This window comes from Silene latifolia, chromosome 10 (genome assembly GCF_048544455.1).
Source record: "Silene latifolia isolate original U9 population chromosome 10, ASM4854445v1, whole genome shotgun sequence".
In the NCBI taxonomy this organism is placed as follows: Eukaryota; Viridiplantae; Streptophyta; class Magnoliopsida; order Caryophyllales; family Caryophyllaceae; genus Silene; species Silene latifolia.
In genome coordinates, this window is record NC_133535.1 from 149338250 (window position 1) to 149410338 (window position 72089).

Here is a 72089-nt window from a genome sequence, read left to right on the forward strand (position 1 = left end):
GACTATGAACGGGAGGACTTACCGTAGTGTGCTTGGGTATCGTCTGGGTGCTCCGTTATTCACGATATCTACGCCCTGTCCTGCCTGCTCTCAGGTTTTTGCTGATGATGTTTTCGGGGACCACGTTGTTTCTTGTACTGGTACTGTGGGCGTTAAACATTGGCACAACCTCGTCTGTGACACTCTATTCGACATCTGCTATCTCTGCGGGAAAGGAGGTTGATATCGTTTGGTTGACGGGCATGGTGGCTCTCTTCGTCCTGCGGATTTGCTACTTTATTCTTGGGACAGAGGGCGTGATATGTGCGTTAACTTGACAGGGTCTTCTACTTTAACTCAGACTTAGATGGTGGGTTTTGTGCCCGGCCGGGTTGTCGCTGATGCTGCTCAGCGTAGGTGTGATAAGTACGGGGATTTGTGGGCGGCAGCTGGTTATGGTTTCCTTCCCTTCTCTTTCTCTTCACTTGGGGAGCTGGGTTCGGATGCTGTTGCCTTGCTCAAGCGGATCCAGAAATTCTCGATCTCGGGATGTCAGGCTCGGGTGGCCGCTTACATTTTTACTAGACTTAGCTTTGTTGTTGCTAAGGGTGTGGGAGCCCAGATTGTCTCTCGGCTCCCCACCAATTTCATGTAAACTTTTATTTTAATTTTAATAAAAGATGCACGCATCTTATAATAATAATAATAATAATAATAATAATAATAATAATAATAATAATAATAATATTAACAATAATAATAATAATAACAATAATAATAATAATAATAATAATAATAATAATAATAATAATAAGAAGAAGAAGAAGAAGAAGAAGAAGAAGAAGAAGAAGAACAAGAAGAAGAAGAACAACAACAACAACAAAAACAAAAATATTAATATATTATTAATATAAATTATAACATTAATAATAATAATATAATATATTAAATAATAATGACTAAAAAATAAATTTGATAAGTATAATATAAATATTATAAATATTATAAATAATAATAACAATTAATATAAATAATAATAATAATAATATAATAATAATAATAAATATTAATACTACTAATATTGCCATTAATAATAATAATATAATAATAAATAAATAAATATAATAATAATAATAATAATAATAATAATAATAAATATAATAGTAATATAATAAATATTAAAAAGAAATATTAATATAATGATAACAGTAGTAAATAAATTAATATAATAATAATAATAATAATAATAATGATAAAAATAACAATATAAAATAAGAATAATAATATTAATGGTGAAATAAACTAATATGAACTGAACTGAACTAAATGGAGCTGAACTGAACTTAATAGAGCTGAACTGAATTGAACTGAACTTATTAGAACTGAAATTAAGTCTAAAAGAAGAGGGCCTAAGTAGACTATACAAACAGTTGTATTGGTTGTATAGTAAAGAATCTGAGCTTTATAATGAATTATTTGAGCTTAGACCTATACACTACGAGCTTTATTAGAAAGAACTTGAGCTCCATTATAAAAATATTGATTTTAAAAAAATTATAATGAAATTCAAGAATAGTATATATAAGCTCAATTAGATTTAATTTTGTCATAAAAAAATTTAAATATAAATCTGTTCCGGGTTTAATTCCAGAGCAGGTGTTTGTTACCACTCGTAGCTAACAGAATGATGTCCTTGCTTGAATCCTCCTTGCGGTCTCCTGAAACGATGAACAAACTGAGGGCTCGGCTTTGGCCGAGCGTACTCACTCCAACGCTCAAGTCAGTAAACTTAGAGAGAAGTTGTTGTAACTTGGCTAAGAGTGTATTGTAGAGAGATAAGCAATATATTACCAGATGAATAGTGGTTATTAGGTCAATTTATGGATCCTTTCCTCAATAAAGGTTGAGGAGTATTTATAGGCTTTCGCCTTTTGTCACGTAGTGGCCAAGTGGCTATCAGGTGAAAAGACTGTTATACCCTCGGCCGATGGACCTGTGGGTGCTCGCCGAGGGTCTTGGATATGAGTCGCGGATTTGTGTCCCTTGCTAGTTGTCCGGCGAGACCCGGTGACAGTAGATGGGATTCATCGGCTAGACTGCCTAAGTCGTTGACTTTCTTTGTGGATACCCTTGACTTTGCTCAATATGTTGACTTGGTCGGTGCGCGTAATATGCCCCATCAATTTGCCCCAGCGTAGTCTATGCCGTGGTATGGGCTTCGATGTATGTGAACGATATTCGCCTAAGTATTTTTGCAAAATTTTTGCAAACGGCTTCTTCCGAAGCATCGGCGTGGTTCTTGTTAGGCCGTGCCATATATCCCCCCTCCACATGGATGCGTAAAGGGTATCCGATGTGGGAAATAATATGACGCTTGGCCGAGACCAGGGCCGAGTGCCTGGTCATTTTTGATTGCCCCCTACCGTGATTCATGGCTTGGTCGATCATGTAGCCGGCGGAGAGCAGCGCTTAGGATTTTGTTGAGGGAGATGAACATGCGAAGAGATGTGAATGGGCGTGTTGAATACGCTTGGTAATCGTAGCATTGATTGACATTCAATCGCTGCAACGATTGACATTCCGTGGTTGCATGTCCGACACGTGTTCGCTTGCGATTGGTTGACGCTTCATGGGCTGTGCCCTGATTGGTCCTTCTTCATGGGCTTTTCCCTATAAATAGGGTAGTTACTCCGTGATTTTGGCCATTAATTTCATTTCCTCAAATTTCAAAAAATTTCTCCCAAAATCTTCCTCTCTTAAACTTTCAAGGGCTTTATTTTCTTCCAATCTTCGGTCTTCGATCCGGCGAGTGTATTTCTTCAAGGTAATCAAACAAATTTTCTTTTATTTCGTTTGTAGTTTGTTGTGAACATGTCTTCTGCGATCTTTGGACCTAGTAAACCCGCGTCGGGGGGCCCTAGGTCTCCTTCTCCTGAAGTTGATCCTCAAATTCTTGAGGAATGGGAGGACTCTGATTCCTATGGAGATTTTGGTGATGATTTCGGTGATGAAGAGGAAAAGTCTCGTCCTAACGAAGGGAGGCGATGTTATGGATCACGGCGACGCCCGTAAGGTCCGTTCGACCGTGCTTGGACTCATAAGCTCGCCGATTGTTCAAAGCGAGGAATTTTTCGAGGGCCATTTTTTCTTCGGTAGGGGATACAAAATTGTTATCCCCGAGGAGGGTCAGCCGTCTGTTGCCCTCCACCGGGCCACACCCGCGTGTATATGCGGCATTTGGAGTATGGGCTCGGTTTAGTTGAATGAGCACGTTATGGCCATTATTAGAGCCATGAACGTTGCCGTTGCACAACTGCACCCGTTGGCTATGAGGACCATAATCGGCTTTGTCCGGCTCTGTCTCTTCAAGGGAGAGGCCCCAACGGTGAATTTATTCCGCGGCTTCACCATCTCAAACCATTTTCTCGGCGCGTCGGATGGTACGGCGTGGAGATGGAGCCGGGTTACGTCTCTCGCTCACAACAAACTTTCTTCTTGCAAGGATCGCAAGGCGGTGGGTGTACGTTAAGGTCTTGGGATGACTATCCGCCGCCTCGCTTTTTCCAAGACCGAGTTAACTTGCGGTGTGAGACTCGGGAGGAGCACGATAGATGGGTTTCCGGAAGAAGCTCAAAATGGATGCTAGCGTGTCTATCTCCAAGAGGATGAGAAACGCAATGAGGCTCTTTGAGGTGGACAAGAGTGGGTACCGAAAGATGGATTCCCCAACGCAGATCATCCTTCGGATGAGCCGCTCACCGCCATGTCGGCCTCATACCGACCCTAGCACGGGGTGAGTGGGGTCGGTGTGAGGCCCATCGCCGTTCTTAATGCTCTTGCTCCTCGAATTCCGGTTTATTTCCTCTACTTAACTCTTGCTTTGTTTCTTTCGCACCACTTTGGAAAGGGCTTGTCCGAGGATATTCTCCGAGAAATGGGATCGCACAAAGATGGAACCGTTGCCAACTTGCATCCCAAGGCTCAAACCCACGACCGTAGGAAGTCGCCGAGTGATCTTATGGAGCAGCGGGTGAAGGGCTTGAGCGTGGAGGAGGCTCGGCGAAGGTTGTTAGCGGCGTTGTGCGTCGGACGACGCGAAAACAATGTCTTCGGCGGCGAGGGCGTCGACGCTGGGGCAACTCCCACCCCCTCCTAAAAAGGAGACGGTGGAGGTTGTTGATATTCCTTCCGAGGGGGACTCCGATGCGGAGGAATCTCCCCTTATCCGAAAGAGGAAGGAGGTAGCTTCTACCGTTGGCAAGGAAGTGCCTCCGTCGGCCAAGAAGGCGAAGCACGGTACCTATTCATTCCGTGGCTTAAATTTAGCCGTCATTGGGTGCTCCCGATGACGAGCTTCCCGGCATGTCGATATACGTTGATACCGACGTCTTTATTAAATTTTTGTAGGCCAGCCGCAGCGGCTTCCGCTCTCGTTAGGCGGCGGGCGGAGGGGACCTCTGCGCAGTTGGTGATCAAGGCGTCACCGTCAACCCTTCATCCCGAAGGCTTCCTCCTCCCGGTAGCCCGCAGTTGGGGGTCGATTGTTACCACCGTCCCTTCATCCCGAAGGCTTCGTCTCCCGACTTATAGAGGAAGGCACGAAGGCCGATTAGGGGAGCTTGCAAGGTGGAACGTGGTTACTGTTTGCTCGTCTCACGGAGCAGGAGAAGGCCGTGGCTCGAGCTGTTCATGAGCGTAATGCCGCTAAGCAGGTGGCTGCGTCGGCAAAGCTAGGTCTCCTCAATGAGCGGAAGCTTAGGGGAGATGCTGAGAAGGCGCTCTTGGCTGAGAGAAAACTCGGGAGGACGCAGAAAAAGAGGTCCTTCTTGAGAAAGCCAAGGCCGAGGCTGCGGCAAGGAGGCCGCGAAGTCTTTGGAGAAGTGTAACCATGTTCAAGGGCGTGCCGACCTCTATCTCCAAAGCAGAGAACGAATCCGAGGGCCTGTTTAAGGCCCAGGCGGAGGTGGTTCGGGGCAAAGAGGCCATCATCAAGCAGAAGGAGGCGGACATTGAGATGCTCCAAACTGTCATGCTCCCCAATCTGTGCGCTGAATTCCGGGACTTGGCCGAAGGAGCTGCTAGGGAAGTGATCGAGGAGCTTTTCCCTCTTGATGGTTCCTTTCCGTGGGGTAGATATGACAAGCTGCTTGATGACAAGCTCGAGGCTAAAGAGAACGCCATGGTGGAGAAGGCCAAGGAGGCGGTGAAGGCAAAGATTGAGAAGGAGGCGGCCGCGGAGAAAGCAGCTCTTGCTGAGAGGGCTAAGGCGGCTAAGGAGGAAGCTGAGAGAATGAGGGCGGCTGATGACGCCGAGGCCAAAGCTGAGGCTGCTAGGAAAGCCGCTGGGTTGCCTATTGAAGAAGATGCGGCTACCGCTACTGATGGTAAGCAGCACCAGGCAGAGGTTGCTTGATGAGAACAAGTTTACAGATCAGACTTGATTGTTCGGGGCCGATCATTAAGCCCTTCCTCCCCGCCATTTTTTGGTGCTTCAAATGACATAATTGTAGCTTTTGCTTTTCTCGTATTTTGTATCCTTTGGTAGGTTGTTATCTCCATTCTTTTCGCCTGTAAACTGTTATTATAAATAAGAGTTCGTTTCTTTTGCCTTCGGCATGGCCGAGGTCTTTTCTCGTTTTTGTCTGAGTTGCCCTTTTATGTTATTAGTTGAGCGTCTCTTCTTGTTTGAACCTTGGCTTGGCCGAGGCGCTTTAGAGTGTGCATCTCAACTGTTAACGCTTTTAAGGCATTTTGATTTGTTTATCAATCATACGGCGCCGCGATCGTCGCGGTGTCGCTTCGATGGAGATCGCTAGCTCTTGTCGGTACGACATGAAGAGTCGGCGTCGGATAGCGTGTTACGCGGCGTCTACCACTTTAAGTGATCGCCAAGCGTCTACTATTTGGGGTGACGCCACAAAGACTACATTTCTTCATGGGGAACACCGCTCTTGTCTATGACAAAGGTGAGGTCAAGCGTCCGGATAGCGTGTTACGCGGCGTCTACCACTTTAAGTGATCGCCAAGCGCCTACTATTTGGGGTGATCGCCACGCGCTACATTTTTTCATAACGATCGCCGCTCTTGTCGAATCGACAGATGAGACGGCGTCGGCTTCAATAACGACGCCGCTCTTGTCGAATCGACAGATGAGACGGCGTCGCTTATTAACGATCGCCGCTCTTGTCGAATCGACAGTATGAGACGGCGTCGCTTCAATAACGACGCCGCTCTTGTCGAATCGACAGATATGAGACGGCGTCGGCTTAATAACGACGCCGCTCTTGTCGAATCGACAGATGAGACGGCGTCGGCTTGCATTAACGACGCCGCTCTTGTCGAATCGACAGATGAGACGGCGTCGGCTTCAATAACGATCGCCGCTCTTGTCGAATCGACAGTATGAGACGGCTTTGCCATTAACGACGCCGCTCTTGTCGAATCGACAAGATGAGACGGCGTCGCTTCTTTTAACGATCGCCGCTCTTGTCGAATCGACAAAGATGAGACGGGCGTCGGCTCAGAACGATCGCCGCTCTTGTCGAATCGACAAAGATGAGACGGCGTCGGCTTTTAACGATCGCCGCTCTTGTCGAATCGACAAGATGAGACGGCGTCGGCCTTTTAACGATCGCGCTTCTTGTCGAATCGACAGTATGAGACGGCGTTAGCTTCAGACGATCGCCGCTCTTGTCGAATCGACAGATGAGACGGTCGGCTTCTTTTTAACGATCGCTCTTGTCGAATCGACAGATGAGACGGCGTCGCTTTTTACTCGTACCAGTGATTTGTGGGGAAAATGGACATCTTCACGGGGACTTGGTCGATTTTACATTTGATATTAACATGCGTCGGGATGCCCACAAATGTTTTGGGCACCTCCGCGCTATACAAGGTCTGTCGGTTTCCTAATGCCTTATCTAGAGGCGCTGTTCCTGTCACCCGTCGGTTGCATCCATAAGGTCGCCCTTCGGTTGTGAGGATGAGCTTTTCCCCTTCTCTGACTGCTTCGCCACTTTGAGGGATTGCATGTTGCATCCTCTAGCAGATATCTGGATGTTGACCACCTCGTCCTTCTCGTCTTTGGAGACGAGCTTATGCGCTTCCCCCCGGTCCGAGACATACATTAGTGTCAGGGCTCGGATGGACATCACTGCGTCGGCATCGCTCAGAGTAACTCGGCCTATTAGGACGTTGTAGGCGGATGAGCCGTTGATGACGACGAACTCGGCTAGGACATTCTTGGCCGCATTCCCCTCGCCGAACATCACCGGTAGTTTGATTGAACCCGGGGGTACCAGCCAGCCGGAGAAGTCAGATAGTGGATGGGCGCGGGCTCAAGTCCTTGATTCTCGGTAGAGGTCTGCGAAGCACTCCTGAACATGATGTTCGTGTAGGCGCCCGTGTCTATCGGACATCTCTTCACTAGGTGGTTGGATATTTCCAAGTTGACTACGAGTGGGTCGTTTGTGAGGGGCGATGACTCCCTCGTAGTCCTTCCCTCCAATAGTCATATCGGGAACGCTGGAGGCGGCGGTCGCTGCGTTGGGCACAAAGTTGATAGCCTGATACATGACTCGTTCGGTGCCGTTTGTGCCCATGAGCGGACCCACCGTTCTCGTTACCTCCGATTACTACATTGATAACTCCTATCCGTTGAAAAACGGATGTCTTATCTAAGCGCCGGCGTCGCCTCTTGGCCTTTGGCCACATACTTGTCGAGCTCCCCTTCCTGGATTAGCTCTTCAATGGCATTCTTCGATGCTCTTGGCGATTTGTCGATGAGGTGGCCGGCGCAACCGTGGTACTCGCAGATCGGTTTGAGTCACCGTCTCCTTTTGGCTTGGGAGGCCGTTCCCACTTCCGGCCCTCGTTTGCGCTCGGGCGAAGACCTTGGCGCCGTCGACGTAGGGGGTTTATCATGGTAATGCCTTTGGTAAAACATTCCCGAACTCCCCGGCGCCCGTCGGGCCCTGTTTCTTGGCGGATCTATCAGACCGTGACCTATTATTGTCACGGCGTTTATCATCGGATCGTGACCTGTTATTGTCACGGCGCCTCTCATCCGGACTATCATCCCGTGGCTTTTCCTCTCGAGGGCTCGGCCTCGTTGGGCCTACCAGTCTTGTGGTAATCTTCCACCTTGATGGCCTGGTCGGCCATCTTCCTCGCGCGTCTAGGCCCCAGGCCCCGTGCTTGATGAGCTCGTCTTTTAAGTTTCCCTTTGGGAGGCCCTTCATCGGTCTGAGCCGCGGGATTGATTTCCCGAATCTGCTGGACCTTGCCGTCGAACCTCTTCATATAGCTCCGTAGAGATTCGTCCTCCTCCTGTTTGATAGTTAGGAGGTCCGCGTCTCCACGACCGTCCTCTTGTTGCAAGAGTCTTTGGGCTAAGAAGGCGTCCTTTAGGTCGGCGAAACAAAGATACCGAACCGTCGGAAGCCCTTGTACCGATTTTGAGCCATCCCATGCAGTCGTTGGGAAGACTCGGCACCACTCCTCATCAGTTGCTCCCATACCGACATGTAAGACTCGAAAGCCTCGGCGTGGTCGGTCGGGTCATTGTCTCCTTTATATGTGAACGCCGCAACTTCGACTTGGTTGGCACGGCGGTGTCTAAGACATAATCACCGAGGGGTTTGTTTGACCACGTGTCGGATGACACGTGGCGACCGACTCCTCGCGTTCCTAGTCCGGCTTCTCTCCTCGTAGCGGGAAGGACTTCTTCTCCGGCTCGGCTTCTTCTCCGCTCTCCGAGTCGGGCTTCGTTCCCCCGGGTGTGCCTCGTCGGTGTTGCGGCGGCGATGTCCTCTCCCGAGTACGAGAAGGACTTACGTTTACCACGACCACTTTGGGCTCCTCCGGCGTCTTGGTAGGGTCCGCTTCTCCCGGTGCTCCGTTCGGGTTTCTTGGAGTCACGCTCGGGCCCCGGTCTCTGGACGGCTTCCGCCACTCGTGTCGGCGTGCCCTATGTGAGTGGTGTACTCCCAATCGGGTCCAGGAGTGTCTTCGATTTTGCTATGTCAACCACCGTCCCATGATGGTGACCTGGTTGGCTGGCGGCGGCGTGTCCGATGTTATCGGCATTCCGAATTCCGGTTGGACTACTCCGCCGGTGGAGGGTTATATTACTCCAGAATGATGAAATGTATCATCTTGGTGTAGCTCGGTTTCGTCGGTCACGACTACTTGTTGTTTCGACATCTTAGCTTTTTGGGTGGGTTTTTTGTGTTTTTGTTTTTGTTGTTTGGGAATGAATGTGACTAGCTTCTAGTTTGCCTTCCCCACGCGATCGGCGCCAATTGTTCCGGTTTAATTCCAGAGCGGTGTTTGTTACCACTCGTAGCTAACGAGAATGATGTCCTTGCTTGAATCCTCCTTGCGGTCTCCGAAACGATGAACAAGGCGAGGGCTCGGCTTTGGCCGAGCGTACTCACTCCGACGCTCAAGTCAGTAAACTTAGAGAGAAGTTGTTGTAACTTGGCTAAGAGTGTATTGTAGAGAGATAAGCAAGATATTACCAGATGAATAGTGGTTATTAGGTCAATTTATGGATCCTTTCCTCAATAAAGGTTGAGGAGTATTTATAGGCTTTCGCCTTTTGTCACGTAGTGGCCAAGTGGCTATCAGGTGAAAAGACTGTTATACCCTCGGCCGATGGACCCGTGGCGAGCTCGCCGAGGGTCTTGGATATGAGTACGCGGATTTGTGTCCCGGCTGCTGGTTGTCCGGCCGAGACCAGGTGACAAATGGGGATTCATCGGCTAGACTGTCTAAGTCGTTGACTTTGCTGTGGATACCCTTGACTTTGCTCAATATGTTGACTTGGTCAGCGGTGCAGAATATGCCCCATCAAAATCAAAAGTTATAAAAGCTCGAAAAAAGTACACATAAGCTCGATTTGTTATAAAATATTATTATATGGATGTCCATATCTTTGAATACTCTAGAATATATTGTCTTATGAAAATTTCTCCCATTATATATATATATATATATATATATATATATATATATATATATATATATATATATATATATATATATATATATATATATATATATATATATATATATATACCCTTCATAATGGAATAATAATACAGTTCTGTCTATCTTTCCTTCTCTCTATAATTTATCTCTAGTCTTTATTTCACAACACGTTATCAGCACGACTCTTAGAAAATGAATTATTAGTCTTAATTTATCCATACTTTATAGTTCATATATTGTTAAGATCTGATAATCGGAAGGTTTATATCAGATCTTATTAGTTTACTCCTCTAAACAAGGTATGTTTCCGCTATACTCTGTAATTGTTTAGTCATATCTAATTAGTCGTGTTTTTCGTAATACTTCATACGTCGTAGAGTCACTTAATCACGTGTATGTGTATCCTCATGTTAACCTATTTGTTCTTGTGCTTAAGTATATATGTTTTGTGAATTTTGTTGCAAAAGTATTCTGCGTTCCCTTATTTGTCATTAATCACTAATGCATGATGAGAATATCATTGAGTTTGGTAAGTGGACTTCTACTCGTCAATTTCAATTGATTAACATTAAAACTTGATAAAAATTTTGGAGTACAAATCTATTAATTTCACGAATCGCATGTCGATTATAAATTGGACTTATTTGAAATTTTAAAATTTTGACAAGATGTGGTCTTGAATTGATATATGCAGGAGTAAAATTATTATAATTCATGCTGTGGACACGGGGGCGCTTGGGAACAAGCGTTTGCATTTATGGAGTCGCCACCAATTTTTATGGGAAATTGGAACCGTTCGAATACCTCGTGTCATGTCAAGACACAAAGTAGTGACATGAACACTAAGAACTCGTTACCCTTAGCATTCTATGCCTAGAATGACTCTCGTGGATGTCAATGAACACGGATGTTCACAGAGATCTGGAGTAAGGAGTGATGATACGTATTAGGAGGTCCTTTTATTGAACACCTAATCCCGCCCGTCTCGATAGAGGCCTCGATAGGGCTGCCGGCTTGCCGGCAGAGAACACTTCTTGCTCAGTTCCTTTACTTAGTTCTTCAATATGCTAGTGCGTGTGCCGGTGGACCGGCTGCCGGGTTGCCAACCGGCAACGAGTCCTTCTTCATTTTTTTCTTCAATTCTTTACTCCAAATTGTCTTAGGCATTGGAGAGTTCCCTGTCGGTGGGCCGCCTGCCGGCCTACCGACAGAAAACCCTTCTTCGACAATTCTACCTTCTCTTCTTCATTCTTACTCATCAAACCGTCTTACTTGCTCCGATTTCTCTTTAACCGCCCCAAATCCTGCAAGAGGGGCACAAAATCATAGACGCGTATATCGGACACAAAATGCAAGATAAGACATACAAGACCGACTCGATAGGAGTCGAAATACATGAAAGTAGAAAGGAAATTCGGTGCAAATAAGTCGTATATCAACTTCCAAAACACACAACAAAAATCTCTTCATCTCTTCTATCTTTCTCCCATATACATTTCTGGGTAAAGTTATTTTTCTCGTCCAATGCTCTCAGTCTTGAGGGGCGTGCCTGAGTGCAGTAGTGTAAATCATTGGGGAACTACCAGTCAATTGCTGATCGCCACCATGGTCATACCGAAAAATAGTTTTCAAGGTAGTGACTCTCTTACCGGAAAATAGTTTTCAAAGAGACTAATATGTGATTATTTCTCCAAATTTCCTTTAGTCTACCTAAACTTATCTTACAACAATTTTGAGGGGAATGCTCCAAAAAATGGAATATACGTGAACATAAGTGCAATATCAATAGTCCAGAAAATAACTATTGATTATATCTTCAAAATGAATATGAGGGCAAACAATCATCTCATAAATGAGAGTCCATCCTCTACAAATCATCGTTATTGACCTACCATCTGCCTCCTCTTCGAAAAAACCACCACCACTTAAGTCTTGGATTTAGGTTATTATTCCGGCAATCCCACCCTTTTGCCAAAACATTTCTACGTAAGTATCTTCTAACACCTCACCAGACATCCTACCACCAATCCCAATGTTCTAGTAATAGTGCTGCATCATTGGTAGTTCATTAGGATAGTTATCTGGTATTAGCAAGGTAAAATACATATAAAATATTCTCATAAATTTTATTTGGCTCCAACACCAATACTTAAACTAGACTACGTTTATCTTCCCACGTTACAACTCTAACGGATTTGGGCAGTTGTAATAATTGGTCAATTTCTTGTTGATAAATGGATTGAATTCACTCGACACACTTTCAAATCCTAAATTACTCGTCGATGAACTAAGCAATATATCAAACACAGCATGATCAGGATCTGCGTAAAAACAAATTTTAATTATACATATGATGCGTAAAATAAACATACTCAATGCAAGCTAAAAAAATAAAAACAGTTAGAATATATTGTACAGACAAAATCATCATTTATTTTTTAAGCGTTTATATTTCTCTCTATATTCTTTCAAAACAATGCTACTCATTCAATCTACATTGATTTATAATTCGTAAATAAAAATATAGAAATTCCTTTTTTGAAAAAACTTCTTTTATATTGAGTTAATTATGTAGTTAACTGTTTTTAATAAAAGAACAATAAAATATAAACAACTGACCGAGACGGATGAAGTATAATAAAAAAGATGAAGAAAAATCAAACACGACAACAACAATAACAATAATCGTGGCAAAACACTAATAAACGTATCAATATTCGTGGCAAAATAATATTATAATTTAACCAAAACTAAATTGTGCTAACAAGTTAATATTCAAAACGCATTCGAATAATAACAGATTAGCTCTTCTCTCCCATGTAACAAGTTTGATGGATCTCGGTAAATTAGTAAGTAAGTCATACTCGTGAGCTATAATCGACCCGTCAAAATTGGAATCCACATCTTCAAAACCAAAGTTTCCAGTCATCTCGTCCTTTAATACGGTAAAAACCTCCGGTTCTGCATAGTTTAAAATATCACGATTTATTGATAAAATACCCATACAAGAACGATGACAAGATTAATAGTCCGTAATATATACCCATCATCATAGCTCTCCTTGATTATTTTAACTTTTAGATAAGAAGCATATAATAACACATACGAATAGGAAATTAAATTCAAAGTCGCTCTTAAATTTAGATAACTTGTATTTGGTTATAAAATGGCAATATGGTAGTGCTGATGGCTTTATTAGCGGCAAAATTGACAAAATAAACGCTGAAATCTTTAACGGTAAAAAGTTGTAAATTTAAGTGGGAAAAAATACGCAAAGTACGAGTCTTTTTATCATAGGAAAAATTGATGAAAACAATCTCACTTTTAAGTTTATTTTCCAAAAATAATCCCATTTTTTAATAATCCATAAATAATCCTACTTTTTATTCCTATCTTCTTCTTCTTTAAAGAATCCAAAAAAACGACTTGTTATTATAGGTAATATACAAGTGACACTATAAAATTTTCTTTCAATTTATTTAATTAAAAAATAGGAGTACTTACCATCATGTTCAATCTGAAACTTCTTTTCAACAATTCCCGTCTTCTTCAATCCTTTCCTTTTTTCTACAACAGGATATAAATAAAATATTAATAGATGCAATTAAATAAATACATAAATAAGATTAAAGAATACGTAAATATGAAAGAATAAAATTTGAATACCTAGTTGCTTGTTAATCCATTCAGCTGAATCCAAACTCGGAGAAGATCCTGACGCTTCTACGGGTTAGAAAATTCCCCAACTAATCATGGGTTAGAAAATTCCCCAACTAATCATGGTAAGGAACAACGTTGCATTCCGTAATTCCGTCCGTTGGAGGCACTAAATTTCGTACAAGGGCATGCAACATTTTGTTTTTGTCCTTTTTCTTAATCACCAAGTAATGAAATTAATGAATCTCATTTAGAATAACTACGTCGTTAGGCATGGTGTTAACATGTTTATCAAATTGCTTCCGTTCCGGTTAATTTAAATTTTCTTTATTTTGTGAGAAAAAAATAAATAAAATGTAAATTATTGACTGAAACGAAGTGAGTACTAAATTTATTGCGATTGAGAAAAAGTGCAATTGTCGGATTTGAATCAAACTTTACCGTTAAAGCCCTCGCTCGCAGAATTGCAGAATTGTCAATTTGGTTATTGCAGAATTATCAAGCCCATCGGTCTAGTAAAATCACAAATTCCAATTCTATAGGTAATTGCAGAATTGTCAATTTGGTTAGCCGTGAGTCAAGTCCAATAGTCGAGTCCGATTTTCGATTATTCAAATCGAGTCAAAAACTTTCAACACTCGACTACTTGAAGGCGTGATAGAGTTGACTCAATATCTACTGATAGTTTTAGACTTTTAGTACAAGCTTGCCTTCCTTGTAGCTTGATTTCATGTTAACCTTTTCAGGTCACGTCAACATCCAATGATGCAACCAAGACATAAAATTAAACCGAAAAATAAAACATAAATTTATTTTGTTTCATACATTATTTGTAATATAGTACTCTCTCTGTCTCGGTTATTTGTTGTCCTTTTTCATATTGAGGTGTCTCAGTGAGTTGTTGTCCTTTCTATTTTAAGAATGAACTTAATGAGCAATTTGATCATTCATACTCAATTTGTTCCACTTGTCATTTAATAATTGGCTCATTTCTCTTTCTTTGGTCTTTGTGCCAAAATCAAAATACAACAAATGACCGGGAGGATGGAGTATGTCTTACTTAAGATGGAGTATCTGTCTTAAATCTTAAGACGGATCAAATACTACAACATGATGGTAATAATAACAAATTTTTCTAAACAACTTGTTATATGATTGGTATGTATTTGACTTGTTTTAAATTTAAAACGAATAATAATGTCCGTTTTAAATGAGAATTTGTTTCTATGTTAGGTTAATCTTGTTACTCGTATATGATATATAAGGTTTTCGTTTTTTTTTGTACTATATTTTAGTAGTACAATCTCTGTATTTTTGTTTTCTTTCCATGCCACCTTTCAAATTTCTTCTCATATAATTTGAGAAATGGAAAGAAAATTAAAAAAATGTAGAGAGTATTTATTACGAGTTCATTCGAAGCCTTTGTATTGATATTGTTAGAATATATTGTATATATTCGTTTATTATGTTCTATGTTTGTAATTATTTGTTACCTAGTTTACACTTCCAATTATGGAAATTAGTCATGTTTAGACTAGGAAATCGTCATTGTAAATGTGTATATATATTTCAAGGATTGTCTCAATAATAATTAAGCAACATATTCCTTTATGGTATCAGCTTCCTAAGTTTATCGATCCAAATCGCTTCCGCATTCTTAGATATTTTCTCCCTCCGACTAAACTCTCTTCCTCTCCGACCTCACGTCATCCTCAAAATGCCTCCCAAGAACACTTATCACCCTGCTCTCGCCGTTACGCAAATTCGCAATCACATCACTGTTACCCTTGGCATGGATAATGACCAATACCCGCTTTGGGTCGCTCTCTTCACGAACCACGCAAAAGCCACACGCGTGCTTCACCATATCTTCGATCCAGAATCCGATAAGCCACCGGTGCCTACCATAGCCGATGCGAAGGAGTTGTGGGATTCTATTGATGCTACGGTCCTTCAACGGATCTATGCGACGGTAAGCACGAAACTTCTTGAAACAATTGTTGAATCGGAGTCTACTGCCATGGAATGTTGGACTCGGGTTCAACGAATTTTTCAAGATAATCAATACAGCCGCGCCGTCGCTCTCGAGCAAGAGTTCTCCGGCACGTCTATGACGGATTTTGCATTCGTCTCAGCATACTGCTAACGTTTGAAGGCACTTGCTGATCAATTGAAGAACGTCGGTTCACCGGTCACCAATAATCGTCTTGTTCTTCAACTTGTCTCCGGTCTCACACCGGCATACCAAGGCGTGGGAACAGTCATTCGACAAGCCAACCCGCTACCTGAATAAGGGGCTCCCATGATTTAAGCATTGGACCTAACAGTCATCGAGTTCCAATGCCAGATGAATATTATCTCAATAAAAAATTTAAGATGAATATTATCTTAATAAAAAATTTAAGTTGACCTGGGTTACTTTACGATAATAAATATATTTTTCACATGGTAGAATAAACAATTTTCATAACCAATCTTTGGTTGGCGCAGTGGTGGCATGGGTCTGCGCTTGGTAGGGAGGTATGCGGATCGATCTCCCACAACTGCGATTGGGAGGGGTTTAAATACCGTAATCCTTGGACACGCCCCGAAATCCGGATTAGTCGGCCCAATGTGGTTCGGATTACCGGATGGTTTAGACCAAAAAAATAAACAATTTTCATAAGCTCACTTAAAAGAAAAAAACAATTAAGTAACCCGTGCAACACACGGGAACAAAATCTAGTAATTTATATTTTTAATAAATTCTTGTTTAAGTTACTTAAGATACATCTTATTTAAGACTATATAATATCAATTTCAATGGTAAAATGGATCCAAGTAGATTTTACTTAAGTAATATGGGTAAACAATAGTTTGTTTTATTATTTTCAAGTAATAGTAATTGAATCCGTTATACTATTAAAATCCAAACACAACCGTGTTAGGCAAGACCAGCTATATATTTTCCGTCAAAAAAAAAAGATTTTTAACTATTTCGTAGTCTTTAAGATCTCATAGATAAAAAGACAGTCTTATTGTAAATATATTTTATTTATTTATTTGGTTTTTTTGAGAACTACTAATCCGAGTGAACCACATTTTGAGAATTGCTATCAAGATAAAAAAAAAATTTAAAAACTGTTACCATATTCATTGGTTCGGTTAAAAGTCAGTACCAATTCACACCGAGCCCCAATTTTTGACGTGAAAGACTAAACTACCCATTCTTTAACCTTTACCCTTTTTTAAACCCCAACCCCCGCTGGCCCCCCTCCTCTTACCCAGACGCATTCCTCAACTTGATCACTCTACTATATCAAATTCACCTTTATTACTCTAATTTTCAACTTCATCACTCATACTCTATCAAATAACTCTACTCATTTGAAGAATTTAATCTAACAAAATTCACTTTCTTCACTTAAGTTTATTTAACCGGAAAGCCCTTTATTTGTCGACATTTTCTACTCATTCTCAGGTTTCCTTTCCTACTTTACCCTTTATTCTTAATCAACCTTTAATTTAGTAGTACAAATTCATAATGTTTATTGATTTCCTCGGTTATTTGTTTATTATATTGTATGGTTGAATTCTTGATTAGATTCCATAAAACCCTAGTTTTTCGATTTTTTAATTTCATTGAAATTTGCTCCATTGATTTCTTTAATTAAACTTTTGTCTTTGTTATCACTTCAAACCCGATTGAGTGCATAGATTTCACTAATTCAATTGGTTGTTTTCTAAAAAGTTGATAGCTTTCCTTTATCTAAAATTGTATAAACCCATTGTTTAATATGCTAATGTTACATTACCCTTGATTCGACAGGAGTTGATGGAGTAAAAGGGCTGAGAGTGAATTGAAAGGAAATGTTAACTGATAGTATAGATTGAAAGAGAAAAGGAAAGATTGGAAATGAAATATTATATTACCTGATGAAATAAGAAAAATAAAAGAGAGATTGACGATGGATTAATGGATTAGAAGTAGGGGTGTTCATTGGTCCGGGACCGGACCGGACCGGACCAAACTCTCTGGACCGAAGACCAAATAAGGGTTAAGAGGCGGACCAAGGACCGGACCATATTAATATTGGTCCGGTCCGGTCTGGACCATAAAAACACGTGGACCGGACCAGAGCAGACCAAATGGACCAAATATTATTGTCATTGACATGTTTTAGCATATAAACTAGAACTCGAAAAGTTCGTAATGATCAAAATAAACAACATTATTTTCTTACTAGATTTAACTACATAAGTACACACCTTATAATACGTGTAAACAAAGTAGAAAATAAAATCAATAATATTACAAATTTAAAAATTCTTTTATTACATAACTTCGGTCCATGGTCCGGTCCGCGGTCTATTCGGATTGGTCCAGGACTGGACCGAAGACCAAAGTAGAGTAAATAGGTGGACCGTGGACCGGTCTAAACAAATTTCGGTCCGGTGTGGTCCGGACCAAATGGTCCGGTCCAGTCTGGTCTTTGGTCCGGACCACAGAGTGAACAACCCTAATTAGAAGATTGTAGTCTTATAAAGAAGAGGAAAATGTTACGGAGTATAAGGAAGAGTGGAAGGGTATAATAGGAAGAGAAAATATAACTTAATCTAAAGATTTGAAATGAATGACTGAGATTCATTCATTTAGCCTCGTTTAATGATTTCGTACTGACTTTTAATCGAACAAATGCATATAATACTCCGTAGCAGTTTTTTTTACCTTGATAACAGTTCTCCAAAAGGAGTGATTTACTCGTGGTAACATTATAAAAAAACCATTTTATGTGTAAGACAAGTCCAATAACAAAAAACCCAATAAAATTCTTTAATAAATTAGTAAAAATTTTTTTTATTTTGATAACCTAATGTTTCAGTATTACTCATAAAATATCGAGTTATTAAAATAAAATTAAAATACAAATATAATCTAATGATAAGTTTGGGCTTTTCTCCTATTGGACCAGTCCTATACTATAGAACGGTCCTATAAGAGAGTTACTGAAACAATATTTATTTTTGAAATTGAGCATATGGAAATAATTCCACTCTACCAAACTACTTGAGCCCATTTACTAACTAAAACTCAACCCGAATTGGTCTTTTCTTCTTCTTCTTCACTCTTCAATCCTACTTCATAATTCAACCCAGAATCAGAAACCCTAAACCCCCAAATCCCTCAATCAATCAACAATGGAAGATGTATGCGAAGGAAAAGACTTCTCCTTTCCACAAGAAGAAGAAGAAATCATCGTATTATGGGATAAAATACAAGCATTCAAAACCCAATTAGCCAAAACCAAGGATTTCCCCGAATACATTTTCTACGATGGTCCGCCTTTCGCTACCGGTTTACCGCATTACGGTCACATTCTAGCTGGAACAATCAAAGATATTGTGACCCGGTACCAATCAATGACGGGTCATCATGTGACCCGCCGGTTCGGGTGGGATTGTCATGGGGTTCCGGTTGAGCATGAAATTGATTTGAAACTCGGGATTAAGTCCCGGTCCGATGTGTTGGAAATGGGGATTGGAAAGTATAATGAAGAGTGTAGGAGTATTGTTACTAGGTATGTTAAGGAATGGGAGATGGTTGTTAAGAGGACTGGTAGATGGATTGATTTTGAAAATGGGTATAAGACTATGGATTTAGGGTATATGGAGTCTCTTTGGTGGGTTTTTTCGGAATTACATCGAAAAGGACTTGTTTATCGTGGGTTTAAGGTTTGTGATTATGATTGTTTGTTTGTTTTAAAACGTGGGTTTTGATTGTTCTTGTGATTGATTAATTGGGTTTTGCATTTGGTTGATTTTTGTGATTTATAATCAGTTTGTAGTAGTGGTAACACTAGTAAGGATGCATATATCTGACCCTCTTAATCGCATATTTTGCTGACAACATTTAGGTTGTAGTTGGTTTAAGGTTTGTGATTCTTATTTTGTTGGTGGAATTTTGATGTTTTTGTGATTGAGAATGATGGTTTTTGCATTTGACCAATGTTACTGATTTCTAGTGGTAAGGATGCATATGTTTAACCCCTTAAACTCGGTAATTGTTGGTGTCCTTGAGGCATTTGGGTGATGTTGGTTGTTTGGATAGTTAATTTTCTCATTGTGTAGTTGGGTTTTGATTGATTTCTTGTTTTGAGATGTGGGTTTTGATTGTTTTTGTGATTGATTAATTGAGTTTTGAATTTGGTTCAATTAACGACTTATAGCCTGTTTTCTAGTAAGGGTGTGGATGCTGGATGCGTATATCTGACCCCCTTTACTCGGTAATTGCTGGTGCCCTTGGGGCATTGGGGTAATATCGTTGGTTTGAGATGAATTTGGTTTTTCTTTGGTGTTTGATGATTGACGTTAGCTCAATTTCTTGTTTTTAGCTGGTTTTAGTCGTTCGTTTTGTCCATGTTTGATTTTGAGGCATGGGTTTGATAAATTTTGTGTTTGCTTAACTTGGTTTAGCTCAAGATAGGTTTATGGCAGATGCGGCTGATGCTTAGTTATTTGCGATATGGGTTTGAAATGTATTTTTTGGAGTTGGAATTTGTTGAAGTTTTGGTATTTGAGTTGTGTTTGGGGTTCATTGACTTTGTTAAGCTCAGCTTGGTTTATTTGTGGCTGTTTTTTTAAGTTGATTACAGCTCAGTATGGCTAGTTTAGTTTGGAAGATTATTCGGTTTCTCTGGTTCTTTTTAGTTTATTTTGGGTTTGAGTTTTAAGTGTTACGGAGTATAACACTTTTGGTTATCTGCTGGTGCACTTAACGGCATTTGCTCAGTTTGTGACGAGATTCAACGTTTTATTCTAAGTTTTAAATGGCTTTTATATTTGGCTGAATGATCCGTTTTTGAGGGATATGTTTGAATTTCTTTGTCGTTTTTACGCAAGATTTCTATATTGTCAGGTCATGCCATATAGTACAGGCTTGAAGACACCTCTATCGAACTTTGAGGCCAATTTGAACTATAAGGTTTGGTTTTGCAATGTTGCTACTTCATGATCATAAGTGTCGAATTTCTTGTTTCATTAGATACCGGGCATCCTGTGTTAATGCTAACATTGAGATTTGCTGATGGTGCAGGAAGTACCAGATCCTGAAATTATGGTCACTTTTCCCATTGTCGATGATCCGCATAATGCATCTTTTGTTGCATGGACTACAACGCCATGGACCCTTCCTAGTAACTTGGCATTATGTGTCAATGCCAAATTTGTGTATGTTAAGGTCAGTTTTTGATGTTGCTGGATATTTAAGTTGATTAGTTACTCCTGAAATTTTTAGAGTTCGCATCAAGTGACATGAAGAATGATTCTTGTATTTTTTAGATTTCATGATTTTTGGCAAATCTTTTGTTTAATGCATGAATTGGGGTTCTAATATAGTGTCTGGCTTGTTTACTGCATCTTGATAGGCCCGGTAAGTGAAGTCGGGGCCCCACACATTGTATGCTAAGTTTGGCCATACTTACTCTTGTAGGAAGTGATGCTTTATTTACTTCTCCACTCCCTCCAAGTTTAATTTAGGCCTTCAGGGAGGATTTTCTACATAGATTCTGCATATGTAGCCACTAGCTTAAAAACAAAAGCGTCCGTAAACTTAACCCAGTGGGCAGATTTCATAATTTGGTATTTTTTACAAAACCTTGAAACAAAAGGTAGCAAAAAATTAGAAAAAACACTAAAGGTAATCTTTCACAAAGTTGGGTAAAGAAAGATGCTTTTTCACAGAAAAAAAAAAGAACTTTCTGTAAGAAATATGAATCAGTTGTATGCTGACCAGTTAATTGAAAAGATAAGCATCCATCCGGAAAGCTGGTTGAATGTCAACGTGAACAAGAAAGTTGATTGGATCGTCTCCATCAATCAATCAATACTATATATTAATTCCAGAAACCAAGGGACTTCAATGTAATTAAAGAAAGTTATAGAAATCAATACTATATATTAATTCCAGAAACCAAGGGACTTCAATGTAATTAAAGAAAGTTATAGAAATTAATTATACTATATAGTTTTAAATCACTAGCACCGTGTGATGGACCCAATTAAGGGATCTCAATGCAAATATTTTATAATTTGGGTTAAAATTAAATTATATAGAAGCTTCGTAATTTTCCTAAATATTTGTAAGAGACTAAAACATGGTCAATTTCCTTAAAATAAAATAATCAATTAAAATAGTCAATTTCCTTAAAATAAAATAATTAATTAAGATGATCAATTTCGAGGAGACTAAAAGTAAGAAGATGCTTGGTAATTTTCCTAAATATTTATTGAAGACTAGAAGATGGTCAATTTCCTTAAAATAAAATAATTAATTAGTATAAACATGCACACTTATGGTATTAATTATTATCATCATAAAATTATATATTAAATTTAAAATCTATGCAATTTTATTAAACTTTATAGGTTATTAGATGTATAGAGATGTTAATTATTTAACATACAAAAATATAATATAAGTAGGTTATAAATAATTCAAGTTAGATTCCATAATATATAATATTGCATAATTCTTTCGATTTGATTTAATGCATATATGTAATATATTTATATAAATATATAATCTCCTTAAAATTGCATGCCTAAGTAGTAAAAGTAATTTCGTAGTAAAGAAAAGAATCGTAGTAACATTGGATATAGTTATCAAATAATACCTCGCAAGTGAAACCGTGAGGATGTCGTTGCCTAGGTCCCCTTAGTCATGGGTCTTTTGGTTGAATCTCGTGTCGGTTTAGTAATTCTCGGCGGACTTGCCTACTTCTCCTTACCCCGCTCTTGAATTTGTTTCTTGAGCATTGATCACACTAGGGTAGCTTGAGCCATGCTTAGGGGGTTGGCACCTCCGTTGGCACTTCTGAGACGGTACTCCCGACCAAGACCGTGTTTTGTTGTTTGAAAAATCCGGCCACTTAGATGAGGAAAGTGGACCATTTTGTTAGATGCATTCTATTATCCTCACGGTTTTCACTCCTCACATTTCGTAGTAAGTGGTAGAAACATCAACGTGAGTAGTGAAATAATCAATATTAATGCGTCAATAGTGAAAGTAACAATAATTACGGCGGGAGTAGTGAAATTATCAATATTAATGCGGCAGTAGTGACAGTAATAATAATTAGGGCGGGAGTAGTGAAAGTAACAATGATTACGAGCAAGTAGTGAAATGTTATTACTATTGTTTCATTAATAAGAGTAAAATATTAATAGCGGGAGTAGTGAATTTGTCTCTAAATTTATTTCGTCGTAATTTTAGGATATGTCATAGAAAAATATATTAATGATAAATTTATGGGTTATGCAACTTTAAGTAATTTTATTTAATGAAAAAAAAATTAATGGTAAGTAGAGGTAGCCCGGGCGAAGCCGGGCACCAATACTAGTATATACAATTCTTGAAAATGGCTTCTACTTTCAGGAACAAGTACATCAGCTGTTTCACCATCTTTACATAACAATATTCATGAAACAGAGATACCTTCCTTGTCGACTGCACTTGTAATACTTACTTGTATATGTTACATGTGTATCTTATTGAATCTTTCTACTCCGTAATAGTTATGTAACGTAAAAGCTTCTGATGACTTAATCAACCAGTTATGCACAGGTTTACAATTTCTTATGTTGAAGGTTGTGTTTCCAGTTGGGGGTATATTGAATATCTTTTTCAGTTATATGAATCAATAACTTAAATGATTCATGAGTATGATTCCCGATTAAAATTTTGTTCACAGGTAAGAAGCAAAGTTACTTCCACAACCTACGTGGTTGCAGAGTCCCGTATGTCTCAACTTCCTAAGGAGAAACTGAAAACTGAGAGTAAGCCAAATGGAGATGCAAGTGATTCAAAAAATGCCAAGCCTAAAAGTAAGGGATCCACTTCTAATAAATCTTCAACAGACGATAGTTCATATGAGGTATTGGAAAAGCTGCCAGGTGCATCATTGGTTGGACAGAAGTGAGTAGTCCCTTCTTTACTATTGTATAGTTCCACTTCCAGTTCGTTGAGATGCTTTTAGTGGCATTTAAGAAGGCATATGCTTATGCATTCATTATTTTTCCCTTTTGATTTTAATTAGTGATTAGTGACATTGCATTTTTGAGAAGGGCAGCATTTGGTTTATTATTATTACGTTAACTCTATAAGTAGAATGATTTTGTGATGTTCTTTACTTTAAACCTGAGGCAAAATTTACAGCGTTGCTGGCTTTGCTGTAGGTAGTCTTTGTCAATTCTCCGTGAGATTCACGACATCATTGTCAAGTTAATATATTTTGAGAATAGAACCATTGTTATTCTTCCATCTAGCTAGTAGCACTTGTTTAGAAAAAAAAGAAAATGAAAATTGGAAGAGAACTCTTCGAAAATGTTGGATTGAAAATTAAATGACCTGCGTAAAAACATTCTCTTTCGTTGGCCGGACGAAATTCCACAACTTCTGAGTAATATCTTGGATAGTATCATCTTCCTACAAATGGGGGCGTTTAAGATGAAGATTTAGGCCCTTCTGTGTAGTTATTTTGCGGTAAACTGGCTATCCTGATTTTCTCTAATATAGTGCTATGGAACCTTTTCCTAAGAGCTTATTTCGATAATATATGGTCTTTCATCTTTTACTTGAAGAATTACCATGTATCATGGAAACATACTTGATGGTTGAACATGAGAAATTCATGTTTGAATGTTAGCCCCGTGGTGTCTTGGCTTACTTGAAATCAGTGGTGTATTGTATTTCTCAATAAATTTTTCTTGTCTAAAGGGAGGCATGTATCAATTGCAGGTACATACCTTTGTTTGACTATTTCCAGGAGTTTTCTGACGTGGCTTTTAAAGTTGTTGCGGACAATTATGTGACAGATGACAGTGGAACTGGAATTGTCCACTGTGCTCCAGCTTTCGGAGAAGACGACTACCGTGTTTGCCTTGAAAATCACATCATCGAGAAGGTCCGTTTCAAACCTTTTATGTGAAATCCTGAATGCTCTTTATATTTACTTTTGAATGTTTTTATCCTATTATTTTTCTGTTTGACATGTCTAGGGACCAGACTTGATTGTAGCAGTTGATGATGACGGGCGCTTCATTGAAAGAGTTTATGACTTCAAAGGCCGCTATGTTAAGGAGGCTGATAAAGATATCATTAATGCAGTCAAGGCAAGAACATATGGCTTCCTATTCATTTCGTTTACATAAATTCTGTCAAATGTGGTAAACTAATAATGCAATAGTGATTCTCAACGATTTTCCTCGAGATGTGAACTTGACTGATAAATGAAATCAACTGCAATCATTTAATGCTATGAGTATCTTAAGATTGGTTTATTCAAAGTATCTCTGAGATGTGGCCTGTCACCTCTTCTTTTCGACTAGGAAATTTTGAATGATATATTTATCAGTTTTTCACCTTGTAGAATCGCTGATGATCTTCCTTCTCTTTACTAAGATTGGTACCCGTGGATATAGTTGACATCTAGTACAGTGTAGGTTGCTTGAGTTTGCTTTCTCCGCCTTTTATTACATGGCTTTTATTATCTTTGAATGGCCATTGCTTTCTAAAAAAAAATGTATTCTGAGTCTTGACAAATAATAATCCATCACTTCCATTTTGTATCTGACTCTGATGGTCAATTGATATAACTTCGACCATTAGTTTCTCCATATATATATATAGAGAGAGATCCGATGTAGAAGTAGTCAAATTTGTCTTTTGAAAACTTTTAACATTTTCATATTGTTATCATTTTAAAAAAGTAGTAATCATTGTATGTGAGAAAAATGTTGATAAAAGTTCACATTATTAGCTAATTCGAAGGTCAGATTTGGACAATAAGCTCCATATATATAAATTGGACCATTAGTTGCTCGACAGATTTAGTGTGTATAATTAACTCAGGAAATCTCTCTCTTTTGTTACAGCAAAAAGGCAGACTTCTCAAGCAGGGGAATTTTACCCACTCTTATCCTTTCTGTTGGAGATCTGAAACCCCTCTAATTTACAGAGCCGTTCCAAGCTGGTATGTGTAAAAAAATTGATGGTCATTTGCATTGCTCAACATTTTATGTGAGCGAAAAAGGTGATATGCTAGGCTGTTACAAAAATTGGTGAAGATTATAGATATTGGTATGATACAATTTCAGTAGGTGTTGTTGAGTCACACATGTATGCTATGCTTTACCTCATGTATACAAGATACATTCTTCCTTTGGTTGACTGGATGAATCTTGTAGTTGGCCTAGTTATGTAGCTGCTTAGAGCTATGATAGCTCGTCAGCCTTTAATGTGTGTAAAAACACTATGAATATCATCATTTATTCATCATTTTCTTTCAAAATGGAAATAAGTAAGGATTTATTGATATGCTAGCTCATTGATTTGCGTTAGTGACAATTAAAGGTTCATTTATGGCCTGTGGTTGTAGAGAAGGAATGATAACACTTGTTTTCAATTCTGAAGTTTTATCAATATTCACACTATGCGGTTTTAACCATTTGGTCTTTACATGACGTTGCAGATATAGATTGTCATCTCAGTTGTATGGTTTGTGTCACTTGTGTAGCTGTGTCCTCCCCTTAATCCTACTATTGTTGCTGTAGGTTTGTTAGAGTAGAACAGATAAAAGATCAATTGCTGGAAAACAACAAGAAGACCTATTGGGTTCCTGATTTTGTCAAGGTTTGCATTCTTTTCTTTTGTTCCCCTTTTATTTCTTGTTCATTGTTATTCGCTTTCGTTTTTTGTTGGATTTGTTAAATTTTATCATGCTGTAATGATGTTTCTTTACCTACTTTACAGGAGAAACGTTTCCACAATTGGCTGGAAAATGCTAGGGATTGGGCAGTCAGTCGAAGTAGATTTTGGGGTACTCCTCTTCCCGTATGGATGAGTGATGATGGAAAGGAAATGCGAGTCATTTCTTCCATCGAAGAACTAGAGAAGGAGTCCGGAGAAAAGGTTTGTTTCGTTTATAATAAAAAAGCATTTCTTAGATGCTAAGTAACAAAAGAAGGGGATGGGGAAAGGGAATTTAGCAAAGGGGAATATATTAATTGAAATGCGCATCTACTATATTGATTTTAGCTACAGCATGCATGCATTTGCATATGTTGAAATATCCTGCATACTAATGGGTACATGCTACAGGTCACTGATTTGCACCGCCACAAAATCGATCATTTAACTATCCCATCAAAGCACGGAAATGGCGTTCTTAGGCGCGTGGATGATGTAAGCCATCTTGATCAAGGCAATATGATATACTTTATTATGTGATTATGTATTTATGGAATCTATTTCTTTTACATGTCACTTGTCTATATAAAGGAAAAAGAACATTAAATAGCTGTTTTGGAGTATTATCTCTAACATATTTTTTTGCCCTAAAAATTGACTTGGAGTAAACATTTCTTTCTCCGACTTTTTTTTTGTATATTTTGTGCTATAAGTTGATGCCCAAATTTTTTAAACTTTACTTTTCATATGGCTGATTGTTTATTCTGCTGTCTGAAACATGTATATTTCTTATGGGTAGTTGCTAGTATTTATGCTACTCTTTTTGGGTTTGCATGTCTCTTAACGTCTACTTCATATATAGCCAAAATTACATTATTATTATTATTTTGGCTTGTGATAAAAGACTTGATCAAAAATCAAAATAGCTTTAAAACTCTACACGCTTCTTTTTCCATGAAGTAGTTAGAAGACTGTCTTTTTTCGGGCGTGGGTCACTTGGAAACCGTCTCTCTGTTACGGCAGGGGAAAGGCTGCATAGGCCCTGAGGAGTTCCTTTATCGCACTTGGAAGTTGGAACAGTGCTTGGGATTCTTAACCTCAATTTCTGTTTCATTTTGATTTTAGAGTAGTGAATGTTTATATGTTCATTGGCCCTTCAAGGCATAAAAGATTGCAATTTGTCATTTGTCAGAAAGGAAAATTTATATATTTCTACAAATTAAGGTAGATTTTAGATTGACCTGTTATATAGGTAACATCACCCTATTTCTGCGCTGTCATGTTCACACATTCGCAATGGAAAAGCTATGGTGCTATGTTTTTACAGTGTCAAAGAATTTCATATTATTCAAGTTTGAGTAATTGTGTGACAGAACAAAAATTTGGAGTTACCTTTTTCGTTCTTTTACTAGAAATTTTGTGCAATTTTTTTCATGTAAAAGACTTATTGGAAGTAGGAAAGGAAAAAATTCTAGAAAAAGAGAAATACCCATATCGAAATAGAACGATAAATACCAGTATTCCATTACAGCAAGTCTTTATTTTAAAAAGTTGCCCAATCCCTGAGAATCTTAGTTTAGTTGACAACTTTCCCTTTTTCATGTGGTTACCACAGTGTTTTCTTTAATAGTATAGTAGTGTCCTCATTTGTTTCAATGTTGTGTTCTTGCAGGTGTTTGATTGCTGGTTTGAAAGTGGTGCAATGCCTTATGCATACATTCATTACCCTTTTGAAAACAAAGAGCTTTTTGAAACCAATTTTCCAGGGCATTTTGTGGCTGAAGGGCTGGATCAAACTCGCGGATGGTTAGTTTCTTTCTTCATTTACATTGTTGGTGGGTGCTTAATCTTTGCTAATTAGTTTAGTAGGAACTCCACTCCTGAAAAAAAATTTCGTACTATAAAAAAAAAAAAAAAAAAAACTGAAAAACTTTGCTGCTGGTTTAGTGTTGTTTTTCTTCTTGTTGATTATTGGATTCAGCCCATCACATGTAGGCGAGTTGTTTTAAATACCATCCTAATAATAGCTAGAATTCATGCTCATCCTATGCAAACACCATAACATAATTAGAAGTAATCCCTTCGTTTCATTGAATTTTCTCCTATTCAGATTGAATCGCGATCGGTTAGAGTGTGTATCATAGCGCTTTCTTAACTATATATATCAGACACTCTATAAGACTATAACCACATATTGCTTATCGGCGAATGTCGCATATATTCATAACGATTTGCGACCTTGGTTCTTTCTAAATATGCTTCAACTATATAGCCATTGTGGTTATTATCCGACCGAACAGTTGTGAATCTTGCTCATTCGATAAAAGTCAAAAGAACCATAAAAGTAGGTCATTAAACTTATTTTTCCTTTATGTTGTTATTTTGAATTTTGGAATGTCAAGTCAAATTTGGTTCTGGTATATCAACTAGAAACTTGTGTTTGTAGGTTCTACACTTTGATGGTCCTTTCCACTGCATTATTTGGTAAACCTGCATTTCAAAATCTCATCTGCAATGGACTTGTGCTTGCCGAGGATGGTAAAAAGATGAGTAAGCGACTGAAGAATTACCCTGCACCCTCAGAAATTCTGAATGAATATGGGGCTGTAAGTTCTATATAGTATGATGACATTTCTTTTCAGTAGCCGTATATACTTTAAGAGACATTTTAATGCTGACTATTGTATGCATCTGTATGTGCTGTTTCTATGTATTGATTTGATTTGTGTTTGTCATAGGATGCATTACGCTTGTACATAGTAAATTCACCAGTCGTACGCGCTGAGCCTTTACGTTTTAAGAAAGAGGGAGTCTTTGGCATGGTATGCTTTTATGCTTCGTTTGTTGTCCGTTTCTCTTTGCATTATTTATTTATATATTAACTTCGCTAGACAAGGATGACTAGTTTCTCTTTATTTATTGTTTGCTTGTGCTTTCAGATCAGAGATGTATTCCTCCCATGGTACAATGCATACAGATTTCTTGTTCAGAATGCCAAGCGTCTTGAAATTGAAAGCTTTGGAGTGTTCACTCCTTTGGATAAAAGTGGTTTGAAAAATTCTTCTAATGTCCTTGACCAGTGGATCAACTCAGCCACCCAACACCTGGTTCATTTTGTGCGACAAGAAATGAATGCATATAGACTGTACACGGTTTGTGGATTTTTCATCACCCAATATAACTTCACAGCTTTTGTCAATTGTTTCATGATCAGTTATCTCCTTGATAATTTATACTCCCTCCATCTCATTTATATTGTCCCATTTTCTTGCACAAATAGAGACAGTATGAATGGGAGGATGGGACTAAGATTTTTGGCAAGAGAGGTCTGGAGAATTTCTGTAAAAATTTAGTTGAGTTTGGACTTGAGGTGTTGTAAGGCAAAATGAAACGGACTTTGGTTGTTTTTACTACTTTTAGTTGTAAGATTGCATGCATCTTGATTACGCAGAAAATATGTTGACTCTCTGACATTCTTCCCCAGGTTGTCCCTCAACTTTTGAAGTTTCTTGACGATCTGACAAATATCTATGTAAGGTTCAACCGTAAACGATTGAAAGGTCGTACAGGGGAGGAAGACTGTAAGATCGCACTGTCTACCCTTTACCATGTATGTTACATCTCTGTACCTATGTACTCCCTGAGTGTTTGCTAATGTGTTCGTTCTTGATCGCATCTGAGTCTTCTCAAATTAGTATCTTAACTGCAAGAATATTATTGAGTGAAGGCAGTTAACTTGCTCGTTGCACTGCTAGGCTGTTAATTATGACCCCCTTAGTCCCACTTCCCTCATTCTCATTGGTGTGCATCATTCTGGTATATACTGCCTGGTTTTTGAGTTTATTACTAGCCAGTGACCTTATAGTTAATTATTTATGTAGCTTAGTTCATAATCACAGAGATGTCATTCAAATTACATTTCCTCATGGTCTGTATCATTGGTCCTAGGTACTGTTAACTTCGTGTAAGGCAATGGCTCCTTTGACGCCTTTCTTCACTGAAGTTTTGTACCAAAATTTAAGAAGAGTTAGTGAGGGAGCAGAAGAGAGCATTCATTATTGCGGGTTTCCTGAAGAAGAGGGGAAGGTACTCTACTAGTCTTGGGAGCCAAGTATTTTTTTTGGCTCTTTCCTTATTTTTTGCCTGTTTTTAAAATAGTTCATTAAAAGGTTCGATGAATTATATATCGCTGTAATGTTTTTATAATTTAATTGTTCTTATTTAGGGAGATGAACGCATTGTAGAAAGTGTTTCGAGGATGACAAGAATCATAGATCTTGCGCGGAATATCCGTGAGCGCCACAACAAGCCTTTAAAAACACCTCTCAGGTAGTGACTATTTTTCATCGACTTCTGTTTGTGAATCTTTTTTACCTGGTGCTACTGCTCGTGTTTTTTTAAAACAATCCCGTCAGTTCACTAAATCAGTTTCTGCTTTTCTCCTGGGGAAAAAACAGGGAGATGGTGATTGTACACCCTGACAATGATTTTTTGGACGATATCGCTGGAAAGTTGAGAGAGGTACTAATGATGCCATGGTGCATGTTATATGAGATTTTGTTGAAGCAATTTTTTTAAATTCTCATGTAGCGAGCAAGGATTTTGATGTGTGTAATTGCTAATCTCCCTCATACATCCAAAATTAACAGAAGGTTTCCTGTGTTAAAATGATATGGTGCTGAAATATGACAAGTTGCTTTTAAATAACTATATTGTAGCCTTTGTTAGTCTTTTTCCCATAATGATCCGTCTTGTTCCAGGATCCAGATGCTGAAGTGGCATTCTTTGGGGGGTGGTAATAGATGTATATAAACCATTTACCCTTACCCATGTAAATTAATACTAAAAAAAAAGTTACATAGAGATTATAGTACTAGCTTCAAGCCTGTGAGTCCATGGAATAATCTGACATTTTATACTGCATGTTATCAGTTATTTTTATTTAGTCTATTAAGTTCTTCAGAAAATTCACGATCTTCAGTACATTTTGGATTCCCTTTTTCATAGATCTGTGCGATTAGATGTGAGGTTCCTTTGGTATATGCTGAATAGCCCTCTAGAACCTCCATATGTAGTTGCTAGGAGGCGCCAAAGCTTAAGAGAAGTAGAAAGTTTGTAGGGCTTCGGGGTCATGTCTTGGACAAAAGTTGAATCTTTGCCGTGCTCCCTGTTCTAGTTCTCTTCACATGACGTCCCTGCTAATAGACACATTCACTCAATACCTGCGTCTTAATTGTCTTATGTATTGCAGTATGTTCTGGAAGAGCTGAATATAAGGTCGCTTGTACCCTGCAATGATCCTCTGAAATATGCTTCACTTCGCGCTGAGCCTGATTTCAGGTAGGCGTATTCTTCAGCTGACTAATTATATGTTCCATTGGTTTGTCATGCTAACTAAATGATAATGGTATTATTTTTCCCAGTGTGCTGGGCAAGAGGCTTGGAAAATCTATGGGAGTTGTTGCAAAGGAAGTCAAGGGAATGTGTCAGAAAGATATATTAGCTTTCGAGGAAGCAGGAGAGCTTACCATTGCTGGGCATTGTTTAAAGCTAAGTGATATTAAGGTTTGTTTTCTGTTAAATCTTAATTCCATATGCAAAAGTGCTGTGATTTTATTTTGATGGTGATCTCATATCTAATCAAAGTGTTGGTTGGACTTCTAAGATAAGGCAACTATTGATAACCTTTTAAATCAGAGTCTACGCTATCTCAGGACCGTCTGGTAATTTGGCATAGAACAGTTTTATTCAGTCTACTCTTCAAGTTATAGGAATCTCAATTATCATTGCTCAGAATTTTTATTTTAACACGACTACAGAATTACATTTGAAGTAGCCACATCAATTTCTCAAGGACCCCGCTTTTTCTCAGGATTGATATGCAATAGTTCATGTTTATTCTTTTGTTTCTTGCTTGGGGGCGGGGCGGAGGCCATACTATCTTTTATTTTAAGATGTTAATACAAGGCTTGGATCTTTGTACTGCATGTGTGCATGGGAAGGAGGTGTTGGTTTGACCATTAGATTGGAATTTCGTCTTTGAGAAAAGCCATGCCAAGGTGGCAAGGTCTATCATAATGGAATTCGTAAGTTATTAAAGGCTTGTATATATGAAAAATACGGTTCAGACAGACAAAGTAGTTCTTAGAGTTGGACAACATTACCCGCGTCTTAAGACTCAAGAGCTCCCACAAATTGTGAGGTGGAAGTGGATGTATGCAGCCTAACTTGTCGTGTTAGCAATACACAGAGACAGTTTTCATGACACAAAATAAAATTGCTTAGAGAATTACATCAAATGATTGTTATTTAGTAGTAAAACTACAGTGAGTTAGTGGGTCATGTTCAGAGAGGCGAATCCAGCAGGTAGCAAAGGGTTGCATGTGCTACCCCCCCCCCCCAAAAAAAAAGTTCAGTTGGGACGATGAAGATCTGCAACCCCATATCTGGTCATTTATAGATAATTAAGACGAAGCTCATATCTGGGCATAAGAACTTAAGTGTATCAGTGGTAAAGGGTTTAGGTTACCACCCAGTAGGTTGGAGTTCGACCCACATTCAAAGCAATATGCCGTTATTTTTTCTTTTAATTTTTTTTGCCTTATATTCCATTGAGCTGCCAATGACGACCATACATAGCAAATACAAATATTCAATTATTAACTTTTCTCCCTTTGAGCTATTTGTAATTTTTGCTTTATAAATGGGCTACCTTTTTATTTTTTGTGAATTAAGAAGTACATTTTCAAAATTATTAACAATTTTATTTTTTTACTTCAAAAAAAAATTCTTCTAGAATAATAAAATGGAGATAAGAAGCTGTTATAATATGAAAATCAAAGCCTACTCCGTATTTCTCTTTCCGTTCCGATCAATAATTATCTATATTTCAAAAGGCACCTCACAAAATATCAAATATATAACTATTTATCAGGACGGAGGTAGTACATAGCAATAGACTAACAGTTACACTTTTTTGTATCACAAAACTATAATCAAAGTTATTGTAGGAAAATAAAATGAAGATAAGTTGTTGAATTACCTAATAAAAACTTTAAACTTGTCGGATTCAACGATTGTTTAGTTCAGTTTGAATTCGATTTTTTTATGTGCAATGCAAGACACTTTTTGGGATTTTCATATCGTTCTAAATAATTTTACGCTTATTATATTTGCTACCCCAGATTTAAATCCTGGCTTCGCCGCTGGTCATGTTACTCATGTAGCTTTACTCTATCATACTAGAATCATAGAATAGCGACTCTGGCTGAAAATGGACAAAAACCTTCCTTAGATTAACAAACAAAATTGATAATTTGGATTTCATTTATGTTTAACTGCTCATACTTTTTGAAGCTTTGAACTAAGTCTGTTTGCAGTACTCCAGTTATTTTTTCTATTTTCTCATTTTATTTTAAATCGCTGTTTTGGACTTGCGTTGATCTTGTACTATTTCAGGTTTTGAGGGATTTCAAGCGTCCTGATAATACAACAGAAGAGGAAATTGATGCTGCAGGAGATGGTAAAGACTTAAGATTGATAACATGATCCTTATGTGGCAAAATGATGTAGGGAGATGTAACAAGCTCCACTGCTTCTGTGCAGGTGACGTGTTGGTTATTCTTGACTTGCGCCCTGATGATTCATTGTTTGAATCTGGAGTTGCTCGTGAGGTAAGCTTTAAATCCCTTTTAAATCATTCAGTGCTTCTAATTCAAACATTGATAAGCTAATTAATTTAAATTAGTAAATGTAAATTCATGTCACTATGTTGACACTTGACACGGTCACGTTAGGCGATGAGTCGGAATGATTGAATATTTTCAAAGATGAAGTTGGCTTCATTTGGATATGTTCTTAAATTTTGACTGTTGTCTTCAGAGCTTAGCAATTATGTGAAAGTCTCTTATCCAGTCCATTGTCATGGAAGGCTTACTAGTGTCCATTTTGTTTTTAGATTGTCAACCGCATCCAAAAGTTAAGGAAGAAGGCCAGTCTTGAACCAACTGATGTGGTGGAGGTGTACTTCAGTCCCTTGGAGAAAGATGCGTCGACTTTGAAGCAGGTTTTGAGTTCACAGGTAAATGAGTGGAAATGGATTGAGCTGGGACTGCTTTCTTTCACAAAGCTCTATTATGGTTGAGTCATAATCTATATTCCTTGGGTAATGTACGTAATGTTCAAACGTACACTGATTTGGCTTGGGGAACATGTTTGAGTTTGTAGAATGCTACTGAATTCAAATAGAGAGAATGCTGGCAACCTAGTTTGCAAACGAACTCTATTCTAGTGCAAATGATTCAGTTCGAGGACCAGCCAAATAAACACTGAACCTTGCGTCGTGTCCATATTGGTGCTGGACTGATGGATGATGTAGCCTTTGGTGTGATTATATAGATCCACATGCACACGCAGAAAGAAATAGTTGAAAGAGGGCAATATGGACTTGGGGTTCTCTTTCCGTCATGAATTTGTATCAGAGAAAAGAAATATCAAAACAAGAAACAGACTAAATTATACATTAGTTAACCTAATCTGTATATCGTTTTTACATTCTTATTTTTATCGTAGTATGCTAAGATGTCTTGTTTTCTAATCATCTGCAGGAACAATATGTGAGAGATGCCATTGGCTCGCACTTGCTTCTCCCCGAAACTAGGCCGTCTCATGCAGTAAGTTTGTCTAGTGGATTGGCCTTTAATAGGATTTGGAGTTCGACTTTAATTTTCTTCTATACTTTATGCATCCTTCACATATGGCATTCTTACCATAACTATGGTCAAACCTGGTGGTTTACAGAGTGATATAGCCTGTAATCAGTTTTACGAAGTTTTTTTTTTTTGGGAACATTGTTTAGATTTTGCACAAAACTTATGTGAGACGGTCTTACGTTTGAGATCAACCAACTAATGATATAATTATTTGCGCTAGTTCCACGTGTAGAGATTTTATGGCGGCTGTTATGGCTGCAGCTAGCTATTACAGTTTCATTAGTTTTTTCCCAGATGTAAAACTGCTGTAGAGATTTGCACGAGGTTAAACAAATTGGACTACTTTTATTCCTTTCTAACTATTTAATTTCAGATAGTTGTGGGATTATTTTTTCATGTTTTCTCTTTCTGCTGTCTTGGGTTTGCAGTTTGAGAGTAACCTATCCTTTTATTATGGATGATTTCAGGTTATCTTTTGTGAAGAAACGTTTCATGGCGTATATGATATGTCATTCACTATCAGTCTGTCCACACCGTCGTTGGTTTTCAATGATGAAGCTTTACTAAGCTTATATGAAGGTTTGTTTGAGTCTCTAACCTTTAACTAATTTGCTCATGGTTTTCTTGTTGGGTATTAAAACAATAACACGGATCTGATTTGCAGGAAACTCGAGTTTTGCTCAAGGTTTGCAGGTTTACCTTAGATCAAGAGATTATAACAGCCTGAAATCAGAATTTCAATCCGGAAATGGAAAGGTATTCTTGTCATTCAATCACTATCAGTTCCTGGATTGTTTCTTGTCAAATTTCTGGAGAAATTGAATTTGTTTGCTTTAATTTGACAAAAATTCTTCAATAATCACAGATCAGGGTTGATTGTATCAAGGACCAACCACCAGTAGACGTAGTTTTGGGCCAACATGTATTCTTGAGCGTTGGAGATCATTACATCAGCACAAAATCTGCTTGAGGAGACGCGTTTACGTGGGTTGCCTAATGTTGCACCTCATACATGATACATTATCCGATACATAGATTTATTTGAATGGCCAAATACATGATACATTGTTAGTCTGTAACAAATTTTGACAAATAGAAATAGGTAACCACATTTCGAAAGTTGGTTACTTTTGTTGATTGAAGCGCCAACAGATGTAACTCTACTTTTTCAGAAAGTTTTGTTGCAACATTGATTAGTTAATGAATTAGTTAACTCCCACCTTATCTTTCCTTTTTAATTGCCTGAAGTAGCGGAATTTTACGCTTCAGCTGCTTTATTTCGATGTGTGCCTATATTTGAATCTATATTTGGCTGCTACGGAAAAACAATTGGTAAATGTTTGCGTTTGTAAAGGATGTATCATGTATGTATATTCTTGAAAAAGCAATGGTAGTCTACACTAACCGCATATGGCTGATATGTGCGTATGTAAATCTGCAACAACAGTAATTTAAAAAGATACGGAGTAATTAGGGATCTTTCACGGTCTTGATCAAATTAACAAGCGTCTTAGTTGAGAGATCTTGCGATTTTAATATTCAATCACGGTTACTTGAGTATATGAAAGTTCCATGGAGACGAATGTCGAGGAAAAGGTTAAAAGGCGGAAATGCAATACGAGTTTCCCAACATTCCTGAAGACCTTCAGATTGATATTTTGTCACGGCTGCAACCGAATGCACTGTCAAGATGCAAGTGTGTTTCCAAACACTGAAATGATACATTAACCATTCAGGCTTTCTTGCTTCGACACTCTCGTTCGTATGATAAACATCCAAAACTTGGTTTTGTGGCACTCTGGAGTACTTGGGGAAAACACTCGGTTTTGTCATTCGAGCTGAATGATGACAACACTCCCAAAACGACGATTATGACTGCAACAAAGCTAAAAACAACTGCCTGTCGGATCAAAGTGCAGGATGTATATTTCAGTTATTTTTTTATGGGTCGTCCTTATTACATGTCGAATATATGCAACGACCTCATTTGTCTCTTTAATCCATGTTTAACGTATGCTTTTCTTTTAAACTTAAAAACTGGGGATTTTGTCCGTCTTCCAGGAATAACTACGAAGTCTGAGGAACCTTACAGATTTTGGTGTGCATTAGGGTTTGATCCTGTACATAAGGTATTCAAGGTTCTGAGTATTAATTACGGAAGCAAAAGCAAAGAGCATACTACTACCAGGCCGCGATATTAACTGTTGGAACGAAATATTGGAACCCGATAGACAATGAAAGTTTACCGCGTTCAGTGGTTAAGAACCTGCCTTCGTGGAGTACCATCAAATGCACTGATATCCTTTGTTTTGATGGAGTGATTTATTGGGCCTACAAAATTCAATCGATAATGTTACTGTGATTACCGTTGTTGCTTTTGATTTGAATTGCGAGGCTTTCAGAGATAACGAGCTTATCACGACACCCATGAGAGATGGGACATTCATCTACTATTTGACAACATCGAAAGAGTGCCCAACTCTGTTAATTTGCAAGATGAAAAATGATGACATTGAAGAGGTAGAACAACGGACATTGTTCAACCATAGAGATCCGAATGCGGCTTGGAAGAGGAGGAATTTTACTAATCATAATTTTCCAAAAATCTCACCTTATTACCGCACTTGTGGGAGAACTACTGCAAGAGGAAGCGCCCTGGTACAAAATTAATCAATGGCTCGAGAATTTTGATACGAAAAATTTCTTTAATTGCATAAATTGATAGATAGAAAATTAGAGCCCAATTCAAATAATTTCATCCAATAAAAGAAAAATAAAGGAAAAGGGCTCTCACTAAGATGTTACAGTACAAATAACTCATTTTTCGACACTAAGGCAATAACCCTGAAAATAAAGGTACTGCCGGAGAATCTTAGCCTGAACTTGAAGCTACTGCTTGACGGTCATCAGTTTGCTCATCATCTAGGGTGGGAGGTTTGGGAAGGAGACCGAGTACCTTGAACATGTCTTGATCAGCATCAAAGTCGTTATTAGCTGTCGTTAACAGTTTCTCGCCAGTGAAAATGGAGTTTGCACCGGCTAGAAAACACAAGGCTTGTTCCGGAACGGAAAACCGAATCCTCCCAGCTGATAGCCTCACCATTGCCTTTGGCATTACTATGCGCGCTGTTGCTATCATTCGGATCATCTCCCATATTTCAACCGGCTGAAAAGGGAGGGAACAAGACCAGTAAATAATCCGATGTTTATTGTGTTACAACTTAGAAGTACTCAGTATCAAGGAAATGTGTGGATATAAGACACATTCTGATGAACTTTGAAAAATATTAAGCAATTAATGTAACTACAAAAAAAGCTAGCATTGACCTTCTAGAGTGCAGACCTCTAAAGGCAAGAATCACACACACAATGGCAATTCAAGCAGTGATATACGTAAGTACGAACAAAAGATTTACTTTTATAAACTCGGTACACAAATACATAATGCTAGAATTTAACGCATTGTTTTGTTCTGAAATGGAACTTTGAGAAAATATATGAGAATGAGAGTGAAGCTACCTTCTGATCTTCAAGAGGAGTGCCTTTAACAGCAACTAGTGCATTAATCGGGACACTCTCAGGGTGCGTGGGTAGAGTTGCCAGTGTATGCAACAAACCTACTCGGTCCTCAGCTGACTCTCCAAGCCCAATTATTCCTCCTATATTGATAGACAAACGAGAAACAATCAATGAGGCAAGGTTCGTAACTTCACAAGGTAGCATCACTAAATAACCTACATCTTGCCATGAAATCTAACGGTTTTGTGGACAGAACGACCATCCGAAAAAACATTGTAACCCGTTACCCGCCTATGGATAAAATAGAAGCACCATGGCAAAATTTTAAGAGTGATACACTGTTGAGTTCCTAAATTATGCTCTTTTCATTTCAGCGACTTATTTGACTTTATTTATCAAAAAACAAGTTCAAATGAGGCTTATTCATTACCAAAACGAGGGAGCAGTGGGAGATAAGTACGACTATATAGTTACTTACCACAACAAACATTTATGCCTGCTTCACGTACAAACTCAAGGGTCTGTAATCTCTCATCATATGACCGCGTTGTAATAATATTAGGGTAGAATTCTCTTGACGTGTCAAGATTATGATTGTATGCTGTAAGACCTGCCTTCTTTAGATCTTCTGCTTGCTGCTTCTCCAGCATGCCTAAGGTGCAGCAGACCTCCATGCCCATTTCCCTGTCAATAAAATGTTTTCAGTGAAAAAATAGTGACTTATATAGTAACTTAGAAACTTTAATCTACATAACTGTAAAATGAGCTTATAAATATCAGTAGCAGCAAACTAGCACAGTACTTTACAAATCACTCTTTGAACCAACAAGGCAACAAGTCATAAATCACACACCGATTTTCATAAGGAACCGGTCAAAAAGTATCACAGCTTCAAAGCCAATTAGATTCTTTTTCAAGCGATTAATTCGAATGAGATACATATAGCGACACTATAAAAACAGTCGTAATAGCATACTATTATTAAACTAACTAATTTTTCACGTGAATAAGTAATAGTCTCAAAGAGAGGGGAGTCTCTGCAATGGGTCCCTACTCTTACATCAAAATTTGGGAAAAAATATTAATTACAGAGTCAAAAATAAGTATAACCACCTTATTTCTTTTACATAATCGAGAATTTGCTTGAAGTTAGTCTTCCTCCCAACAGTGTCTCTCCAGGCAGCACCCATGCAAAAGCGTGTACTGCCAGCCTCTTTTGCCTACCAATGTAACCAAAAATGTCAATTCATAAAATAGATGCCGCAGCCTTCAAGAGCATGATAGACCATCCAATCCAATATCGTTCATAAGAAAAGCCTCAGTTATCTTGGGACTATCATTTGGATACTTACTGTGGCTAGGTTGCAAGTACCGGACAGGAGTGTATCTTGGTGTATTAGAGAAAATTATTTCGTGAAAAGATTCATATTTTTGGCCTAAACTGAAATGTCAATACATGACAGGTGATGACACACAGCCAAAGAACAAAGAGTTGCAACAAAGTAATATTGATTTGGCCAGTCAAATAAATCTGGTACAATATGCATGAAGAAATTTGCTACTCCTTAGTAGCAAAACAAAGGACCGTTTAAACAACATACAAAACCAAACAGGCAGAAAAACAATAACATAAATGGAAAAAAAAAAATTCACCCATGCGAGGTAGAAGTAAGAAAATGTATTTTACCTTCTTTGCTGACTCTATAACTGCATCTTTATTCATCAATTTTTGGGCCTTCACCCCAGTGCCATATCGAGAAGATTGAGGACAATATGAGCAATCTTCAGAGCAGCCTCCAGTCTTAACTGAAAGAAGAGTGCATTGTTGCACTTCTCTAAAGTTGTGAGCATGCCTATGAACTTGGGCCTGTAAATATGATTTTTACCATAGTCAAAGTCAGTATAACAGCGTGATTTAGTTAAACAGCGTCAGTTAAAGTGGAAAATTCGTCAAACATAGCAATCAGGACTAACTGGACATCAAATTGTATCTAAAATTTTCGTGAACAAAAAGGGCAAATACAAAGAGGACAAATATGGAGAAGTCCTTAAACTTAAAATTAAGGAATCTGCAAACAAGAGAATACTTCAGTAATCTCAGAAGTTTAGAGTAATTCAGCGCTTTTAAGAATGCAGTGAGATAATTCAAACCCATAACATCATAAGGGCAAACATTGATGAATTACTTCAGAAATCTCATCATCCACGTTTGTAGGAGAGGGAGAGAAAGTACCATGAAAAGTGTTTTTTTATATAGCACCACCGACAACAACGCTTTAATCCCCAGATAATAATTCCAAGATAATTGGGTTGGCTAACATGAACCATCCTAGTATATACTCACTACCCACTGGTAAATCCCCTCTACAAAGAAGAACCAACAATTTTTGACATAAATTATTACTGCATATACTTTAATCCAACACAATGACTGCAATAAAGCTCAAGCCTTAAGTAAAAATTTGATTTCAGTCCACGCAAAACATTTCACTGCTTCTTCTATTGATCACATTTTTCCACCTTGAAAACCCCTACGTTAAATCACCCCTTTTTACTGATGATTTATTTCAACAACTACACATAAATAACAATCTTTAAAGACCCACATCTTCTATACAATAGAAGTATTAAACACTCCCTCCGATTCTTGGAAATGCACCATTTGCTTATGATTCAAAGATTATAGCCTGTGAGTATGGGTTTTACCAATTAAGTAGTGTCATTTTACACGTCCAAATTAGAAACAAAGCAATCCTAAAATAGGCCAAAAGCGGCAAATAGGGAAGGAGTACTATACAGAACACTAGTTTAACAAAATTAAAACTTTGTAAAAGAGCCAATATCCAAATTCACAACCAACTAATACTCCCTCTGTCCCGGTCATTTGTTGTCCTTTTCCATTTTGGGGTGTCTCAGTCATTTGTTGTCCTTTCTATTTTAAGAATGAACTTGATGAGTAATTTGATCATTCTCATTCAATTTGTTCCACTTGTCATTTAGTTATTGGTCTTTTACTCTTTCATTGGTCTTTGTGCCAAAACGAAAGGACAACAATTGAACGGGACGGAGGGAGTAATTGAAAAACTCACAACCTCATTCTTATACACTGAACATTCAAGAAAACAAAAATCACTCATTTCCCCAATAATTCTCATGTAAATCGGTTTCACACGATTGTTATTGTAAAACCATTTGTTACTCTACTTAATTAACCCCACTAAAATAACTTCACTAAAGTATTTTGTAGATAGTTTTACAATGTCATTATAAAACGGTTTTACTAGAGACTTCCTCCAAATTTCCAATGGTCATTACAACCAAAACCAAAAGTGGAAGGCATAAACCCCATCTTCCCAAAGATCATTACTTCCGAAACAAAACATGGAAGGCATAAACCCCATCTTCCGAAAGATCATTACTTCCAAAGTCGAAAGCGGGCTATCAAATACCAATCAATTAGTACAATGCAAGTACTAATTATCAAGTGCGCAACAGAGAATTAGATAGAAAGGCATGAACCCCATTTCCCAAAGGTCATTACTTCCAAAACCAAAAAAGAGTCATCAAATAACAATCAATTAACACAATGCAAGCAATAATTAGCAACTACCCATCAAATAACCAGAGAAAAAGCGTAAACCCGAGACCAATGTCCACAATACCTCCGTCTTAATCACTAAAATAAACCGCCATCATTACATAACAATCAATTAACACAATGGAAGCAATAATTAGCCACTACCCAACAAATAATAAAATAAAAAGGAGCAAAACTGATTATACCCCATGAAAAAGGAGGTCAAGAACAGGGGAATCATAAATAGATTTGATTTCATCACGATTCCAATCATATCTAGGTCCATCTTTAATAGTTCTTTCAGCAAGAACAGCTGCAGCAGAAGAACTATAAGATGAAGAAAACCAACAACAATGGAGGTTTGGAATTTGAGGTCGAACAATTGGACGTATAGATCTCAACCACAACATGGTTTAGTACAAGGTTTTGATTAATGGTGTGATTAAAAGGGTGTAATTAGAAGGAAGATTGAAACTTTTGTGATAAAAGGGGAAATGTTGGGTTTAAAGAGATGGGGTTTTGGGGAGAATGTTGAAAGGTGTAAAAATGGTGGGAGGAGCTTCCGAGGAGATGCTACTATGCTAGTGAAAGTAGTTGGCGAGTAGGTGATAAACGGATATGAAAGTTGGTGTATGTATTTGCGTTTATCACTTGGTCTCCTTATCATGGCCGCGATGGCGAAAAATTAGTATTTTACGATAAAATGTGGGCACTTTTTTTAAAAGAAAATTACCCTACTTTTTTTTTTGACGGTATCAGAGCCAGTGTGACCGTATGTCACGGGTTCGAATCCTGACAACCTCAAAACTCCTCAAAAACTCGAAGTGGAAACCCAAAGACACTAGACGGGGAGCCGTGACAACTAACCACTCTTCAAGCCCAACGGGCATTTGAGTGAGGGAGCGTAATAGGAATATTTATAATAGTTGGGCCTCAACCATCACCTTAAAGTTTTGATTGAGATGGTTCATCTATCATGGTATCAGAGTCTCGTGCTCTTGATAAAGGTTAACGCCTTAAGAGTTGATCCTCTTCCATTACCACCACCCACCACTCTTACCTCATCTTCCGCTATCCCAAGAATTGCATCAAACTATCCTCACATGATCCTACGATCAACCCTATCCTGGCCATCCATGGCCACCCTTTGCAAGCTTGGTCACTTATGACCATGCATCCCTTTCAAACTTTGTGCCCTTGTGGCCACCCCTCTAAATCCGGTCAACCACTTGACCACCCTTCATAAACTTTGGCGTCCTTGTGACCACCTTCTCAAACTTTGTGCCCTTGTGGCCAACCCTCTTAAACTTTGTGCCCTTGTGGCCAACCCTTTATTAACTTGGTCAACTACTCGATCACCCCTTTACCAAACTGTCGTCATCTCGGCAACTCCTTGCAATTTTGGTTGCCCACACAACCACCCCTTTATAAATCCGGTCAAATATTCGGCCACCCCTTACTTGGTCACCTACAACCACCCTTACAATTTTGGTCATCCACGTGACCATCCTTTTACAAACTTGGTCATTTACACAACCAACCTTTTTAACTTTATCATTACCCTACTCTTAATTAGTACTCCCTCCTATTTTGGATAATAGTCCCATTGTGGGCATGGCACGGGAATTAAGGAGTGAAGTTAAATAATGTAAAGTATTGTGGTGGGGTGAGGTAATTGGAGAGAGGGAAGTTATTGTGGGGTATTATTGTGAGTGAAGTGATTAAAATAAGTATTGTTTTAGGTTGAGGTGGGGTATTGTTGTGGGGTTGAAGTGATTAAAATAAGTATAAAAGTTTACCAAAAATAGACAATGAGACATTATTGTGAATAGACGAAAATGGACAATTGAACACTTATGTAGAATACGAGAGAGTATAAGGGCATTAGCAATAGAGGTTCATTAAGAGGTTTGTAGGATGACATGTCCATAATTTTAGAGGTTTGTCAACAAACCTTTTATTGTTGGTGATGAGTGTTGAGGTTCATGGATGAGAGGGGTTACAAATTAGTAACCAGGTTTGTGGAGAGAGAATGTGAGAGGAGAAAAAGTATAGTGGGCCATGATATAAACCTTGAAGAGGTTTATTTGTTGTTGGTAGGAGGTTTGTAGGTAAATGACTTTGTAAATTTGCCTATGTGGCATGAGAACAAACCTCTTAGAGGTTTGTCTATTGTTAATGCCCTAATTATTTTTTGAGGGGAAGAAAAAAATAAATCGGGATTACAATGTACAATAAATTAGTTTTTGAACCCGTGCATTGCACGGGTGGTAACAAAAAGTATTATTAAAGGTAAAAACTTTTGTATTTTTTGGATTTAGTAAATTATTAAATTTTACAAAATTTTATGTTGTCTGTCCATACACTTTTGATAAGTTTATGTTGCTTAATTTTATTCCAATTACTCATGCTTTTTTTTCTCGACTTTCTAACTTATGAGAGGTGAAATCTAAAAAGTGGATTTAAAATTATTGACGATTTCATAAACTCTTTATGTACGTAATATACATTTAAATTTCTCATTGTTTTACGTTTTTTTTTTTTTCATATTACACCTCTTGTTTGTTCTCCTTCCAATTCTCTACCTTCTCTCTCATTTTCTCTCTCACTCACCATCACCTGGACGTCTAGGAAGCATCGTTCGCCATCATTGACCGATTGCCTCGATCGAGACCCACCACAGTTGTGACCACACCCAATACCTCTGACCAAGTCATCCCTCTCAACCCCTATCTCAGCACCCCCACCCCCAAAACTAACCAACACTATTCAATCCATATATCCTACGTCCTCCAACTAACCTACCCCTCCTGCCTCCACAATCCCTTGCTTTCCCCCACGTACCTCCAGTATAACCACTAACCACTATCCCTGCCCCACTCCATGCGTGATCAATCATGATGTTTTTATTTCTAAACCCAATTTCGTGAAGTAACCTTCTCGTAAACTTATGCAACTCCCCACCCCATCATCACCCACCCATCGCGACCCTCCCTTATCACGAGTCACGACCTCCACCATTAACACCGCTAATTCATTCGCCTTTCAAGTTGCCAAATACTATTTTTTTTATTTCTTTTCTTTTGTTTATTGTGGCATGATAACACTTGCCTCTTAACATTGTAACTCATTTTGTCATGCAAGCTAATTTGAGATAATTTAAAATGTCAGATTGAACTATAATATTAAAATGAATAAAGTACTTTTTTCCTAACAACTTATTTAATACAGAGAATAATAATTTAATAAAGTCAGAAGTGGTTGTATATAATTGTTGGTCTTTTTTAAATTCGAATAATATTTCGAAAACCCAAAACGGTTACAAATACTTACAAAAATGGTAATTAAGAGATTTACTATGCAGTAAGAAATTCCATAATAAACTTGTTTCCGTAATTAACTTTATATCATTTTCTAGTATTGCGGCTTATCTATTTAAATTCCGAACTTGGCAAGATTTTAGCAAATCAAGTTATATTTCCAAAGTTGAAAAACATTCTCATATGGTGAATAATAGCTACTCCTATTTAATTAGAGAGTATGACACGTGGCGTTTGAATGTGTTGTGACACGTGGTGTATGAAGGGGTAGCCGGTTGTTGCTTAGCAAGATTTTTTTTTTGTTTTTTTAATTAACCCACATACAAATGAATATGAGGTTTTCATCAAATACCGTAACAAAATTAAGATAAACAACAACGAAGGATGTGTAATTCTTAATTATATCGTCACACATACTCTAAATTCATAACTACCCGGAGTTCAATTTCTTCTATTGCAGTACATATTAATTTTAATATTAATGCACTGTAAAAAGAAAGAAAAACAAAATAAAAAAAAAAATTAAATTCACAATAATCATTATACAAACCGTCTTTTCGCCCATACACTCTTGTTAATTAGTCTACTTAACTCTCATCCCATTGTCTTAACTCATAACATAACTCGTATATCAAACAATAGTTTTAACCAAAAAAATCAAATAACTAACTTGGACTAACAATTGATTATTATAGCGGCAATTAAGTCGCCATTAAGTCGTTAAATAACCAAATTACAGTATAATAATAGAAATCAGATGAAACGTTTTAAACAAAATTTTTAAAAATAAAAACTCAAATACCAAAGGAAAGTAACAACGGCGGTATGAGCTCTTATTTGTTGTTTGACGTCCAATGTAACTTAGTTTTCGTACATATCCATAACGCCAAATACAAATTTACTTTTCTTCATCTTGCACATTAAACATATTTCATCTTCAGAATAATTGAAAACTTTAGAGTTCAAATTAGTATAGAATTATAAATTATAAATAAACAAATTTGAAAGCAATATAAAATCAAAATGAAACAAAAAGGCGTAGAGTTGGAATTAAAATATGAATATAGTGTATTTAATAAGTTAGATATTTAAAATAATGGCAAAAATTATGTTAAATAAGGGTTAAATAGGATAGTTTTCCTTGATATACAACACAATTTTTGTAAAGCCAAAGATTTCGAATATTTGATGAAATCTCAACTGTAAGATAAGATGATTCTCACAATATTTGACTTACCATTAGTATTATGCGTCATCATATATTTAGTACACAGAATAATCAAGTAACCCTAATTCTAGAATCTTCTGATAATATATGATTTGGTACATATTATTCTCATGGTAATTTTGAGAGAATAATCTTGTAGTTTTTAAATTTGAGAGGAATATATTTCAATATTTTGTTAATATTCTCTAATATCGACAAATTAACTGTTCATTTCAAATTTGAGAGAAATAATCTTGTAGTTTTCAACTTATCATGAATGACGCCTTAATTCTTGGGTTTATTCATTGTTATTAAACATTATATTTTTTAATGTCTTTGATTAAAGATTCTTATAAAATTACAATTAATGGAAATTTCCTTCTAATATAATAATCGTGCTAACAATCTAGAATCTTCCTCTTATAACCACTTTTTATTAGGAAAAACGTTTTTAACAAATTATTATGGGAGGAATTAATAATGTAGTCATATTCTTTACCATAAAAAAAATATATGAAAATAATTTACCTTTGTTCATGGAAATGACATATTGTTATTGACATCTTATTCAATTCATATTGTAGTTGCCTTATTTGACAGGGGCGGCCCATAGGTAGTGCAATTCGCTCCTCAGCACAGGGGCCCAAAGGAAAATAGGGCCCCAAAATCTAAGCCCAGTCCATTTTTTTGAATGAAATTAACTTTAATGAGAATGACTGTGTCTTTCCCCTCTTTCTGGACTTATACGGAGTAGCCCAATCCAATGCTAGTCTACACTCCACACCTTAGTTGTATTCCCCCAAATACACGTGCATGGCATTCATATGCAGTCTTTTTATTTTCTTTTTTTTTTTAAGTAGTGCACATATTTCATTGTACACTTTTTCACTTTTCTTGGTTCTTTTGTTAGTAAAATCTTGATCTTTAAACTTTTTATTTATATTTACACTTTATGTTAATTATTGCATGAGACTGTTTCATTATATAGAAAAACGAGGCATTTATTATAAATAAAGGAATAGTTATTTTACAAAAGCGAACCATTTCACGATGTAAAACTGTCTTATTTATATAACTTTTGTTTTACACATGCCTAAAATAAATCTTAGCATTTTCTTCTTTTCATACTCCGTATATCTTAACTTTTCCTTTTTTTTCTCAAATTTTTATTTTTTAGTTTACTTTGTAAAAATGTACAACGATGATCAATTAGCTTGGTGAAAAGTGATTTAATAATTTTCGTTTAAAACCTCATGTAAATAGCGATTAATAATTTTGGGGCCTCAACTTAATATTCGGAACAGGGTCTCCCAAACTCATGGGCTGCCCCTGTTATTTGATGGCCATTAGTGTTTTTTTGGTACATTTTGATGGCCATTAGTGATTTGCCCTTTTCTATGGTGATTATTATTATTTTATTACTTTGTATTAAATAACAATAACAATTATAAGTTGAGAAATTCAGGCTCTAACACGTGGCAAAGTAATAGGTACCCGGTTTCATCCATTGTCGTTCTTCCCGAAAATATAATCGAAGAAATGTTTAAATATTGCGCCCAAATTCTTTCCTTCTGAACATTTTATATATATTGCTTTTAAAAAGTTGCTAATTTTAAGTTGATTTGTTAGAATATTATACCGAAAATCTCTCCTAAAATTACGCCCGAATCATCTTAAAATTACAACTTTCCTTTTTTTTTTTTAATTAGAGAGTATGACACGTGGCGATTGAATGTGCTGTGAGTCTGTGACACGTGACGTACGATGGGGTAGCCGGTTATTGCTTTAATATAACAATTAGTCTCCTATATAACAGATGTATCCCTTATAACAATGAAACGGGTCAAGTTGATATCATTTAAGAAGAATTTGGTTGGGTATAATTTTGAGAAATTAAATAATTTAAAAAAGGGTAACAAATTAAAAAATATTGTTTTCTATATTCTTTCCTAAAATCGCACTGGGATTTCAATTCACCCAAATCAAACGACGCTTTCCTTTCTCTTTTCACTTTTCTCCCTTCTCTCTCCAGTTCCATAAACCCTAACCTTTTTCTTCCCCAAAACATTGTTGCAGATCCGAAAAATTGTGGCTAATTTTCCAGAAATGAAGCGCGGGAAAAGAGTAGCAAGAAAGGGCATGGGTGAAGCGATTCTATTGATGTTGAAGGTATGATTTAGTAATTTAATATTACTAATTTATTTGTAGAAGATGGGGAAGCCGTAGAAGAAGAGAGGGTACCAGTGCAAAATGACCCGACATCTAGTGCGGTTATTACGACAACTGAAGATGGGGTTCCTGCTCGAAAAGTTAGACAAGCTCCGGTGAATTGGAGACGAGATGGTAATATGGTGGTATCTACGGACGGAGCTCTGATCAAGTAAGTGGACTATTTATTGCGTTTATTGTGTTTAATTTTGTGTTGTTTGTGATCATTCTGGTTAATTTAGTGGCCATCTGGGGTTGAGTAATGTAACTATTTTGTAACCTCTTTAGATTATTTCGTGACCATTTGTTTGTTGTTTGTGACCATTCTTTTGAACTTAGTCGCTATTAGTGCCCCAAAATGTTTATGTGAAGTTCTTCTATTTTTGTACCTTATTAAGATTAAATTGTGACCAAATTTTTGAACATTTGTTGAGGAGTAGTTTTTTTTTTTTTTTTTTTTTTTTTTTTTTTTTAATGTTTGTGACCATTCTTGTATACTTAGTGACCAAATTTAAGTTTTATATAGCTTAACATTTGATTAGGAGTAGTTCTTTTACATAGTTTGTGACCATTCTGATTAAAGTTGTGGCCATATGTTTGGATTTGATTTATATATGTTTGTACCATATTAAGATCAGGATGTAACCAATTTTAGTCCGTATGTAGAATTTGGTCAATTACTGAAGATTTGTGTTATTTTTTGTTGGTTGTAACCATCCTGATTAAAGTAGCGACCATTTTTTTGCTGCGAAAAGAATGTGACCGATTTTAAGCTATGTGTAGATTTTGATTAATTACTAAAGGGTTGTGTTATTTTGAGTAGTTTGTGACCATTCGATTATACTTAGTGACCGCATTTAAGTTTTATATAGTTTAACATTTGATTAAGAGTAGTTGTTTTACATTGTTTGTGACCATTATTATTAAATTTGTAGCCATTTGTTTGGATTTCTGTTTGTACCATATTAAGAGAAGGATGTAACCAATTTTAAACTATTGTGTTATTTTTTGTTGGTTGTGACCATTCTGATTCAAGTAGTGGCCATTTTTTGGATGAGAATAAAATGTGACCAATTTTAAGCTATGTGTAGATTTTGATTAATTACAAAAAGGTTGTATTATTTTGAGTTGTTTGTGACCATTCTGGTTGAATTAGTAGTTATTTTTCGGTTGTGTATTTTATCTAGTATTATAGCTGGATTATAATTGGTATTTTGTATCATATTAAGATTATAATGTGGCCAATTTTAAACTATTTGTAGCTTTTGATTAATTACCATAGAATTGTGTTATTTTCTGTTGTTGTGACCACCATAGGTAAATTAGTGGCCATTTTTTGGTTGAGATGATATCTGTTATTTGTATCTTATTAAGACCATAATGTGACCAAATTTGTTATATTGTGTTATAGTTTTTAATTGCTCAACTAATCTTGTATAAATATTTATTAGTCATTCCTCATCTCTCATTTTTTTTAACATTGGATAGGTCATCTAAAAAGGTTGTTGATGCATACGGGTCCCCGGGCAGCTTGTTTAAGAATTAAGAAGATGACGGTAGAGCAAAAGAGAAGTGTTGAAGAGATTGGTTTCGGGGGGCTGTTGGAGATCAGAGCTAGCGGAATGTATCACGTAATGATAGATTGGTTGATGAGCTGTTATGACCCAGACTCCAGGATGTTCACGATTAATGAGGGGCGGTACTTTATTTTGACGAGAGATGATGTGTATGACACATTTATGTTGCCTTGTCACACTGGGAAGGATGTATTGCGTACCTCAAGTAAGAAAAAAGATAATCTTGATTTTGGGTTAATGGAGTGTTGGAGAAAGAGGTTGGGTATAACAGCGGGTCAGGAGATTTCTAGTGACACATTGGTTGATGATATGTTGAAGATGCCTAAAGGAGGCCACGATTTCAAGCAATTGTTTGTATTGTATGCTCTGGGGACTTTCCTAGCACCGACATGCCATAATCACGTTGACTTTAAGCTTATAAAGGCCGTGGAAAATGTTGAAGACATCATTAATCAAGATTGGTGCCTTTATGTGGTAGAAAAGCTTAATGAAGATGCGGAAAAATGGAAAGGGAAACGAACAAAGAATGTAGGTGGATGCATGATGTTGCTTCAAATACTTTATTTCCATCGCCTTATATGGAGGGGTGACAGAGCAACGACAACCATTTCATTAGTTAAACATTGGACATATGAGGTAATAAAAGGCCGTGTGGAGGAAGAAAGGGACGGAGCATTGAAAAACAACGAGTATGGTCGTGGGGGTTGGGATAAGAGAACGTACCCTATCTCCCGAAATCTGCTTAAGGTAATCTATAGGCTTTGAACTGAGGGTGTGGATGATCCTAAACCTGATGACGTCATCAAAAGAACAATCACATTTGAGCTGCCAAGTGATCTATTAAGTAATGAAGAAATTGAAAGCAAATATAACGATGTAAGTCGTTTACTCTTTACCCTTTACATTATTAATGATATTCTAAATTGCTGTTACCATCGTGCTGAAATTAGTGGCCATCTGTTGTGGAGATGTATGTATATATGTTTTTAGTATCTTAATTAGATCAGTTTGTGTCCAAAATAAAAATGCAGTTTTATTTTATATTGTTTGTGACCATTCACCTTTTTTTCGATTAGAATCATAGCTTTTGATTAATTGCTAAAGATTTATGTTTCTTTGTATAGTTTTTGACCGTTCTGATTTAATTTGTGACCATTTTTTGATTGTGATCAGAATGTGACCACCAACTTCCCATTCTAATTGATATTTGACCATTTAATATGTAGAAGTAAATCATTACGTTGTTTTTAATTTAGTAACTTAAAAATGTGACAAATATTGTTTGCGACCATTCTGTTGACCTCAGTGTCCACATATTTTATTTGTTAGCATACTAACAGATTCAAAATATTGTTTGAGTACTGTAACTGTTTTTGTAACCTCTTTAGATTATATCGTGACCATTTATTTTTTGTTTGTATCGTGACCATTTATTTTTTGTTTGTAACCGTTCTTTTGAACTTAGTCGCTGTTAGCATACTAACTCATTTTTAAAAAGTATAGTAATTGTTTGTTAATGTTGTTTTCTTTCATAGCCACGTTTGGTGAATTGGATGATGACAAAGCGGGATTTGGAACTTGTGTCAAGGTTACATGAGATTAGCACTAAAGAAGTGGAAAAGCAAGCTAATATCAGCCCGATTGTTGAAGAGGAGGTTTGTGAGGAGATTGAAGGAGAGTTTACACAAGCGTTGAAGGACCCAAACTTCTTGGCCCAATTTCTAGATATGGGTAGAAGGATTGATGAGATAGCGGAAATGAAGTTGGTTGAGGCGCCCTCCTTTGACCTTGGGATTGATTCAATTGGTATCAATGATTCAATTGGTACTAATGATTAGGGGTGTTCATAAAAAACCGAACCGTATAAACCGCACCGCCAAACCGTAAAACCGCCACTTTTTTAGGTTCGGTTAACCGAACCGAAGTGCCCAAAACAGTTCGGTGAACCGAACCGTTAAATATAGAGTTGTAACGGTTCGGTTTCGGTTCGCGAAATGAAATCCACGGTTAACCGAACCGAACCGTGAAAGACTTGATTTTTTTTTTTATATAAAAAAAGCAACCAAACTGACTAATTGACTAATATAGATAACCCAAAAAAACCCCCAAAACTCTCTAGTCTCATACTCTCTACTCACTCAAATTACCTACCATAAAAAAACCTTAATATCCCAAATTCCTATCATCTTCTTCTCACTCGACATCAGATCTGGCCGTGTTTCACCACATTTACACCATCTCGACGTCCATTGCGGTCACCATCTACTCTGGCCATATCGGCCTTAGCATTATGTGTTGCTTTAGATCCGGTCTTTTCGCCGCCGCCTTTCGACTGCAGGAATCTGTCGCCGCCTTTCGACTCCGGGCATCTATTGCCGCCTTTTGTCCTCCTTGGCTTCACCACAACTATAACCTTGATTATAAGCGAACTACATGTAATTTCTTTTGAATCTAGTTCTTTATTATTTTATGGTGAAATGTTAAATGTGCATATTGCCTTTGTCTTCTCATTCAAACGTTTGTAATGCTGAATTGTTGAATCTGCAAGTTGATAGTGTGGTATTTATTGATGGTTCTGTTGAATCTTGCTCACTGTGGTACTAATTCTTGATATTAATAAAATATACAACACCAAAACACACACAAGTCCATCTCTTTTTTGCTTGCGGTTTCATTTGTGAACATGGCTAAACGGTTCACGGTTAACCGTAGAACCGAACCGAATTTAACGGTGAACCGAACCGTAAAGAACCGTATAAAACGGTTCGGTTAAGGTTCGACTTGTAGCCGAACCGTATGTTCGGTTCACCGTACCAACGGTTCGGTTCGGTTCACCGAACCGCGAATGAACACCCCTACTAATGATACCAACTGCCCAGAACCTTCACAAAAGAAGAGCGTGCATTGTCCTAAGCGACCACGAGATTCAATCCAAAGCGTGTATGTAAGAAGATGCACAAGGTTGGCAACGAAGAAAGGAGCTTAGGGGGCCGTTGTAAAGGATTTGGTAGATGATTAAAAATTGTTATTTTAATTTGGATTTGGTAGATGATTAAAAATTGTTGTTGCTTTGTAGTTGAAATCTTCGTTTAAATTGCGAACATCTATGAATTGAACGCATCCTATTTTGGTCATCTATTTCAAGTGAATGGAGTGGTTCATTATCTCTTTACTGTTTCCATAGTACGCATTGTTATTCTATTAGTCATTTACTTTTGTAGCCATATATCTACTATTTGTAGCCATATATCTACTATTTGTACCTTGTTACTAACAACATATCATGAAACTAAATTTGTAACCTCTTATGATCAGATTGTGACCTTTTTTGGCGGGATCATTCTTCTGAAATTAGTGGTTATTAGTGAAAGATCATAGATCCATATTAGATTCTCTAATAAAAATTAAATTATCTCATAATTTATCATTTAGGTGATCTATGTAGCATGCATGCAAATATAAAAGCATAAAAATGAAAGTTTAAGGAAAAACAATTTCCTTACATTGATTTTATGGTAAAATGGGCACAAACTAGATCACCTTACTAATTTGTTCTTGAGCTAAAAAAATATGGATGATCCTCGTTGAAAAACCTTAAAAAAGAAAGTCTCCTTCAAGTTGCACCCAAGAACTACACCCACAAATTATCTCACAAATACTAACTAGATATTTGTAAAACTAACCCTTAATAATATGTTAATATTACTAACAATCTTAGTAATAATATATTTTGTATACTAACAATCTTAGTAAGAAATGATATTTATTTTAGAGAGATAAACCAAAAATTATTCACATGCAAAACCACATGAGTGAAGTAGTGTAGAAAATGAACATTAGATGAAGTAAATAGGGGGGAAAGTGGCAGGTGGTAGGAGATAGTGTGTAGGAGTGAATTTCTTATTTTTTTATCAATCTTACATCACATGCAAAATCATTATAAGATAACTTATGGAAGAATATAAAGTAAGGTGAAATGATTATGTTCCTAATCATCCACAACTTTATTTTACACGGTCCACTTGCCCATTTACGGGTCCATGTTGGTTCTTACGTACTAATATTAATCACATTAATCAATTAGTACAATTTTAGTGAATTAACAATTAATTAACTAAAACCCGTCTCATAAAATTTATTATTTAATTATCGCATAATTAAATAATAACTGCCGCTCCTTGAGTTCGCAACTCAAAATCTCTCTAAAAATAATCGACTAACCTTTTAGTCTATAAATCAAGGGACTAATTAAATTGTATCTCATACAATTAATTAGTTGTCAATTGGGGTTCGTTCCTTTAGGTGTGACCGAAAGGGGTCAGTTGATCACCGCCGTCTCACGACAATAACGTCAAACTCTAGTCAGCCAACCGTTATCGATTTACGTTAATCAACTGACGAGGATCAAATAATTAAATATCTGATGATATTTTATTAATGAGATTTAATATGTAAACGCACTATTGTGGAGGACACTAACTTCAACAATCTCCCACTTGTCCGACACAAGGTGTGCGCTACCAATTCTCTTGTCCGTTTTAATCTCCCACTCAATGCAAGGTGTCTTTCAGGTCGCACTTGCACACGAACATATCGCGAGTGGTTTTCTCGATCGGGAGTGTGACTACCTGACCGGAAAAATCTCTCACAGATTACTTCCGAGCGTGGCCACGCATTTGTAGTCATTAACTCCTCGAGTGGCCTTGAAATATAGTTACCCAACGTGGGTGGACAATTCCTGTATGCCCTATCTATCCTATTGCACAATATAGATCACCATGACCTAGTAAATGCCCTTTTGGCCTCCTTTCACGGCACGACCTAGGACAAAAACCAAAGTCACTCGGAAACTGCACTTGCTCAGATAATAGTCTCCAGTCAAAAGAATCGACTCATTAGAACATCTTAGAGATCCCCGCCACGACCAGGCGTCTATAATAGAACTTAAGGACTCTCTAAATGGTCACTGTTCGGCAAAGTGTCACACACTCTGCCTATGTAATCGACTAGTCATCACGTATGACCTTATGGTGTTGATCAACCATCAATCGACTTATAATATAGTCACTCCGAGACGTCACCTCATTAAGTGACCAGGGACAAAATACAATGTTCATCTTATTCACTTGAATAGTGTTCAACATTGTCTCCACAACTTATTCAGATAAACAAGGTATTCAATGTTTTCAGTCAAACTGAATAATTGAGTTCTTAAAGAAACTCTAACAATGAATGCGATCATCACTTATGTAAATATCAATACTTTATCCAATATTTACATAACGATCTTCAGCAATTAAGGTATACTGCTCAATCACATTGAGATAACATAACCATCATGTCTACCTTATGCCAACGGCTTTGGTTAGAGAATTAGCAACAGTTGCATTACTCTAATTTTCATTGCTATTTTCCTTTGTTCTATGCAATATTTTCATCACATAGAGCCTTTCTAAGTACATGTCTAAACAAGTTTTTAGACTCTGGTTCTAAAGCCAGTCAAACACTCCCACTGTTTTCACAGTCTCTTGGGATACAATATTCGGCTAACAGAACTACTCTAGTCCCATTAAATTCCGGTTATCAACTATCTCTTTTACAACATCGGATGTTGTAATGTACTTAGTTTTCATTCATGATTTGTACGTATAACATTTATGTTGGAATATGTGTCCTCCGACAATAATGCGATCACAACTGTTGATCATAATGATCACATGTTTAAAATCTCATTTTAAGAATACATGTGGGATGTAATATTTTACAGTCAACTGGTCCACACATATCGGTAATAATTGGCTGTCTAGAGTTTGACATTGCTGTCGTGCGACGGTGGTGATCAGTTGATCCCCTTAGGTCATACCTATAGGGAAATACTCTTAATTGATTATTTAATTAATCGTATGCCGATACGAGTTAATTAAATTACTTAAAATTGACGGATGATTTGTGAGTAAGATTAACGTGTCTTATTATAATTCGATTAAATTGAATACGGTCTAAGTAATCGAATTGTTTTATTACTTAGATAAAATTATTGTTTACGAAACAATTGAAATTGAAATTGAGTGAATAATTTATTATAAATACAAGACGTTGTAATTTATAATTTGATAAACCGTTTTGGTACAAGTAATTACGAATTACTAGTTAATTTTGTATATGACATATTTTATGAAGTATGTTAATTTTTAATATGTTAAAAATACATTAGAATTTCACATGTCAAGTAACATGTCACATATGTTACCATTGACAAATGACAAAAATAAAATGGACCTCCCATTTTATATGTGTGCCGAAATGGAGGGAGTATTGGAGTCTAATTGCGTTGTTTATTTTAAATAAGAAAGCACAATGATTACCTATACTCTTAGCCTTGCATGCCTAGTTTATCTTGAGAAGAATACAAGCTCATGTATTGGCCCTAATTACTCCCTCCAACCGGTTTTTCCACCAAAAAGAAGCCAAGGGTTATTCTCTAATTATTCATTCACTTCTCATCATATAATTTCTAGTGTAAGAAATTATTAACTCTCTCTACACCTTGTGAAAACTTAGAGAAACAAAAAATCCTCATAAATCTTTCCTCTCTTGGCCGAAAAATACAAGAGAGAACAAAATTTATTTTGTGTCAAATTTGAAGTAAGACTTGTATTATTTCTAGTACAAAATAATATTAGTTATTAAGAGGTTTCCTTGGGTATTCACTTTTGGGAGAGGTTCTAATTTGGACCTTTGTTCATCCATAATAAGGAAGCTCAAGAACTAACAAATAAGTGAATTTGTTGGTGCCCTTTAATCCGATATCCCATAGTAAGAAAGACGATTTCTTCTCTTATCTTGTTTTATTTTGCATGCATAAGATCTAGCATTTATTTTATGACTAAATAAATTATTTCATATATGAATATGTAAATTAATGAGATTAATGAATCCAACAAGCGGTATCAAGAGCCTTATGTTGTTTGCATGCAAATCGGTTTATAGTTTTTCCGAGTTATAAGATTAACATACAAAACTAATTAATTTGGATTTATGAAGATAAACCTAAAAATAACTTTGCATGTTAAAAGTTTCTGGTCCTAAGTGATTTTTAGGATATTTTGGTTTATTTATGGATTTTATTGTTTATTTTATATATTATTGGCATTAAAATGTGATTTTTATGATAAAAATGTCATTTTTGGACGAAAAATAGCTAAACTTCGAATTTTTCAGTGGTTTTTGGATATGTTTTCACATATATTATCTACTGATTGCCTGTAAATTTCTATGTTAAAATAAGTTGTTTTGCTCGAAATATGAATTTTTAAGTTAAAATCGTATTTAAATGGGTTAATAGGTTAATATGAGTTATATTTCGAATATGGTCATGGAAATTTAGTATATTGTCACATGCAATTTTACCAGATGTGTGTAAAATAATTGGCTATAATGAAGTTTTTTTGCATGATTTATGAATTTTTGATGAAAAATCACATAAATAGTGACTATAATTAGTAATAATACTAAAACATACTTCATGACTAAAGGAAAAACGTCACATGTTGCATTTTATCATATATTTCAGATCTAAAAGTGAAGAGTTGATGAAAATAATTTTTCTCATATTTTTATGGTCATATTTGTTAAAACCGATAAACGCAACATTGTTTTTCTCGATAAATTTTCGAAATTTTTAACCTAAGTTTTGAATATTATGAGTGTCATGGTATTTTTTCAGAATGTTCATGAGTTTAAATTTCAAATTTCAAAATTATTTGAAATTTTTATATTTTAATTTGAAGTTTATAGCATAATTTTGCATTTTTTGGGTCCATTTATGAACAATATTAAGAAATAAATGTTAATTATTGTCAAAATATTAGTGGAGACTAATTTTTGAGTCCTAAGATGGTTAGGGTAATTAACTTGTACATAAATATGAATTTATGTAATTATTGTGATTTTAACAAGTTATAATCACGCAAATCCATGAAAACCGATAAATATACGATATTGGCTCTTAAAGGCGATTTAGCATAAAATCTAGCATGTTCATACATATTATAATGCTGCATTTTATTTATGATTGTCATATTTTATTTTTATGTAATTTTTGAATTATGTAATTGTACTTAGTATGGCCTTAGTTTTAATTGGTATTACCCGAAATGTATGGGAATATCGATTTGGTTGTAATTATTGTGATCTCGTATCACCGTTTTGTAATTTAATAGATTTATTTTAATTTTAATTACAAATGTATAATAGGAAATTATGTAATTCATTTTGTAATTTAATTATTCCGGAGTTCCTTGAAGACGGTGCCATTCGAGAAGGCGATCCATCAAAGAAAGTGTTGTCTTGAAATGCGTGCCAAGACCGAAGTTCAAGGGACCAAAGGAGCTGGTTTCCGAATTTGTAATAGTTTATTAGATTTACTATTTTAGGAAGGCCATACTAGGATTTTATTTTTATGCTTTGCATTTTATTTATATGTTGCATGCATCGCTAAATCGCCATAACTAAACATGCATTTTAATCGAGTTTATCGACCATGTCAATTACAATTATCGTAGTTCACCGCTTTAGTTCACTTAAAACGTGATAGATAATAAATTGACATGATCTCTCGCTAAAATAAACAATTGAGACTTAGCCTTACCAAAAAGTAGAAACCATGAAAACCTATTTCGTGAGGGAGTGCGCTCGGCCATACCGGGGTACAAACCTTGTTACGTAGGGGAAGTGGGTGATAAATGTCTATCCACCGAATTCATATTGATAAGGGATGAATCGGCCCTACCGTGCCCAAGTTGATGTGGATTTGGATCATGGACACATTTATTCGAAATTTGGGTTGAATTCAATAAAAGTATTCTCGACCATAGCCGTATGTGTTTTGGGCTAAAGATAAATATTAATGTAACTTTATCGACCAAGAGTTCTAAAAGTAAAATCGATTAAAAAGTTAATCCACCGAGTTATATTGATAAGGGATGAATCGGCCCTACCGTGCCCAAGTTAATATGAATTTGGATCTTGGAATCATTTATCAAGTTGGGTAGAGGTCATTAGATAAATGCTATAAGACTTGTTTAAATTAAAATTTACGAGTATTATTATTATTTTGAAAACGACAAGTGTTTTATTCCTTCTATTTTTGTTTTGTAGACCACTTTTATTTCTCATAACAAATGGTCGCACCCAACACCAACGCCACCACTCTCACTAATGTTTCATGGCTCCGATCCTTCATGGATCGTTGTAAACTTGAAAAGAATGGGTCAAATTTCTCCGATTGGGATGCCCAACTCAAATTAGCCGCCCAAGGTGACGACAAGCTTCGTTACCTCATTGAGGCCTCTCCACCCGAACCTAATGCTAGGTCGAGTGCCGCCACTAGGGAAGCATATGAGGCTTACCACAAAGAGTCCGCCGCTATGAAAAATGTCTTGATTTTTGCTATGGAGGCGGATCTCCAAAGGAGAGCCTTTAAAATGGGCACCGCTTATGAAATCTATTCCAAACTTGTGACAATGTTCTCACAAGCACCGAGGATCGTCCAATATGAGGCGGCCTCGGCATTCTTTGATCTCGATTTCAAGGAGGGCCAAAAGGTTAGCCCTCACGTGCTCAAATTGATGGAGCTAGTCGAGACATTGAAAATTCAAAAGGTTGAAATCCCCAAGGAGCTCATTGTTGATAGGATTCTTCACTCCTTATCCAAAGTCAAAGCATATGTACAATTCCGGGTGAATTTCAATATGCAAGACAAGGACGTATCTCTTGAAGAGTTGCACAAGTTACTTGTGCAAGCCGAAAGAGACATGGGGCTAAATGTTAACCCACCTAAGGATGTGCTTAATATAAACACTAAGACCAAGGGGAAGTTCAAGAAGAATGGGAAAAAGGGTAAGAGGCAAGCTCCCATGTCCACCAAGGCTAAGACTTTTGAAGCTAGCACTTCCAAAACCAAGAAGGGTCCTCTTGATAAATACCATTATTGTAATGGTGTTGGACATTGGAAAAGAAATTGTTCCAAGTATCTTGGTGACATCAAAGCTGGAAAGATCACTCCAGTAGGTAAATGACTATCCTTTCTTTTATGTTTCTAAATCAACTATGGTATTTTGATACAAAGTTGTGATAATGTATCCCCTTTTTATTGTAAATAGGGCCTCCTCCAAGCAAAGACAAGGGAAAAGAGAAGCAAGCTTGAGAAATCATGAAGGAGCTAGGAGTGACACCCCGCGATAAAGCGGAAAATATAACTAATAAATTAAAGCGGAAATTTATGAGATTTTAAAAACTTTTAAATTACTAGTTAAAGGTTAACGCGCGGGTGCCAAAAATGAAATGAAACAAAAACAATAATAGACAAATTTAGGTTATTACAACCCAAGTCTAGAAAGCGGGGAAAAGATATCCCACGAATAAACAGATAAGGGGTTTCTAAACTAGAAACTAAGGTCCAAGGGTTTAGTTCTCGCTAGCCCACACGTCTTCCCCACGTAAGCATCTTCACCACCTGTCATTCATGTAAACATGAACGCCACAGTCAGTGGGGAGTAACTCAAGGTTCTCCCAGCCACAATATGTCGAAATGCAAGTAAACAACCACTTAATTAAACATATTAATCATGCATCATATATGAACAATAAAGAACAAGAGGATATAATTGATAGTCATGATGAGATAGGCATGATACTTTCTTAATGGAATAGGCATGATATATTGGATAAACATTCAATCAAGGGCATAGAACAACCAAGTCAACCAACTCATATTGACACGACTCCACAAATGTAAAACCGGCACAAAGTGTAGACGGAGTATCCGGCTCAGAGGCTACCTTTAAAGCATGTCCGAGATACCACACACAAGACTATATCCTAGACTCCACTCCTCCTGGTAGGACGACGATCATAATATGGTCCTAGTCTAAACCTGGATCCAGACTCTCGGGATGTACGTCACCCGATTCGACATGCGGCGACCTATCCGCATCCAAGACTCGAAACATGGCACACAGTCCGTAACCAAAGGTCGAGTAACCCCAAATCGGAAACATGACACACAGTCCGTAACCAAAGGTCCGAAGAGGCGGAAGGATAACCCAATCCGGAAACATGGCACACATATCCGTAACCAAAGGTCCGAAAGGGTAAATAAGGAATGTCAAGTCGTCACACAATGTAAAATGTCACACTTGAGTCACAATAAGAATAAGAATGATAATGCAAACATCATATGACACGGGATCATAAATGTCACATTCATACTCATGGCTTACATCTCACCATAAGTACGGATGGGAACATTAATCCCAACGATCATATCGCAACTAGAGGGCTTATAGCTCACCCCTAGTATCCGATAGGACCGAGACTCTCACAACAGAACAACACAAGGCATTATCAAGAATATGACTCTTCACAAATAACTGTTTAATAATAATAACTCATACTTGTCTTATATTAATAGATATTCCATTCTCTAATTTAACATGCCGGTTAAATAAAATATAATAAATGATAATGAATAATTTACGTTATATGAAATATACGGGATAAAATGTGGCCAAGTCCAAGTGACTCATTCATGAGCCCAATAAATAAATCATGTGACAAGCCCAAAAGAACAAATAAGTAAACGAACGATATTAACTAATTACGTTATATAAAATATGAGACGGAAGTTAAACTATTCGAATAAACCAATAAATGAATCAAATAAAGTCCAACCATTAAATCGAGGAAATTCCAGCTAACAAGTCATAGGAGATCCAAGAAGTTAAGCATATTAAGCCCAATAATTGGAACAAGCAAAGCCCAATAATTGGTGAGTGTCCAACCCAACAAATAAGACAACTAAGTAACCATCAGCAAGGAAAAAAAGAAGAAAGACAAGGAAATAAAGGGGTGTTGTAACTTGTAATACACCCATAAACAATTATACATGACACGCGTGTAAACTACACCACAACAGACAGCCAACCGTGACCCAAGCACCCACCCACGGCCAGCCATCAGCTCGCCAACAAAATCAAACCTGACCACTACTCCGCGGCCTGCCCAAACCACCAGTGAACAGCCATCGAAACGGTACCCGACATAGTCTATAGGAAACCATTCAACACGAGATTACCAAATATAAACAAGACCGTCACCAACACGACTCAAAACAGTCCCGTTGTGGGATCTCATAAACCCGTCACAGCCAACCATTTGGAAACGGAAATTTAGACGGAATTGTTATCATTAATATGACCCGAATCCGTCGTGGATGCATAATATGTAATCCACCCACGACAGACAAAACGGGGTCACAAAACAACCACCCAAAATGTGCCAAGCATGGTCATGGAGGGACAAACCTGCAAAACCATAAAACCCGACCCAACAGAGACCGTAACAGGTCACCCACAACCCCTATTTCGACTACCACCATCGTACGACACCAGTCCCGTGGCCATTAATACCACGGTTAGAGGAACAGGGGACGATACCACTATTTCAGACACCCATTCGAGACAAATACACTATACAAACGATAAAAGGAGTAAAGAATTAAACTTTATTAACCAAGAACCAGAGAACGACAAGTAAGACGGAACTTTCGACATGTTTGTCGAGTAACCTATCACCCGTTACCTTTTTGCCTTTCAAAACTCCGAGAAAACGTCTAAAAAGTATGAGCCTCTCACCGGGTCTTCAGTTTCTTAAACTAGAGGAAAGAAAACGAGATAAAAGAGCTAAAAATCAGAACTTTCATGAGACGGGTCAAACTGAAATCACCACAAAAACAGTAATTTCTTACCTTGAAAGAATAAGGAAGGAAAGAGGAAGAGAATGGTGTGAAAATTATGCATTTTGGTTGAGAGACGGAGGAGAAATCTAGGTTTGAAGCTTGCGAAAATGGGTTGTACGGTGCTCTGTTGTTCGCTGATGTTGTTGTTTTGTTTTTGTGCAGGGAAGAAGAAAAAGGAGACGAGGAAAGGAGGGAGTACGCAGGTGTGGGGCAAATGGACAACAACCACCATAATATTTAATAATAATAAGAATATTATATAATAGTAGTAATTATAATAATATACAATAATATGTAATAATATATAAAGGTAGAGTGTAAGAGGGTAGGTGAGCATGTTGTCGATTTCTGATTGGTCCGGATTAAAGCAGGTACAGAGTGAAATGTGACGGTCTATAGCAAGACGAAAATTGAGACGGGAATTATTATTATTACGGTCATTATTATTGTCACTATTATTATCAGACCAAAATACGTATACATTTATTCTTATATAAATTATGTCTCAAGAATATAATTTAATAATACGTATTTTTATAAAAATGAGCTTTTATACAATACGTTTATAGAAATCGTGTTTGACATAAAATTAGTTAAATTGAATAATTCAAAAATATTTAATAAAGTAATTCAAACGGTTTAATAAATTTTAAATGTCAAAATGGGAAATTCGCGAGTGTTACAATCACCCCATCTTTTAAAAAGTTTCGTCCTCGAAACTTGAAGGTAGAAAAGAAAGGTTATAAAATAAAACTGAACTTTTAAAGTCGGTAACCAAAACATTAAAAGGTTACTTATCGTGAGAATTAAAATTCCTTCAAAAGTTTCAAATAAAATTTTCCGACAGAACCCGATCGAAAATTAAATTATTTTCATAAATCAAAATCAAAATACTTTCAAAAACATTAATGAAGAGTTTTCAAAAGTGTAAGTCTCATTCATGGAACGAAATTGCTCTTGTCGTGCACACAAGAACGCTAACTTTCCAAGTCAAAGACAAATTTAAAACAAAAAAAAATCTCTCGCCGACAAGCGTAGAACAAGTTATTAAACGTCTCTAATAACGAGTTCCAACATCCGATCGACGTTAAAATCTAAAGAGAAAGGTAATTCACTCAAATTTTCTTTTGCAAGAGCCAAAATGGAGATAAAGGTTTCACTTTTAAACTCAAAAAGGAGTCAAGTTTACGAAAAGATAACATCCAACTTTGACAAAGAGATCATAAATAGGTCGAAGTTACCAGAAATTGGGTAAAAATTTAAAGAAATCTCGAGTTTAGCAATTAAAATCATGATAAATGAGTTTATACTCAAGAAATGAATAGGGAACTAAATCAAATTTTCATTTTCAAATCTTTAAAATAGGTAAGGTTTTGCAAAAGTAACATAAACTTTTAACAACGAATCGAAAATGGTAGCTTTAAAATTAAGAAGTTGTATGAAATGAAAAGCAATTTAGACAACATAAATACAAAGTAAGTTAAGAGAGTCCAAACTTCACTAATCAAAAGAGCTATGATGAATTTCATAGGGCAAGAATTGAAGTCAAATCTAAAAGAGTGTCAAAGATGGAGTTTCATAGGTTACCAACATCAAACTTATGAGAGGAGTATGATGAAGTAAGGAAAAGAGGTATGAGCGGTAACACTCATGATCAAGGAGGAAGGGAAAATTAGACAACAAGGAAACGCCAGACACTCTTATCTCAAACAACAACATCACTCAAAACGGTTCCGAAAACTTCCTAACAACAAAACTCATAACCACATCACTCCCAAGGGTTTCCTCAAATCGCTTATGTTTCCTCATCCTAATCCATTCCCTGAAACAAGGTACTCCACTATAAGTGTGATCTCATCACTCCAAATTCTCAAACATCCTGAAACAACTTTCACAAGCTTAAGGTCAAGGTTTCCAACAAAACTATACTCATATCCAACTAGTGTCAACCACGGGTTTCTCAAAATGGTAAAATCCCCAATCAAAGGTCCGAATACTAAGCTCTAAATTCCCAGGAAGGGTTCCTCAATTACTCCACAAGGTTTTCCTATAAGGCAAGGTAGCAACATGTCAACCCAAAGTCTGAAAAATCAATGAGATCTCGAGTCTCTCTATCCTTTTACTTATTAAGGATTCCCAAAAGCGGAACCACACTCAACTACAACATCATCCCATCATCTCAAGTACTCTGATGCAACCTCAAGGTCTATAAAACTATAGGGTTAACAAATTCTTCTCAATACTAAGTCTCTCTCAACTCAAGAACTCTCAAGAGCCAACTAATACCAAATCACATCACCAATCCATTATAGTCATCTACATCCCAAAATGTATTCTTTCAAATCTGACCTCCTAGAACTTTACTTACCGTCGAGTTCTCAAGAAACAAGGTCTTAGTTGTAACAACGCTTTACCACCTCAAAGTTCCTAAAACCATAAATTGAAACTATGTTCTTTAACCTAACAATTGGTGTTAACCATACCATTATCCTTTCTAGTTACTAAAACAAGTGCCAAGACTTCCCAACAATATAACTTACTCTCACTCTCATACCATACCTCAAGTAGTAGTCACTATCACTCACTTAAACCAACTAATAATCCCACCATTAGCTTTTCTCATATGATTATACACATTATCAAACTCTCATGTCCAAAGCGATTATGGAAGCCAATCAAAAACTCGACTTACTTAGTCAATCCTATATCCTCAATCCACCATTCAATTTCATCCATTTTATGTCAAGTACTAATCACTAGTATCCCAAACATAAACAACAAAGCCAAGTTCTATAACCTTAGTAACCAATGCAACTTACACTTGACACACAAAATCCACCAATCAAATATACTCACTTTATCAAGGATCTAGGTATAAGAACCATCAAGTATGTCTCATCACACTACCTAAGTCTTTCCAACATCAAATCCTCTCAAAACCAAGTTTAAGGGTCAAACACAACAATCTCCTCAAAGCCAAATTTTCCAACCAAGGTCAACATTCCTCAAAAGAAAGAGTACTATCAAAAGGCGTTAAGGGAGGATTAGCAAGAATCAAAGGACAAGTTAGGAGTACAAGAGTAGCTTTCAAAGTAAAACAGAAGAGAGTTTAGAAGAAGGATAAGCACCAAGAGATAAAGGATAAGGCAAGGTACACAAAGAATGAGAAACATCTTTGAGGAAGTAGAAGAGTTCTTCAAAGTTGAACAAATCTTCATGATGGGGCATATTCTGCACCGCTGACCAAGTCAACATATTGAGCAAGGTCAAAGATATCCACAGCAAGTCAACGACTTAGATAGCCTGGCCGATGCAGCCCATCGGCCGGTCAGCCTGGGTCTCGGCATGACAACCTGCCAGCCGGGACACACACCCGCGTACTCACATCCAAGACCCCTCGGCGGTGAGTCAACAGGGCCCGCCGGCCTGCCATAGGTCCCTCGGCCGAGGGGTAGATCAGTCTTTCCACCTGCTAGCCACTTGGCCACTTGGCCACTACGTGACAAAAGGTGAAAGCCTATAAATACTCCTCAACCTTCATTGAGGAAAGCATCTGAACATATACACAACTAAACCTAAATACACTATTCATCTGGTAATATCTTCCTTATCTCTCTACAATATACATTCAGCCAAGTAACGACTTATCCTTTAAGTTTACTGACTTGAGCGTCGGAGTGAGTACGCTTGGCACAAAGCCAAGCCCTCGCCGTTCATTGTTGCAGGAGAGGCCGAGAGGAACGATTAAGACCAAAGGAGAATCCAACTCAAGACATCATTCAACAAGCCACGGGTGGTAACTATACCGCTCCGGAATTACACCGAACAATTGGTAACTATACCGCTCCGGAATTACACCGGAACAATTGGCGCCCGTACGTGGGGAAAGACACTAGAAGCTAGTCACATTCATTCCCAAACAAACAAAAAAAAAAACACAAAAAACCCACCCAAAAAGCCAAGAAGATGTCGAAACAACAAGACGCAGTCGTGACCGACGAAACCCCATTTCACCAGGATGATACCTTCAACAATTCTGGAGTTGTGCAGCCCTCCACCGGCGGAGTAATCCAACCGGAGTTCGGGATGCCAATAACGCCGGACACGCCGCTGCCAGCCAATCAGGTCACCATCATGGGACATGTGGTTGACATAGCAAAACTGAAAATGGTCCTGGACTTAATTAGTAATGCGCCCGCTCACACTGTCACGCCGACAAGAGCGGCGGAAACCGTCCAGGAGACCAGGGCCCAAAACGTGACTCCGAGAAATTTGAACGGAGCACTGGGAGAAGCTGACCCAGCCAAGTCGCCGGGGGAGCCCAAAGTGGGCGTGGTAGACCTAAGTCCTCCCCGCATTCATGGGAGGACAGCGTCCCCGCAACACGAACGAGGCTTACCCCAAAGGAGCCAAAGGAGTCCGACTCAGCAGAGTTGGAGAAGAAGCCCGAGTCGAAGAAGAAGTCCTTCCCGCTACGAGGAGAGGAACCGGATTAGGAATGCGAGGAGCCGATCGCCGCGTGTCGTTCGACACGTGGTCAGACAGCCCCTCAACGCCTACGTCCTAGAAGTCCAGGTGCCAACTAAGCTCAAGTTGCCACCCCTATCATACAAAGGGGATAGTGATCCAGCCGACCACGCCGAGGCTTTCGAGTCTTACATGTCGGTATGGGAGCAGCCCGATGAGGTCTGGTGCCGAGTCTTCCCAACAACTTTGCATGGGATGGCTCAAAGTTGGTACAAGGGGCTTCCCGACGGCTCGGTATACTATTACGCCGACCTGAGGGACGCCTTTCTAGCCCAGTACTCTTGCAACAAGAGAAGGGCCGTAGAGACGTCGGACCTCCTAACTATCAAACAGGAGGGGGGCGAGTCTCTACGAAGCTATGTGAAGAGATTCGATGGAAAGGTCCAGCAGATTCGAGAAATTAATCCCGAACTGGCGGCCTTCGCGCTGATGAAGGGCCTCCCAAGGGGAGACTTGAAAAATGAGCTCATCAAGTGCGGAGGCCTGAGCTTGGATGCCGCCAGGAGGATGGCCGACCAGGCCATCAAGGTAGAAGACTATCACAAGACATGGGTAGGCCCCAGCGAAGCCGAGCCCTCCGAAAAGAAGAGTCACCGGGAGGACAACCCGGATGAGAGGCGCCGTGACAACAACGGGTCACGGTCCGATGAAAGACGCCGTGAGAATAATAGGTCACGGTCGGACAAACCTGCCAGGAGACAGGACTCGACGGGCGCGGGTGAAGTTCGGGAACGTACCACCGAGGCGGCACGGTGATAAAACCCCCTCGTCGTATCGCCCGCCGAGGTCTTTGCCCCGAGCAAAAGCGAGGGCCGAGAAGTGGGAGAGACCCCCAAGCCAAAAAGTGACGGTGACACGAGCCGATCTTTGTGAGTACCACGGCCACACCGGCCATTTAACCAACGACTGCCGGCATCTGAAGAATGCCATTGAAGAGCTGATCCGGAAGGGGAGCCTCGGCAAATACGTTGCCAAAGGCCAAAAGACTGACGCCGACAGCTCAGGTAAGAAATCCGTCTTCGAACGGATAGGAGTGATCCATGTTGTCATCGGGGGCAACGAGAACGGAGGGTCCGCTCATGGGCACAAACGGCACCTGAACGAGCTATATCAGGCCATCAACTTTGTGCCCAACACAGCGATCCCCGCTTCCAACATCCCCAATATAACCATCGGAAGGAAGGACTACGAAGGAGTCATCGCTCCTCACAAAACCCACTTGTAGTCAATTTGGACATATCCAACCACCTGGTCAAGAGGTGCCCGATTGACACAAAGGCGTACACGAACATCATGTTCGGGAGTGCTTCCTCGGCCTCGGCCGAAAGTCAAGGACTTGAGCCCTGCACCAACCCACTATACAAACTTCTGCTTCTCGGGGCCGGCCTGGTACCACCGGGATCAATCGGACTCCGGTGACGTTCGGCGAAAAGAATGCGGCCAAAAATGTCCTAGCTGAGTTCGTGGTCATCGACGGCTCGTCCGCCTACAACGTTCTCATAGGCCGAGTCACCCTGAGCGAGGCTGACGCAGTGATGTCCATCCGGGCCCTAACACTGATGTATGTCTCGGACCGGGGGGAAGCGCATAAGCTCGTCTCCAAAGACGAGAATGACGAGGTGGTCAACGTCCAGATAGCCGCCAGAGGATGCAACATGCAATCCCTCAAAGTGGCAAAGAAATCAGAGAAAGGGAAAGGTCTATCCTTACAACAGGAGGGCGACCTCATGGACGTAACTAGCGGCTGACTAGGACGTTGTGCCTTCGACAGGCCATTAGGACGCTGGTAATCTCGGGAATAATCTATGTAGCGGCGGAGGTGTCCAAAACAGCTGTGGGCACCCCGACGCATGTTTTTACCTAAATGAAAAATCATCCAAGTCTTCCATCAAAATGTTCGCTCTTCCCATAGTCACTAGGAAGCGTGAGACGCCGACTCACACTCACTCATACCGACAAGAGCGGCGAGCTTTATCGATAGCGAGATGTCGGCTCACACATCATACCGACAAGAGCGGCAATCTCATGAAGAAATAGGCGCCGTCGCAGTCACCCCAAGTAGTAGACGCCACGGCGATCACCCCAAGAGGTTGGACGCCGTCGCATCACTCCAAGTGGTAGACGCCACGCGATCATGAAGAAATAGGCGCCGTCGCAGTCACCCCAGTAGTAGACGCCACGGCGATCACCCCAAGAGGTTGGACGCCGTCGCAGATCACTCCAAGTGGTAGACGCCACGGCGATCATGAAGAAATAGGCGCCGTCGCGATCACCCCAAGTAGTAGACGCCACGGCGATCCACCCCAAGAGGTTGGGCGCCGTCGCAGCCACTCCAAGTGGTAGACGCCACGGCGATCTCATGAAGAAATAGGCGCCGTCGCGATCACCCCAAGTAGTAGACGCCACGGCGATCACCCCAAGAGGTTGGACGCCGTCGCAGTCACTCAAGTGGTAGACGCCACGCGATCTCCTTGAAGAAGCGTGCGCCGTCGCATCACCCCAAGTAGTAGACGCCACGGCAGTCACCCCAAGAGGTTGGGCGCCGTCGCAGCCACTCCAGTGGTAGACGCCACGCCTCATGAAGAAATAGGCGCCGTCGCATCACCCCAAGTAGTAGACGCCACTGCGTCACCCCAGGAGGTTGGGCGCGTCGCAGTCACTCCAAGTGGTAGACGCCACGGCGCCTCATGAAGAAGCGAATCTTTGGCTCACACCGTCACACCGACAAGAGCGGCAAATCACGACCATCGCGATTGATACTCGCAAAGCAATCAAAATGCCTCAGAAGCGTTAACACGATTGAGATACGCGCTCTAGACTGCCTCGGCCAAGCCGAGGCGGAAACAAAAGAGACACTCAATTAATAACGTAAGGAGACAACCCAGACGAAGACAGAGACGCTAAAAGTACAGTTGAGGCTCAAATACTAGCGCAAGAAAAAGAGGTAAGGTAAAAACCTCGGCCAGGCCGGAGGCAGAAGAAACGAGCTCTTATTAAAAAATGTTCAACGAATTACAAGAAATTATAAGGACAAACCAAAAGACAAAAGGCTACGGATATCATCTCCCTATGTCTGCCGTTGCTTCGCCATCGGCGGCGGTAGCGGACCTTCTTCAAGGGGCAACCCGGTAGCTCCCTTAGCGGCCTCGGCGGCGCCCGGCCTTAGCCTCGGCGGCCTCAATCGCCCTTGCCCAATCGGCTTCGCCTTGGCCGCTTTAGCCTTCTCGGCGATAGCCGCGCCTCCTCGGCCGCTTTTTGCTCTATCTTCACTCTCGCCGCCTCCTTGACCCTCTCCTCCACGGCTTTCTCCTTAGCTTGAGCTTATCGTCAAACATCGTCATCATATCATCCCACGGAAAGGAACCTTCAAGAGGAAAAAGCTCCTCAATTACTTCCCTGCAACAAGCTTGGCGGATCCGGAATCGGAACACAGGTCGGGGAGCATTTTGGTTTGGAGCATCTCAATGTCCCTCCTTTTGCCGATGATGGCCTCCTTGCTCCGGATCACCTTCCCCGGATCTGAAATTTGCCCCTAAATTCATTCCTTTCTTTGGAGATAAAGGTCGGCATGCCTCGAACAAGGTCACACTTCTCCAAAGAACTTTGCAACTTCGGCCGCAGCAGCCTCGGCCTTGGCTCTCTCGGCAGGACCTCCTTTTCGGCGTCCTCCTAAGCTTTCTCTCGGCCAAGAGCGCTTTCTCGACATCTCCCCTAAGCCTTTGCTCATTAAGGAGATCCAGCCTCGCCTTCGCGGCCACCTTCTTAGTGGCATCAAGCTCAAGAGCGGACTGAGCCACGACCTTCTCTTGCTCTATAATGCGAGCACCGGCCAGCTCGTTCCACCTCGCCGCTCCTCGACCGGCCTCGCACCTCCCGCCACGAGCCGGGAGGGAAACCTTCTGGATGAGGAGTCGGCGGTGACGTTTCGATCGCTAGTCTGCGGTCGGGAAAGGAAACCTTCGGATGAGGAAACAAGTGGTGACATTTTGATCACCGGCACCAGAGCGGGGAGAGGGAAGCCTTCGGGACAAAGGGTTCACGGTGACGTCTTGATCACCGGCGCACAGAATTCCCCACCACTTGCGCCCAACAAGAGCGGCGGACGATCTGCGGGCGATCTACAAAATTTAAAGAAAGCATCGTATCAACATACATCGACATGCCGAAGAGCTCCTCATCGGCGGCGCTGATGAACCGGCTAAATCGAGCCACCGGATAGATCGATCACCGTGCTTGGCCTTCTTGGCCGAAGGGCGCATCTCCTCGTCGGCAGCGGAAAACGCGGTATAAG

At 38.4% G+C, this 72089-nt stretch overlaps 3 protein-coding genes across 3 annotated transcripts; 2 read left to right on the plus strand and 1 right to left on the minus strand.

The window, feature by feature from the left end:
• Positions 1 to 15346: 15346 nt before the first annotated feature.
• On the plus strand, positions 15347 to 15775 carry LOC141608492 (uncharacterized). Its single transcript, XM_074427838.1, has one exon. It carries the CDS (start codon positions 15347 to 15349, stop codon positions 15773 to 15775), a length of 429 nt encoding a protein of 142 aa, XP_074283939.1.
• A 2866-nt stretch (positions 15776 to 18641) lies between these two features.
• On the plus strand, positions 18642 to 36281 carry LOC141606319 (isoleucine--tRNA ligase, cytoplasmic-like). Its single transcript, XM_074425405.1, has 27 exons — positions 18642 to 19341; positions 20525 to 20590; positions 20702 to 20845; positions 23358 to 23581; positions 24404 to 24569; positions 24664 to 24777; positions 25540 to 25637; positions 26218 to 26296; positions 26417 to 26575; positions 26765 to 26848; positions 28026 to 28159; positions 28800 to 28959; positions 29092 to 29175; positions 29293 to 29505; positions 29838 to 29963; positions 30302 to 30439; positions 30579 to 30682; positions 30811 to 30874; positions 31605 to 31693; positions 31777 to 31918; positions 33812 to 33875; positions 33959 to 34026; positions 34311 to 34433; positions 34960 to 35025; positions 35532 to 35643; positions 35729 to 35820; positions 35930 to 36281. Exons 1-27 carry the CDS (start codon positions 18808 to 18810, stop codon positions 36032 to 36034), a joined length of 3552 nt encoding a protein of 1183 aa, XP_074281506.1. The 5' UTR covers positions 18642 to 18807; the 3' UTR covers positions 36035 to 36281.
• Positions 36282 to 37749: 1468 nt separating this feature from the next.
• LOC141606321 (biotin synthase, mitochondrial) lies at positions 37750 to 42792 on the minus strand. Its single transcript, XM_074425406.1, has 6 exons — positions 42367 to 42792; positions 40271 to 40450; positions 39697 to 39803; positions 39062 to 39267; positions 38584 to 38723; positions 37750 to 38230 (listed from the first exon to the last, which is right to left on the minus strand). The coding sequence occupies exons 1-6, from the start codon at positions 42568 to 42570 to the stop codon at positions 37937 to 37939; spliced, it is 1131 nt and encodes a 376-aa protein (XP_074281507.1). The 5' UTR covers positions 42571 to 42792; the 3' UTR covers positions 37750 to 37936.
• Positions 42793 to 72089: the final 29297 nt, after the last annotated feature.

Bases quoted from the DNA above. Each gene is read 5' to 3' on its own strand.
- LOC141606321 (XM_074425406.1), bottom strand. From the start codon at position 42,570: ATGTTGTGGTTGAGATCTATACGTCCAATTGTTCGACCTCAAATTCCA. The intron at 39,804-40,270 runs GTAAAATACATT...TTACATTGGTAG, and splicing joins TTATAGAGTCAGCAAAGAAG to GCAAAAGAGGCTGGCAGTAC. The intron at 38,231-38,583 runs GTAGCTTCACTC...CTCCCTTTTCAG, and splicing joins CTCCTCTTGAAGATCAGAAG to CCGGTTGAAATATGGGAGAT.
- LOC141608492 (XM_074427838.1), top strand. From the start codon at position 15,347: ATGCCTCCCAAGAACACTTATCACCCTGCTCTCGCCGTTACGCAAATT.
- LOC141606319 (XM_074425405.1), top strand. From the start codon at position 18,808: ATGGAAGATGTATGCGAAGGAAAAGACTTCTCCTTTCCACAAGAAGAA. The intron at 24,778-25,539 runs GCAAGAACATAT...CTTTTGTTACAG, and splicing joins ATATCATTAATGCAGTCAAG to CAAAAAGGCAGACTTCTCAA. The intron at 30,875-31,604 runs GTACTAATGATG...TATGTATTGCAG, and splicing joins TCGCTGGAAAGTTGAGAGAG to TATGTTCTGGAAGAGCTGAA.